This window comes from Malania oleifera, chromosome 8 (genome assembly GCF_029873635.1).
Source record: "Malania oleifera isolate guangnan ecotype guangnan chromosome 8, ASM2987363v1, whole genome shotgun sequence".
Taxonomy (NCBI): Eukaryota; Viridiplantae; Streptophyta; class Magnoliopsida; order Santalales; family Ximeniaceae; genus Malania; species Malania oleifera.
In genome coordinates, this window is record NC_080424.1 from 100,764,591 (window position 1) to 100,836,679 (window position 72,089).

General features: G+C 35.2%; 1 protein-coding gene and 1 non-coding gene across 3 annotated transcripts; one reads left to right on the plus strand and one right to left on the minus strand.

The window, feature by feature from the left end:
- Positions 1–16,760: 16,760 nt before the first annotated feature.
- On the minus strand, positions 16,761–54,876 carry LOC131162261 (6,7,8-trihydroxycoumarin synthase-like). 2 transcript variants are annotated; one of them, XM_058118566.1, is made up of 3 exons: positions 53,974–54,876; positions 18,684–18,957; positions 16,761–17,515 (listed from the first exon to the last, which is right to left on the minus strand). In XM_058118566.1, the coding sequence occupies exons 1-3, from the start codon at positions 54,549–54,551 to the stop codon at positions 16,904–16,906; spliced, it is 1,464 nt and encodes a 487-aa protein (XP_057974549.1). In that variant the 5' UTR covers positions 54,552–54,876; the 3' UTR covers positions 16,761–16,903. The 2 variants fall into 2 exon arrangements, with proteins under 2 accessions (XP_057974549.1, XP_057974548.1); XM_058118565.1 differs by lacking the exon at positions 53,974–54,876 and having other exon boundaries at positions 18,684–19,558.
- Positions 40,355–40,461, plus strand: LOC131163147 (small nucleolar RNA R71). The gene has a single exon (XR_009138927.1). It is a non-coding gene; the product is annotated as a small nucleolar RNA R71 (small nucleolar RNA).
- Positions 54,877–72,089: the final 17,213 nt, after the last annotated feature.

Sequence of the window (72,089 nt, forward strand, 5' to 3'; positions counted from 1 at the left end):
CCACAACAGATCCCTCAGAGCTATACGCCGTCAGGACTTTTCGAGGATAGCATAACATAGATTGCGAACATGCTCCAACAGTTCATTCAAACTCAAGTCAATCATAACAATGAATTATGGGACACCATTAATGCAATGAGCACGCAGTTGGACATCTTAGAAAAAGAATAATTGCTCGCGGAACATCACACCAGCCCTTAAGAGTACCAGCAACCGAAACAACAAATGTACGATGTCCTCTTTGAGACAGTAGAGGCCACCATCACTTTGAAAAGCGAGAAAGAAGTTCCCCAATTTGAAATGCTCATCGCAAGTCAACTAGTATTCCTAGCACCAGAAGTTACGGCTGAAATAGATGAATTCAAAGAAAAATCAGAGGAAATGGGCAAAGAAGTGAAGCAATTAGTTAATGAGGAGACTGATACCAATACAGAGTACCAACCTGCAGTACCTCACTTTCAGAGCCTAGAAACCGTGAAACAGTCACTCCCACCTGAATCAGATGTCAAGAAGCTCAATGTGGAAGCAGACCCCTACAATGGTGAGATGATATGTACACTCGATAAAGAGGGTGACTAGACTGGTGAGAGCCTTATTTTCAAGGAACAAGGTAAAACCTTTAATGTTAATGCTTTTGAAGAACTACAGGTAATTGCTCCAATAACTTCCCATTACATGTTAGTTCGTAAAGAAGCAAATTTTCTAGACACGATGTTGAATAAAGACCATTTCTTGTCAACACACGAGGGTCGACCTGCATACATATTGTTTGGTATATTGACGCGTATTCATTCATTTGAGACTGATTTTCGTGCAGGTATGAAGACTGATCGATTATGGCAGCTCAAATTTGGAGAATCACCAGTGTAATTTATAGACCTGTGGCCACCAGACGAAATTCCTGCCAAGCCTTCGCTAGACAATTGTGATTTTTTTTTTTCCCTTCTTTTCCTTTTATTTTACCTTGTTTTATTTTTAGTAAGTTTTCAGGTCTATTTTCTAGTAGTTCAGTATTTCTTTTCTATTACCCCGTCACTCAGGTACGTTTTACTTTTCCCGTGCACAGTCCTTTCTATTTCCCTTATGCTTTCACATTGAAGACAATGTTCCACTTTAATTTTTTTTTGGGGGGGGGGGTGAGCATTCACATGTAACATTGTGCACGTACACGTACCGGATTTTATATTATCAAAAAAAAAACAACAAAAAAATAAAAAAGAAAGAGAGAAAGAAAGGAGCACTGAAGAATTGCATTGCATTATGTCATGCTTAACACTGACTCATACCCTTCACGTACTTGCATATAACTTAAGAATGACACACTTGAGTCAATCATGCGTAGTTCTCTTCATATGATTTTATAACTCTATGAAGAATTGATTGGTAGTACACTCATGTTAATTTGGCTATATAATTTCCTGTATTTACATGGTATCTCACGAGACTGAATAAACACATTCACGTGATTCATTGCACTTAGGGTTTCCTGTGAGCACTGAGGGAACACCCGTGGCGACTATGACACCTTGTGAGATAGATTTGAGCTATTTATTGTCCTTTTGAGCGCTAACATCAAATCAGAGTTCATGGAACTCAAGTCTCTTTTTCTTGGATGATTCCTTATACACTAGTCTTTGTTTTTGATTTGTTAGCTTAGAGATGACACCTAGTAGGGAGATAGAAACTTAGGTCTTGTAGCCTACTCAAAATGTGAAGGCTAAGCCACCCCTAGAGATAGACTTAGTTTATAGACCACTATTCGAGCTCAATTCCCATTGATTGTTTGAAGATTACAAAAGAAGTGTAAAGATTGTCCTAATTGATCAAGAAAAGACAAAAAATGAAGAATGAGTAGAAGAAAGAATAAGCAATAAACATGCGCATGAAATGAAATGTCAATGCCGGTGTAGTAACCCGACCCTGAGAAAAAAATAAAATTAATAATAATAATAATAATAATAAATAATAAATTAACATAAAATAAATAAATAAATAAAGACATATTTTGGAGAAGATATTTTGAAATATTTATATATAAATATCTTGGAGGAGATATTTATTTAGATTACTTAAGGGCTAAGTTAGGTTTTATTCTATAAATTCTCTTATTCTCCTCTCTCTCTCTCTCTCTCTCTCTCTCTCTCTCTCTCTCTCTCTCTCTCTCTCTCTCTCTCTCTCTCTCTCTTATTTTCTCTCTTTCTCTCTCTAAGATCCTTCGTCGTTCGTTGTCTGTTTCCAAAAACGGAGGGTACTGCGTGGATCAGAAGAGGAAACTCTACACTTTTAGTGGATCGGATTGTCGTTTCAGAGAGTTTCGAGTTTTCCCAAGAATCAAGGTAGGAATCTGATCCTAATTTTGATTGGATATTTGGATAGAAGTAGAAAACATAATAAGGTTATGTTCTATGGTTTTAGGTTTTCGGGATCTCGGGTTGTTGATTTGGACCATTTTCATACGAACTTTCATTTCAAGTATAAGGTAAAGGGAACTTGATTACAACAGCTATTTTGGAAAACTAAACCGCTAAAAAGCTAATTTATGTTATTATGTATGATTTAATTGCTTATTTGTGAAATTCTACCTAGTAGAAATGCTAGTTTCACGATTTTACGATTTTTGGTAAAAAACGAGGTTTTAGACGTGTAATCTCCAAATTTTACAAACATCGTTTATTTGTGTTTATACTATAGTAGGAGAGGCTCGATTCCTTTATTTATTTAGTTAAATTATGTATATTGAATTTCTATCATTTAGTAGGTTTTTGTATCAAACTTGTGTGATATATGTTGATATGAGAATGAATGGATTTTCTATACGATTGATATAGAATATGGGAACGAAGTTCCAAATTTGTTATACTGAATATGTGATTAAACAAAGGTTGGTGATACACCGAGCCGCATCAGTAAACAAAGAGGGGTAAACTGAGTGGAAAGACGCCGGTTTGAACCCAATGCTATTATGTGAATTTGTGAAAAATACTGGAATTGCGCAGGTTATCATATTTGTATAAATTGAATTTATGATACATGGAACCACAACTTGAGAGTCTCGGGAGGGTTGAAAAATACCTTCTTTGTAGGGTGAAATGAGACCACTGTTATATGATACAACACGATATCGTAGCTAGATGTACATGTGCAACCACACGTATTAAACGATGTGGGTACCAAGATGGTCAGCAAGTAGGGTGAAACCATTGGCTGATATTGGGCCAATGGAGGTAGCTGGATCGTATGTAGGTACTCGGCAATGTCTGCACAAACAGGGCATTGGACGAGTACCAGTGCACAACCCGAGTCACAGAGTAAAACTGGTTATAGGGATATTTTGCCATTGGTCATCTAATAAATCATTAAATGGTCGAAAGACAGATGTGGGAATTTCGTATGAATAATGATATACCTGATGCATTACTGTATTGAAAATATTTGATTTATATTCCAAATGTTGAATGAAAATATGCATGTATGCAGTCACATACTGTTGTAACTCCTTCTTCCTTACTGAAAGGTGTCTCACCCTATCTTACAACCTTTGTTTTCAGGTCCGTCCGTGCATCGGTCCTTGTAGATAAAGGGACTGAGGAGGTTATTTTGGTTAACTTACGTTAGCATATAAATCTTGTATTAAACTTGCTGAAAGTCATTTTTGGAGGGTTGTAATATGACGATTATTCTAAGTCCGAATATATGTAAATTATGGATGTATTAGTAAACTCTAGTATAAGGTTAGCAAAAATCCCAATGGATGTTTATGTTTTTCCGCGACATTTACATCATGATTATGTATGTTTTACACTCGTATGTCGCTGTTAAGGGCCGGTAGTTTCCATATCTTGAACAGGTATAGGTATTATGTATGAATGAGTGACACCTGGGTCCGTATAAAGGGCCAGGTCATTACAGTTGGTATCAGAGCCCGTAGCCAGTCGGAAGTATGATTTGATTCATGCTGCCTGGTTAGGGATACGTGCTAAACTAAGAAGTTGCTAGTTGTTACAGTCTAGAATATACCAGAGTATAGGACATGGATATGACCTTGAGTTTTGTTTTATATACCTGGAGAAAAAAATGATTAGAAGACTTTTGTGTTTTTCTGGATCATTCGAAGGGTTCAGAAAATCATGACAATCTATTGATGGTGTTGTTTTCGAGTGGAAGGGCAGAACTTGAGTTAGAATGATGATGTTAAATTAATGGAGTACATCGATATTCAAGATGTGGATTTAAGGGAACTGAGTATATAGTATGATAGTATTAGTTGATGCTTAGGCTATTACCTTCTAATGGATTCTCGTAAATGTTTTCAGGATAGAGTCGAGGGATATCACTGCCAATATAGGTGGCAGTAGTAGTGAGGGTGCCAGCCCCGAGGCTGGTAACGACTCTACTAGTGTGTTACGTGAATTCGCATAGTAGCTTATGGCTAAGGTAGTGCGTACGAATAGAGGGCAGGATTGTCCTATGACTGAGTTGGGTTGCTCCATTGAGAAGTTCACCAAATTGAAGCCCTCTGCTTTTGTTGGCGGTACAAATCCAGTTCGTGCTGAGAATTGGATCCAGGAGATCGAGAAGATCTTAGGTGTGTTAAACTGCACTAAAAAGAAGAAAGTCACCTTCGCCACGTTCAAGTTAGCAAGGGAGGCTGAGAGATGGTGGGGGTCGGTAAAGCAGATGGAGGAGCACCGACCGATACCAATAGCGTTGACATGGGCCCGATTCAAAGAGCTCTTCTTTGAACGTTATTTTTTTGCCACAATTAGAAATGCGAAAATGGAGGAATTTATGAATTTGACACAGGGTTCACTAACAGTGCAGCAGTACGCTGCCAAGTTCCAGGAGCTGTCTCAATTTGCCTCATTCGTGATTCCTGATGAAGCAAAGAAGGGTTGGAAGTTTCAGAGGGGTCTGAGGAGCAAGATCCGTAAGCAGACGACGATTATGTAGTTGCAGGATTTTGTTATGTTGGTTGATAAAGCCACGGTAGCAAATGAGTGTTTACTGGAGGATGCAGAAATTCAGGTTACGAAGAAGAGGCCAGCACCTCCTAATTATTCGTCTGGGGCAGGACAGAGTAAGTGGAAGAAAAATAGTGGTGGCTCGTCCCAGAATGCCGCAAGTGTTCCACGTTACTCTTTATGTGGTAAGAAACACCGGGGGCAGTGTTGGTTGTCTACGAGAGCCTGTATGCAGTGTGGTAGACAAGGACATCAGATGAGAGATTGTCCGAGGCAGAGGAATGATGGAGTCACACAGTAGCAGTATAAAAGGAATGCTCTGACACAGCGTGGCGGTCAGGAGGGGGCACTGCCCAGGCTAGGGTATATTCTCGAACTCTTGGTGACGCTGAGAATGCTGGTGACGTGGTCACAGGTACTATTTATGTGTTTTTTCATGAAGCTGTAGTACGTTTTGATTCTAGAGCTATGCATTCTTTTATTTCTCGTGATTTTGTTAAACTATGTGGTTTGGAGGTGTAACATTTCGATTATGAACTGGTAGTGACTACGCCGTTAGGGTCTGCAGTCGGGTGTAGTAGGTTAGTCCGTAACTTCCCTGTGGAAATTCAGGAAAGAATACTACCAGTTAACCTAGTGGTATATGACATGCATGGTTTTGATATCATCCTTGGGATGGACTGGTTGTCGGCCAGTTATGCTAGTATTGACTACCACAAGCGGGAGGTGTTTTTTAAACCACCAGGGGAGCAGGAATTCAGATTCCAAGGGTCGTGTGTGCGTTCTGCACCACGAATCCTTTTAGCTTTGCAAGCTAGGAGGCTACTCCTAGATGGCTGCCAAGGGTATCTAAAATTTGTGAAAGATATGCCGATTGAAGAAAATAAGTTGGAAACAATTGTTGTAGTGTGCGAGTTCCCTGACGTGTTTCCAAAGGACTTGCTAGGGTTACCTCTGGACAGGGAAGTGGAATTCGCGATAGAGCTAGTTCCAGGCACAGCGCCAATATCGAAAGCTCCGTATCATATGGCTCTAGCTGAATTGAAAAAACTCAAAGAACAACTTCAAGAGCTCCTAGACAAGGGGTACTTTCGTCCTAGTGTTTCTCCTTGGGGAGCACCCATTTTGTTTGTTAAAAAGAAGGATGGGTCGATGATGATGTGCATCGACTACATAGAACTGAACAAGGTGACGGTAAAGAATAAATGTCCTCTACCTTGGATCGATGATCTGTTTGACCAGCTTCAGGGCACGCAGATCTACTCTAAGATTGATCTACGATATGGGTATTACCAGCTAAAGGTGAAAGTGGAAGACATTCCTAAGATGGCGTTTCGAACTCAGTATGGCCATTATGAATTTATGGTTATGCCTTTTTGTTTAACTAATGCACCTGCAGTGTTTATGGATTTGATGAACAGGGTCTTTCACGAATATTTAGACTGGTTCATCATGGTATTTATCGACGACATCCAAGTGTATTCAAGGAGCGCTGCAGAGCATGAGGGGCATTTGAGGCTTGTCTTGCAAATGCTTAGGAATAAGAAATTGCATGCTAAATTGAAGAAGTGTGAGTTCTGGTTAGAGCAGATTGCGTTTCTTGGTCATGTCATGTCCAAGGAAGGTGTATCCATGGACCCAAGTAAGATTGAAACAGTAGCGGACTGGGTGAAACCGAAGAATGTTCAGGAAGTCATAAGCTTTTTGGGTCTTGCAGGTTACTACTGTCGTTTTGTGGAAGGGTTCTCCAGTTTAGCAAGTGCTTTGATGTGACTCACGAGAAAGAACGTGAGGTACGTTTGGATTGAAGAGTGTAAGTTGAATTTCTAGGAGCTGAAACAGCGACTGGTTACTGCTCCAGTCCTGACCATTCCTTCAGGGGATGGTGGATTTGTTATTTATAGTGACGCCTCTAAGAAGGGTCTTGGCTGTGTTCTAATGTAGCAGAGTAGAGTAATTGCTTACACTTCTAGGCAACTTAAAGAGTACGAGAAGAACTACCCAACACATGATATGGAATTAGTAGCGGTAGTGTTTGCATTAAAAATTTGGAGGCATTACTTGTATGGTGAAAAGAGCGAGATTTTTACTAACCATAAAATTCTTAAGTACTTTTTCACCCAGAAGGAGCTGAACATGAGACAACGCAGGTGGCTAGAGTTGATTAAAGACTACGACTGTGTTATTAGCTATCACCCAGGAAAGGCTAATATTGTAGCTGATGCTCTGAGTCGGAAGTATGTTAATGCATCTGTTTCAGCGATTAGAGTTCAGCACCAAATTTGTATGGACCTGGAAAGGTTGGGCTTGGAAGTGGTAGAAGGAAATTATCAGGTTGTCCTTGCCAGTTTGGTGGTGCAACCAACCTTATAAGAGAGGATCTGTGTAGCGAAAAAAGAGGATCTTAGTTGAGGTTATGGAAGGAGTTCGGAATGATTTAAAGCCGGACTTCAATATTTCTGGTGATGGGATACTGAGATTCCGCAGCAGGGTTCGCATTCCGAATGATGCTATGATTAAACAGGTTATTTTGGAGAAGGCACACCGTTCGCTCTACACTGTACATCCTGGTAGTACGAAAATGTACCAGAATTTGAGGGAATCTTTCTGGTGGTATAATATGAAAAGAGAGATCGCCTGATTTGTAAAACAGTGCCTGACATGTCAGCAGATCAAAGTAGAACATCAGAAGCCTGCAGGACCACTTCAACCACTCAACGTCCCTAAGTGGAAGTGGGAACATGTCTTGATGGATTTTGTGACGGGTTTACCTGCGGCGATGCATGGGCAGAATGCCATATGGGTTATAGTAGATCGGTTGACGAAGACTGCACACTTCATTCCAATCAGAGTCAGCTACTCTCTAAATAGGCTGGCAGAACTTTAGGTGCACGAGGTGGTACGACTCCATGGTGTTCCTATATCTATTGTTTCAAATCGAGATCCGTGTTTTACATCTCATTTCTAGAAAAGTTTACAGGATGCCTTGGGATCCCGATTGATGTTCAGTACGTCTTTTCACCCGCAGACAGATGGATAGTCGAAGAGAACTATTCAGATGTTAGAAAATATGTTGCAGGCTTGTATACTAGATTTTGGTAATAGTTGGATACGATATCTACCACTTGTTGAATTTGCATATAACAATAGTTACTAAGCGAGCATAGAGATGGCACCTTATGAGGGTTTGTACGGTCGTCGGTGTCGAACTCCGTTGTACTGGGATCAGGTAGGTGAGCGGTAGATATTAGGTCTAAAACTGATTCAGCAGACCTCTGCAAAGGTCGCATTGATCAGGGAAAGAATTAAAGCAGCTCAGAGTCGACAGAAGAGTTATGCTGATACTCATTGGCGAGAGTTGGAATTTGAAGTAGGAGATATGGTATTCTTGAGAATCGCTCCGACGAAAGGGGTGATGAGATTTGGGAAGAAGGGGAAACTAAGTCCTCGGTATGTCGGGCCTTTTGAAATCCTTGAAAGGATAGGTTCGGTTGCTTATCGAGTGGCTTTACCTCCAGCATTATCCCGAGTTCATGATGTATTTCACGTGTCTATACTGCGGAAGTACATACTAGATCCATCGCATGTACTGAGTTACGAACCTCTAGAGATCAGTGAGGCTTTATCATATGAGGAGATACCAGTACTGATATTAGATCGGAAAGTTCATCAGTTACGGACTAGGGAAATACCGCTAGTGAATGTATTATGGTGTAACCATGCAATGGAGGAAGCTTCATGAGAGTTAGAGTTAGAAATATGTCAGAAGTACCCACAGTTATGTTCAGATGGTACGTAGTTATGTGTAGTAGTATAGGTGGTATAGTCTTCAGGAGAGTTTTGTGTGTGTGTGTGTGTGTGTGTGTGTAATCTTCCGAAGCATCACATTGTAACCACGGTATTCCTCCACCATAAGTAAGGGTAGATAATAACTTCAGTCGGAGCTGCTTTGAGGGTGGCTGCCGACTCTTCTGTAGGTCTCCGACGTAAGATAGAGTATATTTGGTATCAGTTGGTGAATTTCAGGGACGAAATTCTTATAAGGAGGGGAGATTCTAGTAACCCGACCCTAAGAAAAAAATAAAATAAATAATAATAATAATAATAAATAAACATAAAATAAATAAATAAATAAAGAGATATTTTGGAGAAGATATTTTGAAAAGTGATATTTTGAGATATTTATATATAAATATATTGGAGGAGATATTTATTTAGATTACTTAAGGGCTAAGTTAGGTTTTATTCTATAAATTCTCTTATTCTCCTCTCTCTCTCTCTCTCTCTCTCTCTCTCTCTCTAAGATCCTTCGCCGTTCGTCGTCCGTTTTCAAAAATGGAGGGTACTGCGTGAATCAGAAGAGGAAACTCTACACTTTTAGTGGATCGGATTGTCATTTCAGAGAGTTTCGGGTTTTCCCAAGAATCGAGGTAGGAATTTGATCCTAATTTTGATTAGATATTTTGATAGCAGTAGAAAATATAGTAAGGTTATGTTCTGTGGTTTTAGGTTTTCGGGATTCGGGTTGTTGATTTGGACCGTTTTCATACAAAGTTTCATTTCGAGTATAAGGTAAGGGGAACTTGATTACAACAGCTATTTTGGAAAACTAAACCGCTAAAGCTAGTTTATGTTATTATGTATGATTTAACTGCTTATTTTTGAAATTCTACCGAGTAGAAATGCCAGTTTGACGATTTTTCGATTTTTGGTAAAAAACGAGATTTTCGACGTGTAATCTCCAAATTTTACAAACATCATTTATTTGTGTTTATACTATAGTAGGAGAGGCTCAATTCCTTTATTTATTTAGTTAAACTATGTATATTGAATATCTATCATTTAGTGGGTTTTTGTATCAAACTTGTGTGATATATGTTGATATGTGAATGAATGGATTTTCTATACTATTGATATAGAATATGGGAACGAAGTTCCAAATTTGTTATACTGAAAATGTGATTAAACAGAGGCTGGTGATACACCGAGCCGGATTAGTAAACAAAGAGGGGTAAACTGAGTGGAAAGACGCCTGTTTGAACCCAATGCTATTATGTGAATTTGTGAAAAATACTGAAATTGCGCAGGTTATCATATTTGTATAAATTGAGTTTATGATACACGGAACCACAACTTGAGAGTCCCGAGAGGGTTGAAAAATACTTTCATTGCAAGGTGAAATGAAATCACTATTATATGATACGACACGATATCGTAGCTAGATGTACACGTGCAACCACACGTATTAAACGATGTGGGTACCAAGATGGTCGGCTAGCAGGGTGAAACTATTGGCTGATATTGGGCCAATGGAGGCAGTCGGATCGTATGTAGGTACACGGTAGTGTCTGCACGAATAGGGGATTGGACGAGTACCAGTGCACAACCCGAGCCATGGAGTAAAACTGGTTATAGGGATATTTTGCTATTGGTCATCTAATAAATCATTAAATGGTCGAAAGACAGATGTGGGAATTTTGTAATATGAATAATGATATACCTGATGCATTACTGTATTGAAAATATTTGATTTATATTCTAGATGTTAAATGAAAATATGCATGTATGCAGTCACACACTGTTATAACTCCTTCTTCCTTACTGAGAGGTGTCTCACCCTATCTTACAACTTTTATTTTCAGGTCTGTCCGTGAGTCGGTCCTAGTAGATAAAGGGACTGGGGAGGTTATTTTGGTTAGCTTACGTAAGCATATAAATCTTGTATTAAACTTGATGAAAGTCCTTTTTGGAGGGTTGTAATATGATGTTTATTCTAAGTCTGAATATATGTAAATTATGGATGTAATAATAAACTCTGGTATAAGGCTAGTAGAAATCTCAATGGATGTTTATGTTTTTCCGCGACATTTACATCATGATTATGTATGTTTTACACCCGTATGTCCCTGTTAAAGGGGGGGGGGTTGTTTCCATATCTTGAACAGGTATAGGTATTATGTATGAATGAGTGACACCTGGGTCCGTATAAAGGGTCGAGTCGTTATAGTGCCGGTCCACACACATATCACCAAAAGTCAAGGACATGAAACATGTTTTCCACATATGAAGATGCTTCAACCGGTCAATGCCTCAGATGTACTCACAACGAGTTTGTGAATTAGTTGATCTAGGGTGGTCTTGGTTGGATGTGGCGAGTAGGTGAGAAGATACTAGGGTGAAGGACCCAACACCTCATAGATAAGCTAGATCCTTTCCAGACTAGTCCACTCCGTACATTTACCGTTGTTCCTTTCAGTATGTGGTATGTTTGATCGTGACACTCCTCCTCACATATGATGAGTGAACCCATTTTTCTTTGAGTGTTTTATAGGGTATACCAGTTAGGCCGAGTCAAAGCGACCGTTTTGTAGGTATCCACTGGTATCCTAGTTGTACTGAGTCACACACATCACACACACCTCGAGAGTTTACTTGTATGTACTCGGACTTATATGACTGCATTAACTCTGAATTGTTCCGCTTGTTAACTTCATGTGAGTATACTATTTCTGAATGACATATAAACGATGAAATTTGCATGAGTGACGTGCTTTGGAGAATGTGAATTGAATATGAACGAGCCTGTGTTAAATTTAGTTATATTCTTGTGTGTGAAATGGTATGGTTGTGTCGCATGTGCATTGATTTCAAGTTCACCAGAGTTTGTAGTTGTAGGCACTATCTGTAATTCATTCACGTCATTTGCAAGAGACTAGCAAAACGTTAGTTGGAGGGGTGTGATTACGCGCCAAAACAGCGTACTTGGGCATCTAACCCGGGCTTTATGGCTTCTGTTTTTAATTAAATGTTCAATTACATCCAATATTTTAATAAAGTGTCAAATTTTTCATTTTTGATGTTTATTGCATAATCTATGAATTTTTGGTAATTTTTTATCGCAGGAAAATTCTCGGGAATCAAAACCAGTACCTGTTCGTACTTTGCGCATAACTTTTCCGTCCAAACTTTGATCGAGACGATTCAAATTTATGGAGAAAGAGGAAAGGATTATCTACAACTTCTGTGTTTTGAGTTTTGCGAGAAACAAGATCTAGAAGGGTCAAAATTGGCTGCAAATAGAGAACAAAAAAAAAAAAAAAAAGAAAAAGAAAAAAAAAATATACAAGCCTTGATGTGACCCGGCCATGCAAGGCCTGGTCAGATACTTCCATTCAGGTCATGGATCATCCCATCCGGGTAGTGCGTAGGGTTTCCCCCTTCCCCCTTTATTTATACCTCTCTTCTCCTTCTTTTCTGGTGTGCCCCGCACACCCTCTCCCACTCTCTTCTCCTTCTTTCTTTTTTTTCTTTTCTTCTTCTTGTCTTTGCATTCTCTGTTATCTCTCTTTTATTTCTCCTACTTATTCTTCCTCTCACTCTCTATTTTTTTTCCAACTAATCTCTTCTCTCCGTCTCTAATTTTTTCTCTTTTCTCTCCCTGTCCTCTCCCGGATCCCCTCTGCACAACTCCTTTCACTCCTCCATTTGCAACTCCATCAGACAGCCACCCGAGAGAACTGGAAACAACAGTAGCGCCGTGGAGGATCAGAGCACCAGCTTGCTACAACTCCTCACCAGACCAGCTACACTTCTGCTGCCAAGACTCCCTGTCGAAGCTCCCAGAGCACCAGCCATCAGAACACCAGCCTCCTCTGTTCAACTTCGGCAGCACCGGAACATATCAGCCACTGCAGCACCACTAGTCCACACAGCCACCCGAAGCTACAGCTGCTGTCTGTAGCAAACAGCAGAGCAGCCTCTGCCCCTCGGCTCTCCATGGCTCTCTCTCTCTCTCTCTCTCTCTCTCTTTTTCTCTCTCTCTCTTTCTTGTCTTTTCTTTTCTTTCTTTGATTTGGATAATATATGTTTTTTTTAGGATTAATTACTTTGGAATTTAAATTCTTTCTTAGTGTTGTTATATGTTTTAGGATTAATTACTTTGGAATGGTGTCGTTATTATCATCAGTAGCTTTGTAGGACAATCGAAACTTGTATACGATGAAGTCGTCAACATGATTTTGACGAAGGAAATTAGAATGTAGTCAAACCATGGCTCCTCTTCGAGTTCAGCCTTGAACATGGAGAGTCGAGGCAAAGGAAACATATGACAATTAAACAACCGCGGTAGATCTAGGCCCAGGCAGTCTAAATTCAGAAATCCCAGAGGTACTTAGGACACAGGTTCCCAGAGTACAAAAGTTATTGAGTGCTGGAACTGTGGAAAAATTGGTCATTACAAGAACCAGTGCAGGAGTCAGAAGAAAGAATATGAGACGAGGGCAAAGACAGAAGCGAATATTGCTTCCGAAAATGATGAGATGTTGATCTGCTCTTTGGAGAGCAAGCAGGAGTCTTGGGTCTTAGACTCTGGAGCCTTATTTCATGTCACATTCTGCAGAGATTGCCTAGAGGAGTACACACTAGGTAATTTTGGTAAGGTGTACCTTGGAAACGATCAACCTTGCGACGTAACTGACAAGGGAGTTATGAAGATCAATATAAATTGGTCAGTATAGAAGTTGAAGGATGTCAGATATATTCCAGACCTGAGAAAGAATTTGATCTCAGTTTGTCAGTTGACAGATGAGGGATACACAACGAAATTCATTAGCGATGAATGGAAAGTTTCAAAGGGTGTACTAATGATTGCGTGAGGGAAGAAAAACGGAACACTTTTTCTAACCTCCAATACCTTCATGTCTATTTCAATTGCTGCAAGAAATGATGACAGCAACATCTGGCACCAAAGACTTGGTCACATAAGCGAGAAGGGACTCAGGGTGATACACTCAAAAGAAAATTTGAGTGGTCTACAATCAGTGCATATTGACATGTGTGAGGATTGTATAGTCGGGAAACAGAAGAGGGTTAGTTTTCAGATAAACACCCATCCCCAAAGAAGAAGAGACTAGAACCAGTCCACTTAGAATGTGTCAGGACACAACAGCGGAATGTCGAGAATCCTTAGGTGGAGGAACCGGTGGAGCAGATCGTCGCACCACCGTCTCCTACTCTAGCTCCGGTGCTTTGGAGATCTACTCGGTCTTATGTACCAAACAAAACGTATATTGATTACTTACTTCTTACAGATGGAGGAGAGCCTGAATGCTATGATGAAGCATGTTAGGTGGCAGATATGAATAAGTGGGAGCTTGTGATGAAGGATGAGAAGAAGTCCCTCACCTCCAATAGATAATAGGAACTAGCTGAGTTGCCCAAAGGCCTTCACAACAAGTGGGTGTACAGAATCGAAGAGGAGCATGACGGCTCCAGAAGGTACAAGCCTCGGTTGGTAGTTAAAGGCTTTGAACAGAAGGAAGGGACTGACTACACCGGAATCTTTGCACCAATTGTGTAGCTGACAGCCATCAAATTAGTCCGCAGGAATCAAGCAGACAGGAAGATGGTGACTACAAAGAAACTAAAGTTGTGTTCAACTTCAGTTGGTCTTCATGCCTGAAGACATATTTTGAGCACATAATTTATTTATGATACTAGTTGAGGAGGCGTCTCTGTTTTCAAGGGAGAGATTATTGTAACTGCAGCCAGAAGACTGCTAGGAGCTGGAACTAAGTTGGAGACGCGGTCCATTCATGGAGCTGAGTTGGAAAACGTGGTGCATTTATCTCCATTGCAACTTCCCATGTTTTGATTGATTATGTATTAATTGTGTTTTAAATTCTAGCTCTATAAATAGAGAGCTGAGAAATGTAATAGTACAGTGAGAAGCTTAGAGAGTCAGAGAGGAGAAAGAGGAAGAAGAGAGGGAGAGAGAGAGTGAGAATTGTAATTTTCTAGAAAAATAGTGAATATTTGGTGTGTGCTCCATGGACGTAGGTCGATATTGACTGAACCACATTAAATTTCTGGTGTCACATCTTTCTGGATGCTCACAAGTTCCTAACAAGTGGTATCAAAGCCGATGGTTCATAACTCTGGGTGGGTGACATTGTAAAAGTCGAGACGGGAAGCTAATTCTCTTAACGTGCTAACAGTTGTAGGACCAAGTGTGTGGTTGAGGCCAATAAGGATCATCTAGCCTACAAATGGATCCAAATAAGGTCAAGACATGAGAGGTAGGTTTAGTTCGGAGGCACGTGGAATGCAATCTGATGCACGTAAGGCACCAGTGATAAGACCCACTTGAACAACTGTTGGAGACTTATCCCAAAAGGGAGACGATTTCGTTCAAGGGGGAACAGCTGGAACTCACAAGTGAGGGGGAGATTGTTGAGAATTCCACTTGTGAGCTTATCCCACATTGGAAAATTAAAGTGGATGATAGATGCTTATATACATGGATGGACCCAAGACCCAAATAGCTTGAGCTTTTGGGTCAAGTTGGTGTTCACCCATGTGTATCAAGCCCACCCATGGGCTCCTCCATTCCTAACACAACTTGTAGGCGTGATGACTTCGCATAGCATTGGACCCATCTGCACTGCACTTGTGATGTATCCATAATTTTATATATATATATATATAGCTAGTGTCCCATTCTATCCACCCAGCTCCATCAGTCTCCCCTAGAAGTTGTAGGCTCTTTTCGTCCATTTTCAATTCATGCTTTGATTTTGATTTCAATCACGAATAAGCCGTTCTGATTATTATTTAAAAAAAGAAATTCAAGTTCAAACAATTGAATCTCGGGCCTTCCGTCTCTCAATACTGTTAATTAGCTGCGTAAAGTTTGAGTCTCAAATTTGGATTTGTATAAATTTAGAAAACTAGTTATCGAAAAAAATAAAAAATAAAAAATAAAAAATTACGGCTTATATCATATGCTTGTGCTCAACAACTGCAAGAACAAGTTAGAAGATGGACTGTAGGTGAAATGTTTCTACCGGGACAAGTATGTCATTCAAGCCACCATTGATCCATTCTTGAAGCTGGTTCTTGGCACGACGTCTATAACCAAGACAGGTCTGCATTGAGTGACCTAATTCCCATCAACATATATTTTTGAATTGAACTTGCAGGCCATGATGGGAAAAACGTTGAGAAGAGTAGACACTGGCCTTAAGGACATCAAATACAACAGGAACAAGGCCTCGAATTGGATAGTCTTTAGCCATACTTTCAATTCTTTTGAGAATCATTGGCCCAAGCTTTCTTAAGTCCACTTTTGAGTTGTAGTAACGGGAACATTTGCAGCCAAAATTGAAGTCCTCCAAAATATTAAACCGAAAAATGAAACTAAAATAAAAAATAAAAAAAAACTAGTGAACAAATGCTCATTTTTTTCCTTGACTCAAATAATAATTTAAAAAATTATTAAAATAATAATGTGCAAAGAATACATATTAAAAGTACTTGATGAAAAAATAAAAATTATTTTAATTATCTATTTAATTATTATGTTTCAAAATTTACTTTACAAGAACAATCTTATTATACATACAATTGAAAAATAAATATTTTTATTTTAATTAAATTTTAAATTCATGTAATCATTTGAAAAATATGTTTGTTCAATGTATGTACCTAAATGAAAACAAAAAATAAAAATAAAAATGATATCAAAAATGAGCATTTCTTCAATCAAATGTTGATAAACCTACGAAATATGGCGAAAATTTAAATAATATGTTTGTTCAGTATGACAAAGAAATAAAAACAAAAATTAGAAACAATATTAAATAGACCCTCTTAATTTATAAACTTAAATTATGGTCTACCTCTACCACTATTAGTGTTAATATATTACGAATTATAACATATGCTTGTGCTGTGGGCTGATTAAAAAGAAAATAAAATCTTCTTGCCAATAATTTGTTCATACGTACTATGAACATAAAATTACAAAATATGGGAGGAACCCTTTATTAAATTTATGACAAAGTAGCAACCACTACAAGCAAATTGTACATAAGATTGACTTGGAAGTAGAATTTTGCATATTGATAATGCTTACTACTACCCACATGGTTGTATATATTAATTCATACACAATACTTTTTAGATAAGAGATGAAGAGGAATTTTCTTGTGCATTGTAATGCCAGGAATCATGTCCATGTCAATGTCTTCCTTCTTCATCCCTTGCGGCAACTCCCAATCGAAGAAATAGAGAAGATTGGCGAGTGCAAGCTCGACAGTTAGCACTCCAAGGTGCATCCCAGGGCAAAGTCGCCGACCGGTGCCAAATGGTATTAATCCAAAATCTTGTCCTTTGAAGTCTATAGAACTTTCTAAAAATCTTTCAGGCAAGAACTCTTCTGGGTTTTCCCAAGCATCGCAGTCCCTTCCTATGGCCCACGCGTTCACTAAAATTATGGTATTGGGTTCGATTTCATACGTGTCTAGTGTAAATTTTTGAATTGCTTCTCGAGGAACAAGCATGGGAGCCACGGGGTGCAACCTGAATGCCTCTTTCACCACAGCCTTGAGGTAAGGAAGTTTCTGAAGATCGTCCTCGTTTATGAGATTTTTCTTTTTTATTGAATTTCTGAGTTCGTTTTGTGTGGTATTCATCACTCTAGGGTTTTTTACTAATTGTGTCATTATCCAAATTATAGAAGCTGCACTTGTATCTGTTCCTGCGACAAGAACATTCTGCAGAACAAGAATAAGATGATTAATTAATGAGGATGCATACTGTATCTTTTTAATTAATTATAAGACTTGAGATGTAGCAGTGAATCTTTTTGGAATTATAAAACTTGTTTCTAAACCCACTCTAATGTCTGAATATATAAGTTTTTATTATGCTCGTACGATTTGAGTAATTAACTCAAAGATTGAGAGTTTGAGCATGCACCAAATATATATATGCCTCTCCTCATAATCAAATTAAGAAAAGAATGATGAAAGTACTTTTATCATGGGCTATGTTCCAAATAGACACAAAGGTATATAGACCCCATATTTATGCAAGTCTCAAACATATGACCTATATCTATGTTCATTTTGAAACACTACAATCTGAAATACCGCACGGAAAATATGCAAGGTGACTCTTAAATTAGATGTAATCTTGAATTTTATCTTTTCAATTTACATATTTTGATAGTTTTTAGGTATATATTTTAAAAAATTTATTATATGCCCTAATTGTTTAATTTTTTGAGTCAAATATACGACTTACTAATCGATAAAGTTTTAGACGAATCAAGACAAAAGAATAAAAAAGAAAAGAAAAGAAACACAATAACCACCTTAGCGGGATATATTGTATCCTAGAAGTCTCATCGAAAGATATAAGAAGAAGACCAAGTTATTAGCTACACCTAGTATATATATTACCTAGCATGCTATTTGAAAAGTTGGGACCAACATAAATTTACCATGTATATGATTTGTTAGATGCAAAAAATTAAAATTATCTATTAATGCAGTTAAAATACCAACACATGTTGAATTTACATTGGTCTAATATGCGAATTAACATGTTAGGTGGAATACTGATGTATTTAATATTTTTTCAATAGATTAAATTATTAGGTATGCCACTTATATCTTTAAAAGGAGAAATTATTGGGAATATCATATAATTTATAAACTAACATAATGAAACAGTGACAACTCATGAGTTTTTTTATTTATTTTGAAAAAAAAAAATTAGAAATGATTAAGTCAGTCTTATATAAGAGTTGTCACTACTTGATTTTATGTTAGTCTTCCTAGGATGTGGTAGATATGGTTTAACTAATAATTTCTTCTTTGACTTCCCAAGTCACAATACTTTACCATAGCTAAAAATTAAAATTTAAAAAAAAAATACCATGAGCAGTGCTTTAATATGATCAAGAGTGAAATCATCCTTTCTCAGGCGGAGCAAGACATCAGTGATGTCCTCCTCCTGGGGTTTGGGCCTTTCAGGGTCAAGGTGCTCCTCAATGACCTTCTGGTAAAACAAATCCAATTCCCTCCAATTCTTTTCCAGCCTCCCAAACAGCCCACTCGCTCTGTCAACCCACCACCCCACCACCGGAAAATAATCCGACACGAAGAAACTCGCCAACATGGCCTGCGTCTCGTTTAGCAGCTCCTCAAACCTGCTCTCCTCGTACCTCTTCCCAAACCCAATCCTACAGATAATCGAATTCGTCAGACACATCATCATCTCGCTCAAATTTACGGGTTTGGAGGAAAAGGAAAGTTCGGAGATTTTCTCGAGCGTGCGGGAAATCTCCTCCTCCCGGACGGAGCGAAAGGAGAGGACCTTCTTGGTGCTGAAGAGGTGGAGCATGCAGATCTTTCTGACTTCTCTCCAGTAGTCGCCGTACGGGGAGAAGGCGAGGTCGCGGCCGGAGTAGGAGAGTTTCTGCTGGCCGAGCATGGAGGGGCGGCCGGAGACGGCGGGGTCGTGGGTCTTGAGCACTTCTTTGGCGACTCTGGCGGAGGAGATGACCACGGCAGGGACGGAGCCGAGGGTGAGGGACATGAGGGGGCCGTACTTGGCGGAGAGGCGGTGGAGGCGGATGTGAGGGGCAGAGGTGTTGAGCTGGTTGAGGTTTCCGATAAGGGGGAGGCCGGGAGGACCCGGCGGACGACGGTTGGGGTGGTGCCGGTGGAGGAGAAAGAAGAGGGAGATGGGGAGGGCGAGTAGGAAGAAGAGGAAGTAGTTTTCCATCGTGGAGTTAATTTGCATGGGGTGAGTTTAGATTTGGATTGAGTGCTGTGTTTAAATAGGCATGGCCGGTGAGTTACGTGAGCTTATTTTCATGGGTGGGGGAGTGTAGCACTTTTTTACGAATTTTTAAAAGAAAAAAAAAATGTCAACAATAATAAACTTCTAATTCTAAGTCACGAGGACAAAATATTTCGTAGTAAAAATAGCAAACTGTAATGAGAACAATTAAGGGTTACACAATAAATATGAAGTAAAGTAATTCATTATTTGCACTTCTATAGATAATAATTTTGTTTAAGAAGGAAGCCAAATAGGCTAAATGCATTTACAGTAATTAATTAGTGAGTTTTATGATGATAGTGAACACTCATCCTCCTCTAATTAAAGAGTTTTCTACACTATTTAAGTTTTATTATTAGAAAATATCTAATTGAACATAGATTGAGGCATTATATGTCATATTTAAAAAATTAAACCTACAAAACGATTCTCATGGTTACTTATCCTATATACACAATACTAGCAACTAAAGGCAAGTATAAATATATTCTAAACAAGCTTGACTTGTGACAACCTCTGTTTAATTGAAAACTTGAATTTTGGGTCTTAAACTTGATGTAGATTGCATATGTTAAAATATATATATATATATATATATAAAAAATTTTAATAATTTTTTTCCAAATTTGTATAAATTTAAATGCGAAACTTAAAATTTGTGCATCCAAATGCAGAATATGATTTTTTCAATTCAAAAATTTATGTAAAAAATTAATCAGCAAATCGTAAATTGAACTTGAGCATGAGTTTCATTCTACTTTTTAGTTACATCTATTTCGTATATATATACATTATGACTATATGCGGCACCAAATCAATTATCATGGTGTATTAATTTAAACCCATTTTTGTCTATTTTTTTTTATCAAATCATAGTCAATTTAATCAATTTTGAACCTTCACCATGCAATTAATTAATTTTAGAGATGAGTTGGTTTTTTCGAGAAAGCCAAAAGCGCCGCATGACTACATGCACCTAAAAAAAGGAACAAGAGTAGAGTCGGATACGGAAGCACAGCTGCTAGATGGGCCGTCATCAGCTAAATTGATCTAGGATGGCAAGCACCATGTTTCGTTTTGTCTGGGCTGATGTCACTGAATGGTCCACTTGTCAGGCCCATTTGATAACTATACTTGTACCAATCCATTACGTACCTGCATACACAGTAAGTATTAATTTATTAGAATTTGTGTTTTAGAACTCAATGTATTTCAATAAATATATTAAATTGGACTTTTTAATTATTTAAGTATTTGACATATATATATTTTTTAATTTTGGTTTGTTTCAAATCAATTTTAATTTTAAAAATTTAAGATTTTACATTTATTTATTTTATTAATTTGTTTTTTTATTTTTTTTATTACTTACTAATTTTGATAAAAGCTGAGAAAAAATTTATGAATTCTTTGTATTTTAACAACTTATTACTATAATACTTCAATACATAGAACTAATTCTTTTTAATTAAATTAAATTGTTTATTTGACATAAAAAATTTCTTCAAATTAAAATAAAAGGCCATATAAATTTATAATATAATTAAAATTATATCTATAAAGTTTTTAAACTTTTTAAAAATATATGTCTTTTTAAAAGGCTAATTTAACCAACTTTCAATTATTATGTACAATAAAACTGTTCTTGTAATGCTTAAATGAGAGTTGAAAATGGAGTAATTATAATTAATTTTTAATTTTATTAAAATATTTTTCATTTTATACTTTTTTTAATTTTTAATTATTTATTAATATTTTTAATTATTGTTTAGTTTAAAGATAAAATTGAACATGAGTTCAAAAGGTTTTGTTTTTTTTTTTTTTATTTGCTGAAATATTAACAAACACATTAGTAGTTCTTAGGTTTTAGTATGTTTTTTATTTTTAATTTTTTATTTTCAAATATTTTGACAATGATATTGCATGGTATTAAAATACTAAGATTTTGAACTAATTGATAATTAAATAAAATTAAAAAATTAAAAAGTTCAAAAAATTATTAAATAAAATATTTTAATATTAAAATAGAGCGGGACAAGAAAGAGTGAGAAAACGGATAAATAATAAGACAAGAGCAACCCCAAGTCCATCAAATCAATCAATTTTCAAATAATTTGTTGACTGTTTTTATTTCTTTATGAAGAATTTGCACTCGAGCAAGTGTTTGGTGAGAATTAAAGAGCAAAGGAAAATAAATAAAAGAAAATTCGGTGTGAATTTTCTTAAGTGTTATTAACTTGTCATTAAGAATATCTCTTATCCAATAGTACCTTACATTAATGTGTTTTGATCTCGAAAGAAATGAAGAATTCTTAGCAAAGTTGATAGTACTCTGATTATCACAAAATAACACATATTTTTGTTGCGTGAAACCAAGCTCCCGTAAATTTTTTTAAATCCATAGCAACTCTTTACAAACTTCCGTTGCTGCAATAAACTATGCTTCAGTTGTAAAAAGTGTAATACATTTTTGTAACCTCGACTGCCAAGAAAAGCCCCCCCCTAAGAAAGTGATCAAATAACTCGAAATAGACTTACGGGTATCCACATCTCCAGCCATAATCAGAATCTGTATAGCCAACCAACATTGGTTTGCCACTCCCAAAGCTAAGACTCAACTTGGAAGTGCCTTGCAGATATCTCATAATTCACTTTACCGCATTCCAATGTTCTCTTCTGGGATTTGAGAAAAATCGGCTAACAACACCAACTACATGGGCTTTGTATGGACTCATACAAACCATTGCATACGTCAAGCTTCCTATTGCTGAGGCATATAGAATTCTTTCCATATCTTCCTTCTCTTTATTTCTTAAAGGTCTTTGCTTTGTCCTCAACTTAAAGTGTGTAGCAAGTGGAAAGCCAACCACTTTAGCCTTGTTAATGTTGAACCTCTCAAGCACCTTATCAATGTATTGTGTTGGTCTCACAAGGTTTAAAACCTTATTTTAATGATAACAAACTAAAAGAACTTAACATGTTTTGCTAAGATACATTTCAGGACTTAAAAGTTCTTATAAAAGATCAAGTTCAAGTATTTAAAGAAGCTAACATAAAGATTATGCTTAAAGACTTGGCCCATGATGAAGCAAAAGACAATTGAAAAAAGAAAAGCTTGGATTCATAGACAGAAAATTTTGATGAATCTTAAAGTATATTGAAACATGAAGACAAGATGGAGTCAAAGAAAGACAAGTATGAAGACTTGAGTGCTTAGAATGTCAAAGTCATAAGAAGTTTTTATGTAAGTACTTCAAACAATTTCAATATAAATGCATGAAACTCTTAGGTTAATTTATTGGACCTAGATACCTTTTAAAATACTTGTAAAATATTTTTATAAGGTTAAAAGTTATTTCAAAAATGTTAAAATTATTTTTGGAATGAAAAGCACCAAAACAGGATTTTCCAAATTGTGTTATTATTTCCATATCCTCATTGATGTACATATTTCTCTATGAAAAACTTCTTATCTTAAAACGTGTTCAACATGAAAGTTGTCGAATTTTCTCTTCGTGATCTGTTGTTACTAAGAACATCTAATTTGGAGTTGTACATCAAAAGTTATGATCAAAATACTGAAGGGTGGTCAAAGCTGTCAAGCGGATAACTTTATCTGTTCAGGCGACTGAACGCAGACAGAACCACTTCAGGCGACTAACCCTTGTCTAGTCAGGCGACTGACCCTATACTGACTTCAAAAATATACTGAATTTCAAGTTCAGGTGATTGACCCGATGAGTTCAGGCGACTGAACCTTATAACGGTTATTTTAAAACAGTGTTTAAAACTTTCCAAAAGTGATTTCTTGACCACCAAACTTTGTGAAAACTTTGGGAATATGCCAAGAAACTTGGGCAACATGAAAAATACTCTTTAAACTCTCTAAATACATGATTAAACCCAAGAATCAAATACACCAACAACCTACAAGCAGTAAATCAATCAAATTATTTCTACTCAAAGCTACCTTGCCTATACTCTTGTTGAATTACTTGCTGCGATTTTGCTGAGAAAAGCTCACAGGTCTTTACATTTTTACTGAGTTATTCAACCTAAGAAAGAAGCCCAATGATATATATACTTGAGCTTCATATTTCTATATTGTTATTTGATTGAAGTATATTGTTTTAAATTGTACTAACCATCTCTTTTGAGAGTGTCTTTGTACACCAATTTGTTTCTTGATTTTCTTGACAGTTAAGGATTGTTGGATCTTTATACCAAGTGTGGGGTATCGCTTGGAGAGAGGGCTCCACCCTAATTGAAGGGGGGATTGTAAAAGGTTGCTCCTACCCATAAAGAAGTGTTATAGTGGAATGCTTAGGTGGTCTTACCTAAGGCGAGGACGAAATTTCTAGTATAGATCCTTTATATTTCATTTATTGATATGCTATTGCTAGTATGTAGCAAATGAGTTACATATTTGTAAAATCTGATTTAAAAATACCATAGATAACTGAATACGAGAAAATATGTATAAATAACGTACAGTATGACTCATACCTATGTTACTTAACATAACCGTCTTTATAAATTTTCTATTCATAGATACATCTACTATTTCTATAAATATGAATATACATATAATAGCTGAGAAAATTTCCCTGGATGGATAATTGTATGTCATAATTTAACCTCTCATGACAGGGTTGTGAGGCCTATTGGCCGGACCTATCACTGGCTAGCCTATTAGGATAAGTCATTATATTCTGCAAGTCAAATCAGCCTCCTCAACCCTAAGTGACGAGGAGCCTGTCCACTACATAAGCACGATCAACTATTGTAAATCCACATACTATCTGAGTTATGTGGTTGGACTTTGAACTGTAAATAGCTACGATACAGTGCTCTGTAAATTGATTTGTAATGGTCCATCGAGGTCTGATACTATATAATACATTTCTATATAAAATCTATCTGTTTTACCATGATTCTGTATCAACTGTAATAAACTGTATTTTTGTATCAATTGTATTTCTGTATGTCATGGTCCTATGATCTGTATATCAAGGTTCTGTAAAACTGCATAATCATGGTACTATGAAAACTGTAAAAATATCTTCCTGTCTGTATATACTTTAAATCATGATCTTGAAAATACTATAAAAACATCTTTCTGTATATATACTATAAATTATGATTCTGTAAGTACTATGTAGCCATAGATTTATAATAAAACTGTATAATCTGTATATCATGATTCTGTGGAAACTATATAATCGTAATTCTATAAAAAGTTGTGTAAAATTTTGTACTATATCAATATTCTTATGCCACACAATAATTAAAACTCATTAAATATAATTTATAAAATTGTATAATTTCCTATTCTGAAAACCCATTAACATATACTATATTTTATTGGTAAAAATCTCTATTTTAACTCGCATAGCATATTTCCCTTACCTGACTACTATAAAGCTGCTAATATGACTTGTCCTACACTCACATGGTTTCTCGTTCAACACCCTGAAAATAGCATCTCCTTAAACAAAACTTCAATATTTCTTCGTGTACTACTGACTCATTTTGAGTTGTGCTTCCAAGTGCAGAAATGTCAAGTTGTATCAAGGATGAGTCCAGGATCGTACTCCACAGGGACCACTGAGTATCAAAGTATTTATGCAAGTTTAGTGAAATCCTGTTGCTGAAAAATAGGGTTTGACAATCTTTTTGGTCTTTTACGATTTTGAAAACAGTAAACAAAGTGAGAGAAGCTTGAGTAAACTATCAAAATGAAACTAAAATTTTATCAATTCTCCAAAAATGTAAATCTAATAGCGCAACCAAAATTAAACAGATTAACTGAAACAATTTTACCAAACACTCGGGTTACGGGTTCAACATCTGTTTGCTTCCACCGTTTACTAATTTCCTAGGTCTTACTCCTCTTCTTGTTAATCCAATCAAGGCATTAATAAGATGAAATTTTATCACTAAAGATTGAGTAAATTTGCCACATCTGAACGGAAGAAAATATAAACTCTCATTGAGCATTAACCGAATGTCGTGTAAATTAGTTGATGAAAATCTTAGATTAAATCAAGGTTTTGATATGCCTAACGTCAACAACAAAACAAGAAGCAAGAGCTAGCGATTTATCAACGATTCCTTCAATTTTCGGTTTTAACCAAATAAAAGTTTAACAATGATATCATAGGATAACTAATAAACCATGGAACACAAACGACATGATCCACAACCCGAGTTACCAAACTTAGCCACTCATGCTTGCAATAGAAAAAAAAAAAAAAAAAGTATGGAAATCCTAGTCTACTTAAGGAAATACCTAAACACGCATCATTAAAGATGGTAACTACAAATAAGGAATTAAAACATGCAATGGAAACTCAATCAAACTCACACACACACACTAAAAATCAAACCTTTAATATGGATCAATAATTCAAACCAAGAACTCGAACAAAAATGCAAACACATCAAAAATCTAAACTTTGAATGATACCAAGAAAAAAAAAACAACTTTAACAGAAACTTAATACTCATAAAAATTAAATTCTCTAAATAATAATAATTCAACTTGAACTTTACTTGAAATAGAAACAAAAAAAAAAAAAAAACAAAACATTGAAAGAGAATGGAAGAAAGGGAACAACAAGACAAATAATGAAATAAAATAAAATAAAATAAAGAGAGAGAAAATAAGAGAGATGGGTTGCTGGGATCTAGCCGAGAGGGTTGGTGCTGGCAGAAGGTATGGCTGTGGGTTAATCTGCTCAGGCTGCTGGAGCTGCTGTGCTCTGCTCGGGTCTGCTGGAATGGCTGGCCGGAGATTGCTGTGCTCTGCTCGGGCTGCTGGAGCTGCTGTGCTCTGCTCGGGCTGCTGGTGTGGGAGAAGATGCTGGCTGCTGTTGTGAAGGAGACGGTGAAGAGGGTAGAGCAGAGGGGCAAGAATAAAAGAAAACTGAAGTAGGAGAAGAAGAATAGAATGAAGAAGAAGAAGAAGAAGAAGAAGAAGAAGAAGAAGAAGAAGAAGAAGAAGAAGAAGAAGAAGAAGAAGAAGAGGGAGAAGAAGAGGAAGACGGAGAGCAGCCCGCAGGGCTGTATGCGAAAAAAGGGAGAAAATAAGAATAATTTAAAAGATATTGGGGGAAGCCCTAGACCTAGTTTAGCCAACCCGACCCGACAACTTGACCCGACCCAACTTGCTTGGCCGGGTCACATTTTTGCTCTCTGTTCACCGCAATATTTGACCCTTTTGAAGTTAGTTTCTCACAAAACTTAAAACATGAAAGTTGTAGATAATCCTTTCTTCTTTCTCCAAAAATTTGAATCACCTCAATTAGAGTTTGGACGGAAAAGTTATGCATGAAATACGAACAGGTGTCAGTTTTGGTTCCCGGGACTTTTCCTGCGACAAAAAATTACCAAAAATTCATAAATTGTGCAATGAAACTCAAGAATACTAAATTCGACACTTTGTTAAAATATTAGACATAATTGGACATTTAATTAAAAATATAAGCCGTAAAGACCGGATTAAAGTGTCCAATTACGCAGTTTTGACGCGTAATCACACTCCCCAACTAATGTTTTGTTAGTCTCTAGCAAATGACGTGAATGAATCTGAGGGCGGTACCTACAACTTCAAACTCAGTGATCATGAAATCAATGCACATTCTCCAAGGCACATCACTCATGCAAGTTTCATCATTTATATGTCATTTAAGTGCAGTATACTCACATGAAGTTAATTAGTGGCACATTCAGAGTTAATGTAGTCATATAAGTCTGAGTATAAATAGGTAGACTCTCGAGGTGTGTGTATGTATGACTCAATACACCTAGGATACCAGTGGATACCTACAGAACGGTTGCTTTGACTCGGCCTAACCGGTATACCCGCAAAAACACTCAAAAAGAAAGAAATGGGTTCGCTCATTATATATGAGGAGGAGTGTTGCGATCAAACATCCCACATAATAAAAAGAACAACGATAAATGTAAGGAGTGGACTAGTCTAGAAAGGATCTAGCCTATCTATGAGGTGTCGGGTCCTTCACCCTAGCATCTTCTCACCTACTCGCCACATCCAACCGAGACCACCCTAAATCAACTTATTCACAAACTTGTCGTGAACACATCTGAGGCATTAACTGGTTGAAGAATCTTCGTACGTAGAGAACATGTGTTGTGTCCTTGACTTTTTGTGATATTTCTGTGGAGCAGACATTAGCATTTCATTTCACACGCATTTTTATTTCTTATCATTTCTTCTGCTCATTCTTTATTTTTCTGCCTTTTCTTGAACAATTAAGACAATCATTACACTTTGTTTGTTATCTTCATACCTACAACGGGAATTGAGTTCGAACAATGGTCCATGAACTAAGTCTGTCTCTAGGGGTGGCCCAACCTTCACATCTTGAGTAAGCTACAAGACCTAGGTTTCTATCTCCCCACTAGAAGTCACCTCTAGGCTGTGATTACGCACCGAAACTGCGTAATTGGACGTTTAACCTGAGCTTTACGATTTATATTTTTAATTAAATATCTAAAATCATCCAATATTTTAATAAAATGCCAAAATCATCATTCTTGAACTTTATTGCACTATTTATGAAGTTTTGGTAATTTTTTGTCGCAGGAAAATTCCCGAGAATCAAAACCAACACCTGTTCGTATTTTGTACATAACTTTTCCGTCCAAGCTCCGATTGAGAAGATTTAAATTTTTGAAAAAAGAGGAAAGGATTAGCTACAACTTTTGTGTTTTGAGTTTTGTGAGATACGGGCTCCAAAAGAGTCAAATTTGCGATGAACAGAGAATGAAAAAAATGAAAAAATATAGCAATTAGGGTTTCCTATTCGGGTCTAGGGCTTTCCCCCTCTATCCTATTTAACCCTTCTCTTTCTCTTCCTACGTAGGCAGCCCCCATGGCTCCCCATTCTCCTCTTCTCCTTCTTCTTCTTCTTCTTCTTCTTTAGTTTGTTTTTTTTTGTTCTTTTCAATTCTGCTTCTCTCCCCTTGTCTCTCTTCCTTCCCTTTGTCTTTCCTCCCTCACTCTCCCCCTTTCCTCTGTTTCTCTTGGCCTCCTCTGCCCTCTTGCAGTACGGCCAGCCTCCTCCACCATCTTCAGTAGTGCCCAAGCACAGCAGAATACTAGCCGATTCCATAGCAGGACCACCAAAGCGCAGCAGCAACTTCTCCAGCACAGCAGCAACTTCACGGCTCCGTGGATTTGTTTCTCTCTCTCTCTCTCTTTTCCTTTCTTTCTTTCTTTTATTTACTTTTCTTTGAATCTTGGAATATTGAATAAAGTTTAGTTTTTTTTAATGTTATTGGAGTTTTCTTTCTTTTTGTTTAAGTTGAGTAATGTTGAGTATTTCATTATTGTTAAATTAATCTCTTTGTTTATCTAATTGATAGTTATTTTAATTTAGCATTCTTAATTAAATTCATTTTTTTTTTGTCGAAATTCGATTTAGTTAGGGTCTATGATTAGTAAAGGTTGTGTTTTTATTGTGTTCCGTTATTGTTTACGTTTTTTAAATTTCCGTTGAATTCACGTTTGCATTTAAATTGTGAGTCTTGATTTGATCTCTTAATTGTGCTAAAGGTTCGATTTTTAGTAGGTTCGGTTTTATTTTAGTATGTGTCTAGTTTAGTTTCCATTGTGTGTTTTTAATTCCATGTTCTAGGTTGCCATTTTTAATTAACGCGTGTCCCAGTGTTTCCTTAAGTAGACTAGGGTTTTCATTATTATTATTTTAATTCCATGTTTAAAGTTTCCATTTTTAGTTAGTATGATCTAGTGTTTCCTTAAGTAGACTAGGGTTTTCATTATTGTTATTTAATTCTGTGCGTGATAGTTTTAGGACTTTAATTTGTGTTTTCATTTAAGTCTCCACAATCTTGAAAACCCGAATCTGAATTGAGTTCAGTACCTTTTTAATTTCGATTGGAAGAAAGTAAAATCTGAGATTAAAACGCATTCCCTGAGGAGACGATCTAGCCCTTGGGCTTAATATTATACGATAGAACTCCTATACTTGGGATAGCTTCCGAGATGCTCATTTTTCGAGTGAGTCAGGCTGGCAAATCAAAAACAAAGACTAGTGTACAAGGAATCATCCAGAAAAAAGAGAATTGAGTTCCATGAACTCTGATTTGATATTAACGCTCAAAAGGACAATACATAGCTCAAGGATATCTCGCAAGGTGTCATAGTTGTCACGGGTGTTCTCTCAATACTCACAGGAAACCCTAAGTGCAATGAATCACGTGAGTGTGTATTCAATCTCGTGAGATGTCACGTAAATACAGAAAATTATATAACCAAATTAACACGAATGTATTATCAATCAATTATTCATGGAGTCATAAAATCATATAAAGAGAAACTACGCATAAATGACTCAAGTGTGTAGTTCTTAGGTTATATGCAGGTATGTGAAGGGTACGAGTCAATGTTAAGCATAGCATAATTCAATGTAATTCCTCACTACTCTTCCTTTCTTTCTTTCCTTCCTTTTGATTTTTGATGATTTTTTTTTAAATATAAAACCCAGTACATATACGTGCATAGTGTCACATGCAAATGCTCACCCCCCAACTAAAATGGAACATTGTCCTCAATGTGAAAGCATAGGGGAAATAGAAAAACTGTGCACGGGAAAAGTGGGGCGTACCTGGATGAAGAAATAATGGAAAAGGAAAACTGAACTAAAGGAAATTGTACCTATCAATAAACTAAAAATAAGACAGAATGAAACAAAATGAAAACAAAGGAAAGAAAAATGTCACAGTGTGTCTGGAGGAGGCTCGGGAGGAATTTCGTTTGGTGGGTGCAGATTTATAAATTGAACTAGCGAATCTCCAAATTTGAGTCGCCATAATGCATCAGCTTTGTTATCTGCACAGAAGTTATCTATGACTAAATCAATACTTTCCACAATATCAGACAACACATTTTCAAATTGTCTTTCTTGTTTTAACAAGAAAGGATCCTTATCCAGTATAGTTTCCAGGAAATATACTTCTTTAAGAACCAGCCTTTGAGGAAAAGTTTCAGAACAATTACCTTTGGTTCTTCAGAAGCATCAACATTAAAATTTGTACCTGGTTCCTTGAAGGTTAAAGTCTCACCATTCTGCTCAACTTCTTCATCTAGTGCACCAGTCACCTTACCATAGCTGAGATTTGCTTCGGCATTGCAATCATTGACATTTGCTTCAATATAGGATGACGGTTCCATGATTGCAATTTGTACTTGAGTATCTAGCTGGGCTTGAAATTTAGATTCATCTATCTCCAAAGCATTCAATAATGTGTTCAGCCTAGTCAAATCGGTGCTTATCTCGTTGATGGCTTGAGAAGTTTGAGAGTTGATCACATTTTGGCTTGCCATGAACTGTTGCAAGCTAACGGTTAGCTGCAGTATGGAATCTTCCATTTCCCTTCTTTGCATTGGAGGAGGCTGATTTGCAAAGTAAGAGGGTCCCGAGTCTTGGTCAGATGCTGCATAAGGAATGTATTGACTTTGTTCCTGGGGAGATGGCTCCACTTGGTCATTCGTCCAACTGAAATTTGAATGACTTCTATAACCTGCATTGTAAGTATCAGAATAAGGTTCATAAAAAATTTCAGAAACCATATACACCGAGTTAGACTGATCAAGCAAAACTTCCTTAAGAGTAAGAATAGTTGGACATGCATCAGTAGCATGCCCTGGATCCTCACATATGCTGGATTTTTTAGAAGATGATGGTAAAACGTGCATTTCATTTACCTCTTTAAGCTCAATGGAATCTAACATTTTAGACATCAACGCAAGCCTAGCATTCAAATCATCAACTTCTTTCAATTGATACTTACCGCCCCCACTAATACATTTTTATTTTTCAGATCTATCATACACATCAGAGACATCCCAAGATTGGGCGTTTTCAGCCAAATAATCAAAATAGTCAAAAGCTTCTTCGGGCCCTTTATTGAAAAACTCACCATTGCACATTGTTTCTATAAATTGCCTCATCTTTGGTTGCAACCCCTCATAGAAAAAACTGATGACCCTCCAATTCTTATACCCATGGTGAGAACATACATTTAAAAGGTCTTTGAAATGTTCCCAACACTGATAAAATGTTTCCACATCATTTTGGCAAAAATTCATGATTTCTCTTTTCAAAGCATTAGTTCTTTGCATGGGAAAAAATTTCTTTAAAAACTCAGTTTGCATTTCTTGCCAAATCCTAATAGATCTTGGCCTTAAGGAATAAAACCAGGTTTTTGCCTTGTCTTTTAAAGAAAAGGGAAACAATTTCAGTTTTATTACCTCCTTAGTGCATGTTCTATCCATGAATGTGGCACAAACTTCTTCAAACTCTTTAATATGCAAATATGGGTTTTTAGATTCAATGCCATGAAAATGAGGTAACAATGAAATCATCTCAGGTTTAAAATTAAAAGCATTTGCATTCAAAGGTAGAATAATGTAGGATGGGGTGCTGGTCCTAACAGGTTGCAAATATTCTCTCAGTGTCCTATTAGGGTTCTCCATATCATGAGGTTCATTCTTAGCCATGATGCTACGTGTATCAGATGGTGATTCAAGTGATTCAAGTGAAACACTCGATGATGAGATGGATGAGTTTGTCCTGACTAGTCTAAATGTGTTATCTCTAGCCCAACTAGTCATACAAACTCAGTATAAATGCAATAAAAGCAAACAGGTCAAAGGAGAGGAAGTAGATATCACCCAGGCTGTGAAGACGTTCACAGCTCTATAACTCCTCTCTGAAATCAGAGAAACACTTCGATGACACCAATTGGTCCCCGGCAACGGCGCCAAAAACTTGACTCATTCTGAGTTGTGCATCCAAGTGCAGAAGTGTCAAGTTGTATCAAGGATGAGTCCAGGATCGTATTCCACAGGGATTACTGAGTATCAAAGTATTTATGCAAGTTTAGTGAAATCCTGTTGCTGAAAAATAGGGTTTGAAAATCTTTTTGGTCTTTTACGATTTTGAAAATAGTAAACAAAGTGAGAGAAGCTTGAGTAAACTATCAAAATGAAACTAAAATTTTATCAATTCTCTAAAAATGTAAATCTAATAACGAAACCAAAATTAAACAGATTAACTGAAACAATTTTACCAAACACTCGGGTTACGGGTTCAACATCTGTTTGCTTCCACCGTTTACTAATTTCCTAGGTCTTACTCCTCTTCTTGTTAATCCAATCAAGGCATTAATAAGATGAAATTTTATCACTAAAGATCGAGTAAATTTGTCACATCCGAACGGAAGAAAATATAAACTCTCATTGAGCATTAACCGAATGTCGTGTAAATTAGTTGATGAAAATCTTAGATTAAATCAAGGTTTTGATGTGCCTAACGTCAACAACAAAACAAGAAGCAAGAGCTAGCGATTTATCAACGATTCCTTCAATTTTCGGTTTTAACCAAATAAAAGTTTAACAATGATATCATAGGATAACTAATAAACCATGGAACACAAACGACATCGACCCACAACCCGAGTTACCAAACTTAGCCACTCATGCTTGCAATAGAAAAAAAAAAAAACAAGTATGGAAATCCTAGTCTACTTAAGGAAATACCTAAACACGCATTATTAAATATGACAACTACAAATAAGGAATTAAAACATGCAGTGGAAACTCAATCAAACTCACACACACACACTAAAAATCAAACCTTTAATATGGATCAATAATTCAAACCAAGAGCTCGAACAAAAATGCAAACACATCAAAAATCTAAACTTTGAATGATATCGAGAAAAAAAACAACTTTAACAGAAACTTAATACTCATAAAAATTAAATTCTCTAAATAATAACAATTCAACTTGAACTTTACTTGAAATAAAAACAAAAAAAAAAACAAAACATTAAAAGAGAATGGAAGAAAGGGAACAACAAGACAAATAATGAAATAAAATAAAATAATATATATATATATATATATATATATATATAGATAGAGAGAGAGAGAGAGAGAGAGAGAGAGAGAGAAAATAAGAGAGATGGGTTGCTAGGATCTAGCCGAGAGGGTTGGTGCTGGCAGCAGGTATGGCTGTGGGTGCTCTGCTTGGGCTACTGGAGCTGCTGTGCTCTGCTCGGGTTGCTGGTGCGGGAGAAGATGCTGGCTACTGTTGTGAAGGAGATGGTGAAGAGGGTAGAGCAGAGGGGCAAGAATAAAAGAAAACTGAAGTAGGAGAAGAAGAAGAAGAAGAAGAAGAAGAAGAAGAGGGAGAAGAAGAGGAATATGGAGAGTAGCACGTAGGGCTGTCTGCGAAAAAAGGGAGAAAAGAAGAATAATTTAAAAGATATTGGGGGAAGCCCTAGACCCGGTTTAGCCAACCCGACCCAACAACTTGACCCGACCCGGCTTGCTTGGCCGGGTCACATTTTTGCTCTCTGTTCACTGCAATATTTGACCCTCCTAAATCTAGTTTCTCAAAAAAATAAAAACACAAAAGTTGCATATAATCCTTTCCTCTTTCTCTAAAAATTTGAATCGCCTCAATCGGAGTTCGGACGGAAAAGTTATGCATGAAATACGAACAGGTGTTAGTTTTGGTTCTCGAGACTTTTCCAGCGACAAAAAATTACCAAAAATTCATAAATTGTGCAATAAAACTCAAGAATACTAAATTTGACACTTTGTTAAAATATTAGACATAATTGTACATTTAATTAAAAATATAAGCCGTAAAGACCGGATTAAAGTGCCCAATTATGCAGTTTTGACGCGTAATCAACTACATTTTCTATAACTGTAGAAAATCCAAATACCAAACAAAAAACCTTACCCTGAATTTGGGATGTAATTCAAGTTTACCCCGCCAACGATCCACTCCAGCAGACTTGAAGAGAACTTTCCCAGGAGTGTCGTGGCAGCTTCGGATCGTCGATCCGGTGAAGAATGGACCCAGAATATTAGAAAGAAGAAAGGAAAACTGAAGAGGGAAGAGAAAATATAATTTTCTTGAACAATTTGCACTGAAATCCGAGTTTAGGGCTATTTATACACTGGCTTTTGTCGATGAGACATGTCACTTCGTCGACGAGGTCACGAAGGAAGTTCGTCGATGAATGCTCATTCCTTGTCGACGAAATTCAGAGCTGAAAATAGCATCTCAGTAATTTCTCGTTGATGAGACACGTGTCTTCGTCGACGATCCCAATAAGCCACTTTGTCGATGAACGCGAAAGTTCGTCGATGAATGCTCATTCCTTGTCGACAAAATTCATAGCTGAAAATAACATCTCAGTAATTCCTCATTGATGAGACACGTGTCTTCGTCGACGATCCCAATAAGCCACTTCGTCGATGAACGGACCTGCTATGATCCCTTTTTCAATTTCCTTCCTCTCCTCTCATTATTATTTAATTCATATAATTCATGACACAAGTGATATGAGAAAATGTATAATTCATTTTATTGATGAAAGGGAAAATGTTCGAGACAATAGTGTCGATAGACTACCAGAAGAAATAGATATAAAATGACATTATTACATGAAATAAACTAGATAGGCACAAACTTGCCCCTTGTGTACTTTTGCTCATGCGGTCAAAGAGTAAATCTATCCTTTTAGACTTCTTACGAGAACTCCAGGATCCATAACTGACATATTCTTTTGCTTGATCTCGGGTCCCAGATCTTCGTACTACATATTAACCATTTCTTTCCCCATGATTGAGTATAGGATCACTTTGAATCCTTGGCTGCTTATCATCAAAGACCAACCAACCGACATCCCTCAACGATTGTACTTTGTGCTTAAATGTCCAACAACAGTCCACAGTGTGACCTGGAGAATTGGAGTGATACGTGCACCTAGCATTTGGGTCATACCATTTGGGTCATACCATTGTGATGCAATGCATCATCAACCTCTCATCGTCTGTGTATGTGGCCATTTTCTAGAAATAGAGGTGCAAGTGGGTCTGAGGACAATGGGTTCCATCGAATTTTTTGAAGTCTAGGACTTTAAATTTCGATGGCAGCATCACCTTTGGCATGAGGCACAGGTCATTAGGATCAACGAAGTTGAATGTATTGGATCCCTCAATGGTTTTCAAGCACTCCTCTAGTACGTTATAACAACGCTCAGCCTCAGATCTGTTCATCCCCATATCAGAAGCTACTAGCGGGGGAGTTCTTGCCACTGGGAACCCCTATGCTGGCATAGTAGGGATGAATGGAGACATATTAGGCATTGAACCCCGCATGATGCCAGACGGTGGAGCTGATGTTTGTCCATGAACTGGGGTGAACCCTAGAGGATGAGTGGGGTCAGTATCCATCTCAAGATCATTTTGTACTTCTTTTTCTTTGTTCATCAACAATTCTAGGATTTTGCTTATTTTCTCATTCAATTCTTCCTATCCTTGTTCTATGTCCAGGACCCTATTTTCTAGTTGTTCACTCATTTCTTTTGCCTTTCACTTGGTGTTGTATACGGGTGCGTAGTAGTCTCAATATTGTTTTTGATTACTCATGCAGCTTCTTTCCTTAAGAGAGCTGCAAATCAAAACTTCCTTTTTTAGAACCACAAATGCATGATTATGTGATGCATGAATGCGTGAGTATTGAATGCATGACCATGAGATGCAGTGGGTGTTTATGTAGGGATGTGACTAGTGCAAACATACATATAAACAGAGACATAAACATGCATGCAGCCTATCGCGCATGACTATGCGTGAAATTATGCATGAAGTGCATGAATGCGATGTAACCTAAATAACTACTTTGCTAGAATTCTGGAAAAATCCCTATCGACCATTGATGGACCACTAATTCAATTCAATTCCTCCCTCGACCATTCCTTTCCTTGATGATGGTCCATGTACAGATTGCAAAGTACTGTCGGTTTTTTTTAGCTTCCAACAGTTGCTCTGCAATAAAAAACACCAAAATTTCATACATTACTCAATAAAACCCAAATTTTATAAATAGAACACAATGTTAGAATATTGAGAGTAATTAGGCATTTAAATACAAAATATCATTTGCAATGCATGAATTAAAGCACCTAATTACGCAATTTAAGTGCGTAATCACACCCCCCAACTAAAGTTTTGCTAGTCCCTAGCAAATAACGTGAATGCAATTTAGGGTGGTGTCATACCAATTTCAATGAATGAATACACAGGCAACACAACCATACCCTTTCACATACAGGAATATCACCAAATTACACACAAACTCATTCATACCCAATTCACGCAACTCTGAAGTAAGTCATTCATGCAAATCTCATCATTATATAGCCATTAAGAACAGTAAACTCACGTAAAATTAACCAGTGAGCACAATTGAGAGTTAATGTAGCCATATAAATTCAAGTATAAATAGGTGAAATCTTGAAGCACGTGTAATGTGTGTGACTCGTTACACCCAGGATATCCGTGGACACCTAAAGAACCGTCGCTTTGACTCGGCCTAACTGGTATACTCTCAAAAACACTCAAAAAGGATGGGTTCACTCATCGTATGTGAGGAGGAGTGTCATAATCAAACATCCCACATACTGTAAGGAACAAACGCTAAATGTATGGAGTGGACTAGTCTGAAAAGGATCAAGCCTGTTTAGGAGGTGTCGGGTCCTTCACCCTAGCATCTTCTCACCTACTCGCCATGTCCAACCGAGACCACCCTAGATCAACTTATTCACAAACTAGGCGTGAATACATCTGAGGCATTAGGCGAGTGAAGAGTCTTCATATGTGGATAACATGCGTCTTGTCCTTGACTTTTGTTGTAGTTGTGTGGAGCAGGTATTAATCTTTCACCTCTTGTAGGGTATTTCTATTTCTCTTTTTCTTTCTTCTGCTCATTTTTCAATTTCTTTCTTTTCATGGTCAATTAGGACAATCATAACACTTCTTTTATTGTTTTCATACCACCCATGTGCATTAAGCTTGAACAAGAGTCCATGAAATAAGTCTATTTCTAGGGGTGGTTCGGCCTTCACATCTTGAGTAGGCTACAAGACCTAAGTTTTTATCTCCCCACTAGATGTCACCTCTAGGCTAGCAATTCAAAACCCAAGACTAGTGTACAAAGAGTATCCAGAAAAAAATAGGGAAAGTTGAGTTTCATGAACTCTGAGTTGACGTCAAAACTCAAAAAAGCGATAAATGGCTCAACAGTACCTCACAAGGTGTCAAAGTCTCCACGGGCGCTCTCTCAGTGTTCACAAGGAACCCTAAGTGTTACAAGTCACGTGAACGTGTATTTTTTTTTTTTTTTAGCCTCAAGAGATACCATGTAGATACAAGAGTTTATATAGCCAGATTAACACAATTGCACTACCAATCAACTTTCAATGAGTTATGATTCCTAGTAACCATATAAATAGAAACTACACATAAATGACCCAATGTGTACTCCTAGGTTATATGCAAGTATATGAAGGGCATAAGTAGTGTCATGCATGGCCTAATCATCCATATTCACACATTTTTTTTTTTCAATTTTATTCAAAAATGAGAAAGATTGAAGAAAAGAAAGAAACTTCCCTGACTTATTGGTGAATCCGTCAAGGAGTTTAATTTTCAGCTCTGTACTCATGCCAAATAAACCTGCATCGAAAATCTAAATTATTCAAAAGTGCATAGATAAATAAATAAATGATAAAGATAAAGGAAATAAACAAAAGAAAAACTCTTTGGGTTGCCTCCCATAAGCGCTTGTTTTAACGTCTCCAGCCAGACGTTTCAATCTTCATCAACCAGGATCACCAAGAGGAATAAATGCACAGTTCCTCTCCATTTGTTCTCCATAATAATGCTTCAATCTCTGACCATTAACTCTGAATATATTCCCTGGGAAGAGTTTTAATCGTGAGTTGAAGAGTAGAACCTGTTGTCCTGGAGCAAACTCACACCTAAGAATCTGTTTTTCATTCCACTTCTTCGTCTGCTCTTTGTAGATTTGTGCATTTTCATACGCATCACCCGAGAATGCATAGCGAAGATGCTCAGGGAATTGTTTCAAATCTAGAGATATAGGTTGTTGCATCTTTCCTTTTTACAGAGTCCTTCCTTGCTACCATAGGTTCTAGCCTCCCCACACGCTGCTGTGTTGTAATCTGCTGCAAGGATCGTTCTTGGTGATCAACTTGTACATCTTTTTGAAAGACTTTTTCTACACCTTGCTGAATGACATCTACCCGAAAGCAAGTGCTTGGATCTTCTAGGAATCTCATGTCTTGGTAGATGTTGAACATAACCTCTTCCTTATCCACTCTCAATGTTAACTCACCATTTTGAACATCAATTAAAGCCCTTCCAGTGGCCAAGAATTAACGGGACTTCTTGGTCTTCCTCCATATCTAACACCACAAAATCAGCAGGAAAAATAAATTTATCCACTTTTACCAATACATCTTCTATGATTCCACGTGGATACTTGATGGATCGGTCTGCTAGTTGCAACGAAATGGTTGTTTGTTTCATCTCTCCAAGTCCTAATTTCCTGCAAACAAAAAGTGGCATAAGATTAATACTAGCACCAAGATCACATAAAACTTTATCAAAAAATAAGTTTCTAATAGTGCAAGGCAAAGTAAAACTCCCTGGATCTTTTAATTTTTGAGGCAATTTCTTTTGAAGAATAGCACTACACTCCTCGGTAAGCTTCACTGTTTCGAACTCCTCTAACCTTCTTTTCTTTGAAATGATGTCCTTCAAGAATTTGACATAGTTTGGCATTTGTTCCAAGGCATCTGTAAGAGGAATATTTATGTGAATTTTCTTAAAAATATCCAAAAACTTAGAAAATTGCTTATCTAGTTTTTGTTTTTGAAAACGTTGAGGATAAGGAAGTGGAGTAGAGAGAATAGGAGGATTGTCAGGAAATGAAATTGTTGGTGACGTGTCAGTCTCTCTTGGTGTGTCATCCACCATCTCGTCTTCTTCCACTTTATTCTTGCCTTGACCATTATTTTTAGCTGTAGGCATTGTCATGGTTTCCTTTTCTGGTGATTTCTCAATTTCTCTTCCACTCCTAAGTGTGATGACATTGCATTGTTCCTTAGGATTCACTTCTGTGTTGCTAGGAAAAGTTCCTCTCTGTTGGGTATTTATAGTCGTGGCCAGTTGCCCAATTTGTATTTCAAGGTTCTTCATAGTGGCTCCCATATTGTTGCAATGAGTCTCAATGTTGTCTAGCCGTGCATCTGTCTTTTCAAACCTTGCTTTTGTCTCCTCAACAAAAGATATCATGGCATCCTCAAGTGACATCTTCTTCTCACCTTAATGACTCTCAAATCCTTCAGGAGGTTGCAGCACATTCCTTTTATTTCCATAAGACAAATTCTCATGATTTCGAAGCCCTGAATGATAATATTGGGGCAAAGGATCACCACGATAATTGTAGTTCCGATTATTGATGTATTGAACCTGTTCTTGACTCACTCCAATGCTCGGATCTGTCCTACTTGTAGCTGCCACATATTCTGCACCTTGTGGTATCCTCTGGGTTGTCAAAGATGAAATCTGATGAGACAAAGAAGCAACTTGAGCTGAAAGTGCAGCAAACGGCTCCAATTCATGAATTCCAGCAACTTTCTTAGCCATAGTTCTTTCAGTTGGCCATTGATAGTTATTTGAAGCCATTTCTTCCAAAAGAGCAGTAGCACCCTCAGGTGTCTTTGACATCAAAGTTCCCCCAGATGCAGCATCAACTAAAGTCCGCGTTTGCCCATTTAACCCATTATAGAACATCTGAATTTGCAACCAATCCGGCAATCCATGCTATGGGCAGCGTCGAATCAAATCTTTATACCTTTCCCATGCTTCATAAAGTGATTCAAAATCATGTTGCTTGAATTGACCAATCTCACTCCTGAGTTGAGCTGCTTTTGCAGGTGGAAAGAATTTAGCCAGAAATTTTTCAGCCATGTCCTGCCAACTAGTAATACTCCCAGGTTATAGCGACTGTAGCCAACCTCTTGCTTTGTCCCTCAAAGAGAAAGGGAATAATCTCAGTCTAATGGTGTCTTTAGTAACACCATTGATCTTCACAGTATCACAAATCTCCAAAAACATCGCCAGATGGATATTGGGATCATCAAGTGGCGATCCACTGAATTGGGCCTGTTACACCATGCTGATTAATGCGGGTTTGAGTTCAAAATTGTTGACATTAATGGGCTGGCGTCAGATACCCGAATAATTGTCATTCACAACTGGTCGCACATAATCCTTCAAGGCGCGTGGCTGCGCATTATCTTGTCCGTTCTCCATGGCAAATACCCTCTTTTTCCTTAGTACTCTGAGCGTTCTTTCAATTTCCGGATCAAAAGGAATAATGTCACGTATTCTAGCCCTGCGCATCCAACATAAAAAAAAACACACCAGAAATACAAAATAATAATAATAATAATAATAATAAAATAAAGAAAATAAATAAATAAAAATATAAAATAAAATTCTAAATTAAAATCAAGATTACTTTGTATCGATATTAGTAAAAATAAGAAAAACTCAATCCCCGGCAACGGCGCCAAAAACTTGACTGGTGCAAACTGCAAGTGCACAGTATCGTAGTTTTATAATATAATGATGTGTAGAGTATCGTCCTCAGGGATTGATGTCTTAATTTTACCAAGTACCGAAATTTTACTAACCTTGAATTTATTTAGAAAAATTAACAATTTTAGACTGCAAAATTTAAACAAAGCTACTTTAAATAAACTATTCAGGAGAATTTAAAACTGAATACCGCGTGTCAAATTGATGATGGTGAAAACTTCTAGGAAACTGATTTCACCTAGTTTCTCACTATGCTTTACTCATTTAGCTAATTTAACTTCGTTTTCTCTGTTTGTTAGCAAATCGCCAATTTTTCCAAAAGCCTCTTTCGATAGTCAATCGGAACCTATTTTTGTTTATTATTTAACATAAGAGTATGCAAATTAATAATGCAAGAACGCAGTAAGACCCTCGATTTTTTATGCTACGTAGGTTCATACAAGTCTTTCGATCTCTATATTTACCTACACTGAATTATCCAAGATCTATCCTATAATCCCCCCTTTCGGTAGCAAATCACAAGACTAAAATCATTTAATTAATGGCCAGTTAATTAAAAGCATTAGGCACAGAATAACTCAAATAAACATTAATGAAAACTATTTCAGATTAGCATTAAAGAGCAAGCATAGTTCGAAACTGGCTACATCGTTTTCCTAGAATTCAAAAATTTAGTTCATTCCGAAAATAAAATCCAACATAATTTCACCATATTTTCTTCAATTTGGAGCGTACGGGAAAGATCAACACTCGCCGCACCGCCGCGCGCGTCACGAACACCCCGAACACCACCGTTGTTCGCTGCCTTCTGATTCTGAAAAGATAGTATTTTTGCTTGCTTCCAACTCTCCTTTGCTGGTTGTGTGTGTATCTTTGCAGCACCCCTAAAAGAAAACCACAAGAAAGCTCTCCAAAAAATAATTTTTCCAAGAAACTCTATGTGCTTTTGGCCTCCCTTCTCTCTCTCCCCAAGAAAAATCTTTTTTTTTCTTCCTATGGTGCGGCCTCTCTCCCTGCAGCCCGCAGCGCACGCTGCTCTCTCCAAAACTCCTCTTGCACACGGCACTCCCCCCACAAGGAAACCCTCCCTTGTTGACTTTTCCATCCTTTCCTTTTGTCCTTTCTTTCTTTGCTTTTCTTTCCTTTCTTTTTTTCTTTCCATTCTTTTATCTTTCCTTTGGATGTACCCAGTGCACACTGCCCTTATGAGATGACCCGGTTGCATGGCTGGGTCACATCTCATTTTTTGATTTTTTGTTTTCTTTTTTTTTTTCAAAGGTACATAAACTGCCCTCCTCTTTCAAGCCCACTTTCGACCCTCTTACAGCTCGTAACTCTCAAAGCTTAAAACATAAAAAGATGTAGAGATCTTTCTTAGATTTTCCCAGAATTTTGAATCATCTCAATCGGAGCTCGTATGAGAAAGTTACGCCAAGATTACGAAGAATTGTCGAAAAAATCCATAAAACGGCGTATGCTAACTTCACGTCTGATTTCTGCCTTGATGCTGCCAGTATTTTGCAAAACACAAAACATGAAAATTGTAGATTGTTTTCTTATCTTTCTATGGCATCTTGAATCATCTGAATCAGAGGTTGGATGAGAGAGTTACGCACAGATTGAAAAGTACTGTCGGTTTTTTTTAGCTTCCAACAGTTGCTCTGCAATAAAAAACACCAAAATTTCATACATTACTCAATAAAACCCAAATTTTATAAATAGAACACAATGTTAGAATATTGAGAGTAATTAACCATTTAAATACAAAATATCATTTGCAATACATGAATTAAAGCACCTAATTACGCAATTTAAGTGCGTAATCAATGGACCACTAATTCAATTCAATTCCTCCCTCGACCATTCCTTTCCTTGATGATGGTCCATGTGTCCTAGGTCCTACGGAGGATCAGGTTATGATCTGGGTTTGGAGTTAACTCAAGCCAGTCAACCGCTTGGGCTAGTTCATTGTGGGCTTGTAGACTCTAATGTGCATTTGGACCTTAGGTGTTTCAAAATATGGGCTTCAAGCTATTTTCTAATGGGTAAAGGCCCAACTTTTAAAAGAGTTGGGCTTGGATTCTTTAAAAATGGTGGCTTGGATTTTTAAGTAATAGGGCCGCAGCCCCCTTTTGAGAAGGTTTGGCCCTTTTTGAAAATCAGGCCTAGGCCGAGTTTTTTTTTTTTTTTTTAGAAAAAGGTCGGGCCTAGATTTGTTTTTAAAAAAGAGTTGGGTCCAAGTTATTTGAAAAGGATTGGATCGACCGATCTTTTAAAATGCTTAGGTCAAGTGTTTTATTTTTTGAAAGGATGGGTCATGGTCTCATTGTAGGGTTTTTTTTTTTTTTTCCAAAATATTGGTTAAGTGGTATGCGGGTCTAAAATGGATGCAAAGTGCATAACACAACACAAACCTTATATACAAAAGACACGCAATAAGTCACATGGAGAATGATGAGGATCTTATCCCAACCCAAGGTAGATACACATATTTTATAGGGTTTTTTCATGGCTCTATCCTAGTTAGGGAAAACTATAGACATGGGTAGGCTCTAACCCGATTGACAATAGGTTCCCAACCTAAGCCCTATCTTCACCCAAAAGGTTTGGACAAAGCTCAAATTGAATGGAGTGATTCGCGGGTCCCATCAAGCTCTACCATGAAAGGACTAACGCTATTACACTCCTATCTAATCCTAGCAGAGAAGGCCTGGGTATAGAGCGTGAAAGTGTGTGAATCCAAGTTTAACCTAATCCCGCTACCCAACATGCATGTCATATACTTATTCACAATTAATCACATGTTTGTTCAAACAACAAAGGAAAAAAAGTGTTTACAGTCAATCACATGCTTATTCAAAATATGGAAACAAGATGAAAATCTAAAGTGTAGTCCCAAGAGAGGGGGTGAATTGGGTCTTTTAAAAATTCCTTAAATATTTTTTGTTCCTTTTTACAATCTTTTAAGGCTTTCTTGTATTCTTGTTAACTGGGCAATCCACACAAACTCCTATTTTCTCTAATTAATCCACAATCAGTCAATCAACTATTTAAGCAAAACAAACATACACCAAGAAATCAATTTTGGAATATTTAGCGACCTTGTATATGAATGTGAAGTTCTTGTAGTTGGCTTTTTAATTTGAATATTAAAATGACATCCAAGAACCTTTTTGATATCAGAATTTAAATAAACCTTCAGCTAATAGGTTTTAGGATGTTAACCATGTCGCGGCATCCCGGGAGCGCGTGTGCCCCGAGCGGTGAAATTAAAATCAATTTTAATATTCAATTAAAAATAAGATTATCGGAGTCGCCACTAACCTTTAGTGCGGTTAGAACACATGATTACTACCCCGTTAGGAGTAGAATCGGTCTACATTACCAGAGTTGGGGTCGGGAGTTCGGTTACGCAAGGGGAAGGTACGAGCACCCCCTACGCTCCCGTTCTTACGAACGGTACCTAATTAATTTGAAATTATCCCTTAGTTAATCTAATAATTCTTTAAATTATTCCTTTTTATGAATTTATAAATACATGTAAAAAATAAATAAATAAAATAAATAAAATAAATAAATAAAGATAATATATACATATATATTCCCTCAGAGCTTGGGGTACGTGATGCCCGAAGGCTCATACCCCCGCAATAAAATCATAGGGATTAAAAATCAAAAATACTTTATAAAATACACTCCCAAATTTTAGAAATTTTATGGGTTTTCCTAAGTATGAAAATACTAGTTTGGGAGGTTTTGGATAATAGATATAATAATTTAAACATAATAAATAAATAAATAAATAAATGAAATAATAATAAACTAGAGTATTAGGATACCATAATATGTACTAATCAACATATATAATAGAAGCTAAAATATCTAACATACCAATAATAGTAGAATATAAACATATAATATAGACTAAGATAATGAGCATATCATAATATTAAAATACTACATGTGTGTTGTAAACAAAAATACTTAAACATACCATAATAAACATAAACACGATGATAACAATAATAAATATCCACAAATAATATAATACATAATAAATTACTATAATACTATATATACTAAACATACCATATAATAGCATGATACCAAAACACCAAAAATATTATATTACCTAAAATATTAAACTTACCATAATAATTAACATACTAAAAGTATCATAATAATAATAAATATATAGTATTACTCAAGATGCTATATTAAAAATTACCTAAAATACTAAATTATATGCACGATGTTACTTATAAATCCTAAGTTATTAAATACCTAATATTACTAACATTCTAGAATATTAAACACACATACAACTATAGTTCTAAAATACCACATATACTGCAACTAATTTACTAAAAATTCTAACATGACCAAAATTCTAAAATACTAATAATATAATATAAAGTTAACACACAATATAAGTATGAATAAAATATCTTACACGTAAGAACCACAACAAGATGACAATCCAAACCCTAAGAATACATATTAAGACAATACAAATTTTACAATATAAATGCCATCATGATAAAATCTTATAATATAAACCTTACCTCAATAAATACAACGAATAACGAACACACCCTAAAAATACATATTAAACATTAAATTATATGCCCCATCAATATAACCCTTACCATGCAAATATTCTATGTATTATCACACTAAATATAATAGTAACTTACCTAATATATACAAAAATGTCAAACTCGACCTAATAATCAATACCCTTGTATGTGAATATGACAAAGCCCTAAAATACTGATACTAAATGTGTTAAAATACTAATGTGAGTATGCATATATTAAATATAACGACAATAACAAAAGCAAAAGAAAACCCATATATGTTAAATATTAAAATGTATACGACATGTTATACAACAACAATAATAATAAATAAAAATATGCATGTTAAATGATAATACCATATGATCATAATAGCCTCATAAACAATGATAAAATATACACACAAAATTAACAAAACAAAAACTAACGGTGATAGCATAATATAATAACCCCACAATATGTATATGTATATGATACTATAAACAAGTATAGAAATATACTATAATAATGAATCCCTATCCCAAAATATTAAATATTAATCTATACATATGTGAATAGCCAAATTTTTTTTTTTAAAACCCAGAAAATATTATTCCACACATATACAATGTTAATCCCAAAATAAGACTTAAAACTTTAAAATCAAAAAGCAAAACGTGTGTGCATATAAACATACGAGTGTGTGAATAGTGTGTGTGTGGGTTGAGAACTCACAGTGGGGTGCTCGCCGGAGAACTGGGGTTGGTGGCTGTGTGGGCTTCGGCTGGAGCAGATGAGGGCCGTGCCTTCTGAATGATGTTGCAGAGGTCCGACGGTTGTGGTGCTTGGAGGTTGGTGTCAGGTGATTGCAGGGTGGTCTCGGATCTGTGGCTTGGCAGCAATTGTGGAGAACCTGAAGGTGGCCGAGAGTTGCAGAGGGTGATGGGGTCGCTGGTGCACGGACTGGAGGGAACCTGGCGGGGCTGTGCAGCGGAGGTGGCTCCTGGCTGCTGTGGAGGGGTGCTCGGGTTGGTGGAGAGTTGCTGGAGGAGGGGTTGCCGGAGAATATCGTTGCTGTTGTGCGCTGCTGGTACGCGGGCTGCTATGGCAGGAGATAGCTAAGGTGCCGCTGGTTCGTCGGCTGGGACTGGAGAAGGTGGAGTTGGAGGAGCTGCTGGTGTGCTCTGCTGGGGGGCTGCTCGGGTGATGGCCGGATTTACAGAGTAGCTGGAGTGGTGGTTCGGGATAGAGGAAGGGGGCTGGGGTGTCTGCAAGGAGTGTTCGGCTGTGGGTGACTATGCAGCGGTGAGAGTGAAGGAGAGGGGGCTCGGCTGGTGGTGTGGGAGAGACAGACAGCAGAGGAAGAAACGGATTTTTCTTTTTTTCACTGTGCGCCCCTTTTAGAAGAGAAGAAAAGGCCTTTGTCGCGACGTCCCGGGGGCGCGTGTGCCCCGGGCGGCGAAGTAAAAATCAATTTTAATATTTTCAAGGAAAAATCATGGAATGTCGGAGTCGCCACTAACCTTTAGTGCGGTTAGAACACATGATTACTACCCCGTTAGGGGTAGAATCGGTCTACATTACCAGAGTTGGGGTCGGGAGTTCGGTTACGCGAGGGGAAGGTACGAGCACCCCCTACACGCCCGTTCTTACGAACGGTACCTAATTAATTGAAAATTATCCCTAAGTTAATCTAATAAGTCTTTAAATTACTCTTTTTTATGAAATTATAAATACATGTGAAAGATAAATAAATAGATAAAATAATAAATAAATGAAGATAATATATACATATATATTCCCTCAGAACTTAGGGTACGTGATGCCCGAAGGCTTATACCCCCGCAATAAAATCATAGGGATTAAAATCAAAATTATTTAAGAAAATACGCTCCCACATTTTAAAATTGTAAGTAAAAGTTTTATAGGAAAATATTAGTATGGGAGGTTTTAATAATAGATATAATAATTTAAACATAATAAATAAGTAAATAAAATAGTAATAAACTAGAATATTAGGATACCAAAATACATACTAATCAACATATATAATAGAAGCTAAAATATCTAACATACCAATAATAGTAGAATATAAACAATAATATAGACTAAGATAATGAGCAAATATTAAAATACTACATGTGCGTTATAAACAAAAATACTTAAACATACCATAATACACATAATTACGATAATAATAATAATAAATATCCACAAATAATATAATACGTAATAGATTACTATAATACTATATATACTAAACATACCATATAATAGCATGATACCAAAACACAAAGAATATTACCTAAAATATTAAACTTACCATAATAATTAATACCTTGTATATTAACATACTAAAAATATAATAATAATATATAATATTACCTAAAATGTTATATTACTAAATGTACACGGTCACCTAAAATACTAAATTAAATGTATAATGCTACTTACAATTCTAAGTTGCTAAATATAAATATCATTTATTCAAATAAATATTATAGCATTAAAAATTCCACAACAATGTTATGAACACGACAAAATGATAATACAATCGTATACAAGAAATAAATAAATAATAAACAATAATGAACATCAATATATACGCAATAGCAATATATATACAAAATAACATTAAGAAGAAAAAAATATATATATAAACAAATTACAAAAACATCACACGTGCATGTGTGTGTTTGTGTGTGTGTGGACAAGTTGTCCAAGAGATGAAACTCAAAGAAATTAATCAAATCAGTAAATATTAACAAGGGAGAGTTAGAAACAACCGAGTAAGGTTTCAGATTGATCAGATAAGAAATCGCCGCTCGATTGGCTTCATCTAGTTGAATGCGCATACACCGACGATTCCACTGCTGCGGCGGTGAGACAGCTGTGTCATAAATTAAAATGAAATTGTAAAATTCAAAATAATAATCTGAATGGTGAGAATTAAGATAAAAGGGTCAGAAACAACCTGGTAAAATTTCGTAGTGATCGGATAAGAAATCGCCGCTCGATTGCCTTCATCTAGTTGAATGCGCAGACGCCGATGACTCCACTGCTGCGGCGGTGATACGACTTTGCAAGAAATTAACACAAAGGGAGAAAACTCAAAAGACGAATCTGAACGGTGAAAATTAAGAAGAAAGGGTTAGAAACGACCTCGTAAAATTTCGCATTGATCGGATAAGAAATCGCTGCTTGATTGGCTTCGTCCAGTTCGATGCGCAGACACTAATGACTCCACTGCTGCGGCGGTAATACGGCTGTGCAAGACATTAACACAAAGGGAGAAAACTCAAAAGACGAATCTGAACGGTGAAAATTAAGAAGAAAGGGTTAGAAACGACCTCGTAAAATTTCGCATTGATCGGATAAGAAATCGCTGCTTGATTGGCTTCGTCCATTTCGATGCGCAGACACTAATGACTCCACTGCTGCGGCGGTAATACGGCTGTGCAAGACATTAACACAAAGGGAGAAAACTCAAAAGAAGAATCTGAACGGTGAAAATTAAGATGAAAGGGTTAGGAAACACCTCATAAAGTTTCGTATTAATCGGATAAGAAATCGTTGCTCGATTGGTTTCATCTAATTGACTGCGCAAACGCCAACGACTCCATTGCCGCCGCACAAGACTGCAAGGTAAGATTTTTCTTTCTTTGGTTTGTGCCTCCTCATCTTTGGCTTGGCTATGGCCCCCTTATATAAAAAAAATTCTGTAAACCCTAAAAAAAACTTCCTTTTTGATTTTATTTTTCTTTTTCTTTTCTTTTTTTTGCTTTTACTATTATGGTAATAATGAAAATAGTAATAGTAATAATAATCATTATAATAATAATAATAAAATCAATAAGGTAATAATAATAATAATAATAAATAATTGTAGTAAAAGTAAAAATAATAAAGATACTATCAATAAAATAATAATAATAAGACTAGTAATAATAATAATACTAATAGTAATAGTAAAAATGACAATAATAAAATAATAATAATAATAATTATAGCAAAAAATAAAAATAAAAATAAAAATGAAGTAATAATAACAATGTAAATAATAATAATAATAATAATAATAATAATAATAATAATAATAATAATAATCATATCGGGCCTGGGTAAAAATGGGGTGTCTACAGCTGCCCCTCTTTGTAGGCTTCGTCGCTTCAAAGTAAAAGTAGGAATTCTCCTACGTTATTTGTAGCAACAAGCCTGCAAAGATAAAAGACACTGATTTTGGACTAGGCCCAATGTAACAAAAGAGACCAAAATGATTTGTGAAAACCGATTTGCATGTATGCTTGAGAGTCCATGAGAATGACTTGCGTCGAGTGTAGGAACCCGAGCTATAGTTCAAGGATGGGGACTTGCACCGGGGGTAGGAACCCGAGCTATAGTTCATGAAGGGTCAATAAGGTGGGACTGTGGATGGTCAATAAGGTGGGACTGCGAATGGTCAATAAGAGTGGGACTGCAAAGGGTCAATAAAGTGGGACTGTGAAGGGTCAATAAGATGGAACCGCGATGGGTCAATAAGAATGGGACTGCAAAGGGTCAATAAAGTGGGACTGTGAAGGGTCAATAAGATGGAACCGCGATGGGTCGATAAGAATGGGACCACGATAGGTCAATAAGGTGGGACCGCGAAGGGTCAATAAGGTGGGACCGCGATAGGTCAATAAGAATGGGACCGTGATAGGTCAATAAGGTGAGACCGCGAAGGGTCAATAAGGTGGGACTGCGAAGGGTCAATAAGAGTGGAACCGCAAAGGGTTAATAAGGTGGGACCGCGATGGGTCAATAAGGTGGGACTGCGATGGGTCAATAAGAATGAAACCGTGATAGGTCAATAAGGTGGGACCGCGAAGGGTCAATAAGGTGGGACCGCGATGGGTCAATAAGAATGGGACCGTGATAGGTCAATAAGGTGGGACCGCGAAGGGTCAATAAGGTGGGACCGCGATGGGTCAATAAGAATGGGACCGTGATAGGTCAATAGGGTGGGACCGCGAAGGGTCAATAAGATGGGACCGCAATGGGTCAATAAGAATAGGATCGTGATAGGTTAATAAGGTGGGACCGCGATGGGTCAATAAGAATGGGACCGTGATAGGTCAATAAGAATGGGACCGTGATAGGTCAATAAGGTGGGACCGCGAAAGGTCAATAAGGTGGGACCACGATGGGTCAATAAGGTGGGACCGCGATGGGTCAATAAGAATGGGACCGTGATAGGTCAATAAGAATGGGACCGTGATAGGTCAATAAGGTGGGACCGCGAAGGGTCAATAAGGTGGGACCACAAAGGGTCAATAAGGTGGGACCGCGATGGGTCAATAAAAATGGGACCGTGATAGGTCAATAAGAATGGGACCGTGATAGGTCAATAAGGTGGGACCGCAAAGGGTCAATAAGGTGGGACCGCGATGGGTCAATAAGGTGGGAACATGATGATCCAGCCATAGGACACAATGATGGCTTGCTTCGAATGTAAGAATCCGAGCCGTAGGGACACGATGATCCAACCATGGGACACAATGATGGCTTGCTTCGAATGTAAGAATCCGAGCCGTAGGGACACGATGATCCAGCCATGGGGCACAATGATGGCTTGCTTCGAATGTAGGAATCCGAGCCGTAGGGACACGATGATCCAGCCATGGGACACAATGATGGCTTGCTTCGAATGTAAGAATCCGAGCCGTAGGGACACGATGATCCAGCCATGGGACACAATGATGGCTTGCTTCGAATGTAAGAATCCGAACCTTAGGGACACGATGATCCAGCCATGGGACACAATGATGGCTTGCTTCGAATGTAAGAATCCGAGCCGTAAGGACACGATGATCCAGCCATGGGACACAATGATGGCTTGCTTCGAATGTAAGAATCCGAGCCGTAGGGACACGATGATCCAGCCATGGGACACAATGATGGCTTGCTTCGAATGTAAGAATCCCAGCCGTAGGGACACGATGATCCAGCCATGAGACACAATGATGGCTTGCTTCGAATGTAAGAATCCGAGTCGTAGGGACACGATGATCCAGCCACCTCAATCCAGTAACAAGATGTGAAAGCAAAATTTGGAAAGTTGTTACTCTATTTGGAAAATGCACTTGGGGTAAAGTCTAAATGTCAATGAATGAATCCCCTATCTTTGGGATTTGTTGCCCCAGTTCAAAATAAATCAACGTGTGTCTGGGGTCAACTTGCCCTAGTTTTCCAAGTAAATCAATGTGTGCTTGGGGTCAGTTACCCCAATACAACTGAAATCTCTCCATCCAAGATGTCAAATAATCATTTGAAAGCTCAAGACAAGTGTGAAGGGTGCTCTATTGCTGCTTGTGATGCTAGAATGCAATGATATGCTGCTATATGTATGCATGTTGCTAACTGGTGATTTTTATTTTTTATTTTTGTGATGCTAAAATATAAAATGCATAAGATGTATGGTAATGCGTGAAATGCATAACAATGCATGAGATGCATAGTAATACATGAAATGCATGGCAATGCATGAGATGTGTGGTAATGTGTGCATGACATGCAAGGCGATGCATAAGATGTATGGTAATGCATAAGATGTATGGCAATGTGTGAAATGCATGGAAATGCATAAGATGTATGGTAATACATGAAATGCATGCAATGCATGACGATGCATAAGATGTATGATAATGCTTGAAATGCATGACAATGCATGAAATGTACGGTAATACATGAAATGTAGGTACTGCATGCAATGGATGATAATGCATAAAATGTAGATAATGCATGAAATGCATGACAATGTATGAGATGAATGGTAGTGCATGGAATGCATGACAATATGTGAAATCTAGGTAATGCATGAAATGTATGACAATGCATGAAATTTGGGGTAATGCATGAATCTTTTCTCCCAATGCACTCATGATCAATGTCCTCATCTTTGGTCTCTACATGAGGTTCGCCACATTTGAATGGATTTGTAACCGATCTTAGCTTAATCTTCTTTATTCATCCGGTCATGGAAGTGATTGACTCAGCTCAAATGAAAATCATAAAATCTGCCCCAGTTGAATGGACCTACAGATGATCTTGACTCTGATTTCCTATTCCAATCCGATAAGAAAGTACTTGAATGGGACCTACTGAGACTCAACTCGGAATTTTCCCCAGTTAAATTCATCTGTCACCGATCTTGAATCTATTGTTGGATTCCTTTTGAACTTGGCATAACATTTGCCCCAGTTTGACTGCTCTTTCTCCACAAGGATCTTCTTTATAGAAATTTCTGGTGATTCTGAAACTCTTTGACTATCCATCCCATTGGAATGATTATGCAATTATGACATCAACTTGGGAAATCAAAAGGTCAACCACCCAAAAAGATGTTTTACCATGTTCCAATGTTATTACAAGAAAAATTTATACCAGTATTCAAAAGCCATATGATATTGATGTTTAATTTACCAAACTGAATGGCTGATCTTTTCTTCGACTGTCCCAACTTTATCGATGGCCACCTCTCTTCTTTTGTTTCATCATGCTGTGAAACCATTAGAAATTTCACCTATTTAAACGTTGTCTTTAGTTTAGTCAAGTTCAACTCATGTTTTGATCTCAAGATGGTCTTTAAGACTCGGGACGAAACGTAGGCTAAGGGATATAGGTTTTCAGAATAAAAGGGAAACTAAGGCTCAAAAATACCACCCCAAATAATGTTTTACGCCCCCAGTTCAAGTTGAGACGTTTTGCAAGATGTTGACCGAACTTGTTATTCAAACAAGCTGCCTACGTACCTTTTCAGGATCAGGTCATTACGTAGTTCAGACTCGTCATTGAGTCTGACAAATCATTAGAGACAACAATGTATACCAATCTGGTCAGGACTTCATTTGGACCGTAATGTAGGCTGGGGGTTATAGGTTAAAGAAAGAAAGAGTTAAATAGGGCTCAAAATCATCATTTTCATCAAGGGTAATTTGGTCAAGGATCACACGCGTAGTATGTCCCTTATTTTCTTTCTCTTTTCTTCTTTCTCTTTCCATTTTCTTTTATTGTTCCCTTTTGTTTTTCTCTTTCATGAAGGGATTTTTTTCATTTTGTTTGAACTCATTTGGGGGACTATCCTTAAAATTGCCCCAGTGTGGGGTGAGATCCTTTGACGGGGTTTAGTTAATTAATAAATGAATTTTCAGGCTCAAAAGGGCGTGGCGCAAGGAGATTTTCGAAGAAACTCGCCATCATGGCCTGCGTCTCGTTTAGAAGCTCCTCAAACCTGCTCTCCTCGTACCTCTTCCCAAACCCAATCCTACAAATAATCGAATTCGTCAGACACATCATCATCTCGCTCAAATTCACGGGTTTGGAGGAAAAGGAAAGTTCGGAGATTTTCTCGAGCGTGCGGGAAATCTCCTCCTCCCGGACGGAGCGAAAGGAGAGGACCTTCTTGGTGCTGAAGAGGTGGAGCATGCAGATCTTTCTGACTTCTCTCCAGTAGTCGCCGTGCGGGGAGAAGGCGAGGTCGCGGCCGGAGTAGGAGAGTTTCTGCTGGCCGATCATGGAGGGGCGGCCGGAGACGGCGAGGTCGTGGGTCTTGAGCACTTCTTTGGCAACTCTGGCAGAGGAGATGACCACGGCGGGGACGGAGCCGAGGGTGAGGGACATGAGGGGGCCGTACTTGGAGGAGAGGCGGTGGAGGCGGATGTGAGGGGCAGAGGTGTTGAGCTGGTGGAGGTTTCCGACGAGGGGGAGGCCGGGAGGCCCCGGCGGACGACGGTTGCGGCGGTGCCGGTGGAGGACAAAGAAGAGGGAGATGGGGAGGGCGAGTAGGAAGATGAGGAAGTAGTTTTCCATCGTGGAGTTAATTTGCCTGGGGTGAGTTTAGATTTGGATTGAGTGCAGTGTTTAGATAGCCATGGCCGGCGAGTTAGGTGAGCTTGTTTTCATGGGTGGGAAATTAGTGAGCACTCATCCTTCACTAATTAAAGAGTTTTCTCCACTATTTAAATTTTATTATTAGAAAATATCAAATTAAACAAGGAGGCATTATATGTCATTTTTAATGAATTACAGGCAACTTAATGAAGAAAAAGACTTAGAAAAAACAATTTCTTCATGTATGACTTGGATTCTACCATGAGATGTTATTATAATGATTAGACCCCAGAAAATGATGTGGAACCCAATAATGCATTCTCATTGTCTCAAAATATCTAACTTCATTCTTCTATTTGTTGGTGCAATTTTTGTGCACTTTCTTATAAGAATTCAATTAGCCAATAAAAATACCCAAAAGTTGGGTGAGGAAACTAAAACTTAACCTCATTTGTCTAAGCTCCATTCACCTAGGCAAGCATCACCCCAAATAGCAAGCAAAAGCACAAAGATAATAAGAAGATTGCAAGACTAAAAGTCTTCTTTCATCCTTGCCTTATTCAAATTCAACCTTACTTACGAAGAGTTCTCCCCATTCATGACCCAAGTAAAGAGACATACAAAAAGGAACAAACTGAGGCGAGCCATGAATCTCTTGTGTTAAACATTTCACCTAGGATGCTTTGGGAGTTCACCCAAGGACTACCAAATAGGCTTCATAGGAGAAAGAGGGGGAAAAAAAAAAATCTAAAGTCAATCAAATAAAGAGCCAAAATAAGGAGAATCTATTTTAGTTAGGATCAACAATTATATTGAGGGTGCGTTTTAATTGATTATAAGAGAAATGAATGAAAAGGTGGGTTGATATTGTTATACTTCATCACATGGACATTTAGGGATATTTTCTTCTTTGAGGTATAAAAAGATCAAGCAATATAAAAAATAAAGAAGAGAAAAACTCGAAGGAAATACAATAGAACTAGCATAACAAAGCAATTACAGATTAAAGAAAGAAAAATTTTAAAAGGATTCCTCTCAATGGATGGAGAAAAATGAAGAACATAATATGCTTCAAAGTGATAAGCTGCTCAGGACCTTCTTGAGGACAACACAACCCTAGAAATTTTTTCATGAAAGATCATTGAGTTTCTTTCTCTCCATATCTCCTAGACGGCAACAATCAGGATAGAGAAACTAATTTTCTTAACATCATTTCTTATTCTTAAATGAGTCTAAATCGACAGAAGGTGTTTAAACTTTCTTGACACAACCCCATGTTTCTTGTTACACAAAACATGTAATATGAGGGTTGATTGAAGGCCAAGATTGTTGACACTAGTGGTGGATGAGAAAATATATCAAAAAATCAAAATAAATTGTGACCGTGAATCAAATTGAATAAAAAAAATTAATTAACTAATTTTTTAGTTTGATTTCATTAGCTTTTTTGTTTTGGCTATTGGTTCAGTTTCAATCAAACTCATTTAATAACTTTGTTCATTGAATATAACTAACATATTATACAAACATCAAGAGAAGAAAGAGGGTAAAATTATTAGGTTAGACAATTTTTATATACACATATAAATTCTGCAATGACGGCTTCATCTTTAGCCAACTTTCTAGCATTAAGGTCTTCTTATATACCTTTCTATTGACTTTTTCTTGTTTCTTGGTGATTTCATTTTCTATCCAACTTCCTTTAATTTTATATGTATATAGCTTAGAAAACTTAATTACGAGGGGAAAAATTATACAGAAAATCTTTCCTTCCATGTATCTATCTGTCTAATTCTTTAATGTTAAATATGTGTCAAATTAATCGTACTCAAGAAGAATCCATTTTCAATAAGTATATAATTAAGAAAATACATAGATGAATACAAAGAGGGAAAGGTTCCTATATAATTTCTTAGGAGGGTGAATAATAAATGACTTGTATACAAGGAATACCTAGCTTGGTCTCCTCACCTAGATGGGCTTCTCTTGTAACAATCTGACTATTGTTTTCATGTATTAAATTAAAACTTACCCAACAAGAAAAACAGGAAACCAAAAAAGAATACATTTGTATATGGACGCCATGTGGGTTGCTCTAAAAGAGAGAACTATGGATTTTGAAAACCAGCAAGTGAAGAGGTGAGGGTGAGTCCACACCAACAGTTATATCCCCCCCCCCCCCTTCTCTCTCTTACCTTCCTCTTTCTTTTATCTATCTTCTTCATTCTTTTTCCACTTCTTCTAATCTAAATATTTTCATTTCCCTCTCTTTTCCCTCCTTTTACAATTTTCTATGATTGCTACAATTCATTTATTTTAATTCCCTATTTCATTAGGTATCCTTTTTTAGTAAGGGTATTTATCCAATACCTCTTACAAGATTGGCATAATGATCCATTTCATCCACATATCATATTTATAGACCAACCACCAACCTCCACATCATCTTACACAGTGCTTAACTCATTTTTGGTCCAAAACTACCCTTAACATAATTAATTTTGAGCTTCATGCAATCTTTTATGTAATTTTATATGTGCCTATTAAATCTACTATACTATTAGAAAAGATTTCGTAATAATTGTATGATCATACAATTATAATGTTCTTAATTTTTTAAGTTAAATATTTCTTGACAACCCCACATTTTCCTAGTTATTGTTAAGCAAGTTGAAGATGCTAAACAAAACAATGTTGTGTGTCCAGAATGCCTCTAAGTGCAAGGTGTATCTGCACACAATTTTTTTACATTCGAAATTGACTTTTTCTAATAGTTGTCAATAAGATGCTTTTCTATTTTCCCTAGGAATTGTTAGATTGTTCATTCTTTCATAATAGAAATTTTAGCTTTACTAGCTTTGAGAGAGTACTAAATAGACAATTTGTCATTTGAATTGCTTTCTTTCTACATATGTAAATTTAAAAACCATTTACATGATGCATATGTGGTAACTCATCCTATATACACAATACTAGCAATTACAGGCAAGTATAAATATATTCTAAACAAACTTGACTTGTGACAGCCTCTATTTAATTGGAAACTTGAATATTGGGTCTTAAACTTGATGTAGATTGCATACATTTAAAAAAATAAAAAAATTGTATTAAATGTTGTCAAAATTTGTATAAATCTAAATGTGAAACTTAAAATTTGTGCTTCCAAACACAGAATATGATTTTTTCAATTCAAAAATACTTGTAAAAAACTAATCAGTAAGTCGTAAGTTGAACTTGAGTATGAGTTTCATTCTACTTTTTAGTTACATTTGTTTCGTATACTAAAATATACATTATGACTATCTGCGGCACCAAATCAAGAGAAGTCGGCAACTCTTGGGAACAATACTTTATGATTATCTATTATCATGGTGTATTGTCACACTTTTCTGAATCTAACTTGACCCATAATTTAAAAAGTGGACATTTGACCCAAGTTATTTTATTTTCTTAGTATTTTTTTTTTAAATATAATACTTATCTCACTAGTTAATATTTTCAAAACTCAAGATTATAATTTATAGCATAATATATCAATATCCTAATCTTAGTAATTTCAATAACACTAATTATCATACTATTGTAAACTTGTAATAATAATAATATTACACACTTTTTCATGTAATATATATATATATATTACTATTATAATAATAACAATCATAAGTATGAAAACAAATAATAATAATAGTAATAATAATAATAATATTCCCAAACTTCACCATATTAATTTAAACCTTTTTTTATCTATTTTTATCAAATCATGGTCAATTTAATCAAAAGGTTTATAACTTTAACTTTACTATCTTTCTTTTTGAACCGCACCTTACAATTAATTAATTTTAGAGATGAGTTGATTTTTTCGAGAAAGCCAAACGCGCGCATGATTACATGCACCTAAATTGATCTAGGATGGCAGCTTGGTGATTCCTTTTGTCTGGGCTGATGTCACTGAATGGCCCACTTGTCAGGCCCATTTGATAACTACACCAACTCCATACACACTAGCTCTTCCTTTAGGCGGCTGAGTTGCTCGCTTAGTGTCCTAAAATTTTTTTTAATATAATAATATCTTTTTAGGATTTTAATTTTTATTTTAATTAAATGATGTTATTGACTTCTAACTAACAACTTTATTATATTTCTAACTATCTATTACTCCCATTTCTCTCTCTTAACCTCTCTAAAAAAAATCTTTCCATCTCTCTCACTCTCACTCTCTTCTCTCGGTCTCTCTATGATTTTTACTCCAGTTCTTGTGTTCATCATCTTTGGGCCTCCGATTCTCTATAATTTTCATCAACCCTAATTTTGATTTCAATATTTGTGCATTATTTTTCTATTATTTTCACTCTAAATTTTTTTTTTAGATTTTGGAAGCTTTGAGGCTAGAGTGTTGTATCCGACAAGAATTTGATATCTCTAAAGCCTCACTTGCCGATCGATTTACAATAATAATAATAATAATCAGGTTATATTGTTTCAATCTATTATTTCTATAGATTTATTAAATTTATTTTTACTTATTTACATAATTTGTCAATTTATTGTTAGTGTTAATTTTAAAATTTAATTATGTCAACGAGAAAATATGAATCCAAATATGAAAAACGAAGAAAAAAAAAATATTAAACAAAATATTAAGGGTTCCTCATTAAATCTCGCCTAGGGCCCCATATTGTGAAGAGTCAGTCCTGCACACTAAGTATTAATTTCAGAGTTTTTTTTCCCGTTTTAACTTTTTTTTTTTAAAAAAAATATTAAATAATACACTATTCTGAAAAGTATTTCCTAAAATGACCCTGACGTAATCTCGCTACTTGGAGTAGCGAGATTTAATTTGGATGAATGATGGTGTAGTGGATGCGTGACAAATCTCGTTGATTCATCCAGCGAAATTTTCTTGGGAACATTAATTACTCAACCACCCGGTGTTTGATGCATGACAAATCTCGTTGGTTCATCCAGTGAGATTTGCTTCAAATTTGGATTTGTTGATCCATCTGTCTTTGGACGCGTGGCAAAACTCGTTGGACCATCCAGCGAGTTTTGCTTGCCTATTGAATTTCTTCCTTATCTGTGCTCACGGACGAACCAGCAGAGAGAGGAGCAGCACTTTGTAGAGGAGACTTCAACTTTGCAGAGCTGCCGGACGATTGGACGAGAGAGCAGAGTAGGTGACCATTGGACTCCGACTGCTGCTCGTCGAACGTTGGGGAGAAGGCATAAAAGGGGGAGATGAGGTATGTGATTTTTTAAAACCTTTCGTGCTCACATTTTTTATTTTGGTAGAATCTGTTATTTTGACTTAAGTTTTAATTCTTTTGTTATTGATTGGAAGCATTTGCCGGAAACTCCCAATACTGAGGTTAGGATTATTCTGATTTTCTTTTTTATTTCCTTGAATTTAATATTGTATTTTCTGCCATGTATTTCATATGTGTTTCATTTTAGTTATGTATTTCATGTGTATTTCCTGCCGTTTATTTTATGTATATTTCCTGTAATTTATTTTGTGCATATTGTTTGTGCAATAATATTAACATGGAAGAAACAAGAGGGTGTTTCAAATTATTATTATTAAGTATGAACATTTTTATTTATAATTATGTTTATAATGTTATGCATTTTTCATTTTTGAATAATGACAATAGATATGGATTGTTCTGAAATTGTTTAGAATTTCATTAATTGTTATCAATGTGAGCAACATTTTTCATTAATTTTTATGGAATAATTATGAATTTTAATTATTGTTGCTGAAATTGCAACCTTTTTTTTTTCAAAAATTATACTCTTATAGGAATTTTTTGAAATCTGTATATATATATATATATATATATATATATATATATATATAATAATTAAAAAAAAAAGGTAGCGTATGCAAAGGTTGCGACATAGTTTTAAAAAAAAAACAATTTCGAAAATGGATGTAGCCATTTCTATATATGAAACTGCTTCGAATTTTGCATGTAATATATAGAACTTTAAAAATCGAAGATAATGATATACTATTTTATTATATATTATAATATATTAATTATTAATGAAACTTAATTCAATTATGTAATGATAGTAAGAATTATTTATTAATTTAAATTAATATTAAAAATTAAAAATACTATTTTAATTAATAAGATTATTGTTAATTAATAAACAATATTATATTATTTTAAATAATAGAAAATAATTAAATTTTCATTAAAAATTAAAATAACTTGCTTTTAAGTTTCTAATTGTAAAAGTATTATTAATTTTATTCAAAATATATTTAAGAATTGCTATATATTATTTTATTATATATTATAATATATTAATTATTACATGAAACTTAATTCAAGTATGTAATGATGAATAAGAATTATTTATTAATTTAAATTAATATTTTCAAATTATAAATACTAATTTAATTAATAAGATTATTGTTAATTACTAAATAATATTATATTATTTTAAATAATAGAAAATAATTAAATTTGCATTAAAAATTACAATAATTAGCTTTTAAGTTTCTAATTATAAAAGTATAATTATTTTTATTCAAAATATAATTAAGAATGACTATATATTATTTTACTAAGTATTATGATATTTTAGTTATTATTAGGTTTTTAAATATATAATTTTTCATTGAAGATGTTAATAATTTATTATAATTTTTTATAAAGGTAATATTTAAATCGTATATATATTTGACATTATATTTTTAAATACATTTAAAATTATAAAAAAAAAATAGACTACTATGTAAAAGAAAAAAGTAATGATAATGCTCCGAAACATGTATGCATCCAACTGTACGTACACATATATGTACCAATATATTATGACATATGAGTTATTTTAATTCAATTCTGGATTGAACAAGAACTATTTATTAATCTAAATTAACATTAAATAAATTAATATGTTGAATTAAATTAGTAATATTCATTTTAATCTTAATTTATATCATAGTAATATGCTATAAATATACATTAATAACAAGATTATTGTTAATTAAATATAATAATCTTATATCATTTATTAATCTATTAATTATTAATAAAATATAATTAAATAACACACTATCTATATTTCTTCTTTAAACGTTGAGTATTCAGATTGTTAACCTAAGAAATCACCACAACTTATGAAATAAAAAAAAAAAAGATCCTAAGTATATTTTAAAAGTTCAAGAATTTTCCTAACTTATGAAGTGATTTGTACTTAATTAAATAATATTTTGACATGCATATATAAATTATATATTTTTATGATAAAAAATATTATTACCTTATCTTTGGAGAGACCTCAAATTTGAATGTGAATTTGCATTGGATTTAAATAAAATGTAATGTATATATTAAAAATTACTCAAATACATCGAAATCCAAATCTAAGGTCTGAAATTTTTTTAACGAAATAAAGACACTCCAAAATCTATATACTCAAAAGTTTAAAAGCTATAAGAGAGTTTAATGATCATAATAAAGTTATAAGATGACTAAACTTAGTGAAATTAATTCTTGATTACTCTAAGTAAGACGTATCACTTATACATACAATTTTGTTTTGCATAGGTCTTTTTTATTTCCTAAGCGCCGATCTAAATGGCAGGAAATTCAAGCAGTGTTCCGGTGACAGTATTGTTGTACATAGGGGGGACATCATAACTGGAGCAGATGATGTTAGTTATAGTAGTCCGCCAGTTTGACCAATTCGAATTGGCCATAGGTGTAAATTAAACAAATATTATACGAAGATATATAAATAGCGAGATTTAAATGGCAACCAAATCTAGTATAGACGTGTGACAACCAAATTTCACTACTTCAAATAGCGAGATTTGCAAAAGGCCATACACGTAGCAAATCTCGCTACTTGGAGTAGCAAGATTATGTCAGAATCATTCTAGAAAATACTTCTGAGAATGTAGAATTATTTAATATATCTTTTGAAAAAAAAGTTAAATCGAGAAAAAACTCATTAATTTAATAGAATTTGTGTTTTAGAACTCAATTTATTTCAATAAATTTATTAAATTTTAATTTTTAATTATTTAAGTATTTGACATATTTTTTTTTAATTTTGGTTTGTTTCATATCAATTTTAATTTTTTTTAGTATATAATAAAAAAAATTTAAGATTTTACATTTATTTATTTTATTAATTTGGTTTTTTAATTTTTGTATTACTTACTAATTTTGATAAAAACTGAGAAAAAAATTATGAATTTCTTTTATTTTAACAACTTATTACTCTTGTACTTCAATGAATAGAACTGATTATTTTCAATTAATTAAAATTTTTTATTTGACATAAAAATTTTTTTCAAATTAAAATAATAGGTCATATAAATTTATAATATAATTAAAATTATATCTATAAAGTTTTTTAACTTTTGAAAAATATACATCTTTTTAAAATGTTAATTTAACCAACTTTCAATTATTTTCTTGCAATACTCAAATGTGAGTTGAAAATGGAATAATTATAATTAATTTGTATTTTTATTAAAATATTTTTCATTTTATACTCTTTTTAATTTTTAATTATTTATTAATATTTTTAATTATTGTTTAGTTTAAAGATAAAATTGAACATGAGTTCAAATAGGTTTTGTTTTTTGTTTGTTTTTTTTAGTTGCTGAAATATTAACAAACGCATTAGTAGTTCTTAGGTTTTATTTATTTTTAATTTTTAATTTTCAAATATTTTGACAATGATATTGCATTATATTAAAATACTAAGATTTTGAACTAATTTATAATTAAATAAAATTAAAAAATTAAAAAGTTAAAAAAATTATTAAATAAAATATCTTAATATTAAAATAGAGCAGGACAAGAAAAAGTGAGAAAATGGATAAATAATAAGACAAGAGCAGCCCCAAGTCCATCAAATCAATCAATTTTCAAATAATTTGCTGACTGTTTTTATTTTTTTATGAAGAATTTGCACTCGAGCAAGTGTTTGATGAGAATTAAAGAGCAAAGGAAAATAAATAAAAGAAAAAGTAAATAAAAAATTATTTTGCAAGATAATTTAATTAAATTAAAAGGAAAAAAGACAAAAAAATATAAATAGAAAAAAAAAATGCTATTAAATTAAATGATAGTTTGTTTTCTTGTGTTTTAGGACCTTATAATACCAACAAATCATGTGTTAAATTATTAACGGGAATAAAAACTACGACAATTAAGAAATTGCAACCTTCAAAAAAGGAATTGGCCAATCCATGAGTATACCATGAAGTTACAGAGATTTTTTTTCGTCTTGTTCTAAGGCCAGTGGTTCTAGTGGTCGACTCAGCTCTATTTTTCTTAATTTATCTAAATAAAAAAAAGAATCTTTCCCTTTTTTCTTTCTTTTACTAGCCATTTTATTGTATATATACATTTTTTTTTTCATATTTTCTATTCAAATATTAACATGGAACATGAAAGCCAAAAATACTATACCCTTATACTAACTAACAGCTCAACATCATTATTCTATAATTTTTGTCTCTTCTTATAGCAGTAATTATGATTTATTGAATCGATATGGGATCTAAATAATGCCTTCTCATTTTTCGCCCAACCACTGCATTTTTCCTTTTCTTTTTTTAATTTATTTTCTAACACCAGGCACCGAAGCCTAATATTATATATTCTAATGTTCCAACTGGTAGCATGTGCATCATTAATTACCATAAACTATTTTTGTTCCATTCTCATCCCAATAATTATGAATTGTTGAAATGATGTGTGATGTTTTAATTAATGATTTTTTCCATAGTTGTTGTCTTGTATTTTTTTTTTCTTTTTCTCTTAACTTTTTTTTTGTTTTTTTTGTTTTTTTTTTTATTTTCATAACAATATTGAAGTCTGAAATATAGTAAACTCCACGTTGTAACATATGTGTCAACTTCCGTAAATTTTTGTTTTATTTTTGCATGACATCAAATTCTAATATTTTATTTTAATTAGTTATCAAATAAAATATTTTGATACTAAAGTAGATCGAGACAAGAGAAATATGAGAACAATCCCATAATCTATCAAATCAATCAATTTTTAGATATTTTATAAATAATTTGCACTTGTGCAAGTGTTTGATGAGAAAGAAAGAGGAAAGAAAAAATAAATAGAAGAAAAAGTAAATAATTTTTTTTCTTCAGATAATTCAATTAAATTAAAAGGAAAAGAAGATAGAAAAATATAAATAGAAAAAATGCCATTAAATTAAATGATCCTCATTTTATTTTCTTATATTTTCTTACTTTAACCAAACTGACAAAAAGGAGTCTTTCTCTTATTTTTTTTTCTAGCCATTTTATTGTATGTGTACGTATATATAAATATATATAGTTATATTTTTCTTTTCATCTCTTCTTTTCAAATTTTAACAAGAACACAAAACCTCTTGTACTTTATAGCATGTACTAACTAACAACTCAACATCACCACCCAATATTTTTGTCTCTTTTTATAACTATAATTATGATTTATTGATGATGATAAATTATTGAATTGATATGTGATCTAAATAATACTTTCTCATTTTTTCCTAATCATTGCATTTTAATTTTTTTTATTTTTTTTATTTTTTTATTTTTACAAAACTTAATATTGTATCTTTCACCCAGCACATGGTTTTTTGGAGAGATAAAATTGAGGGGATTCATTAAAGAGCCAACACAAAAGCGCATGAAGGCCAAGAACATGAAGCCACCATGGCAATACAACATAAAGAGCCAACGTAAGATCAAAGAGTTGAAGAACACAACAGTTGCCAAAACAAGTAAAACAACCTTTGAGAATTTGAATTTGATCAAAACCATCTTATGCCTGACTTTCTCTACCATCTGCAACTAATAGATTCAGCCCGCAACAACTTCGTTCTCCAGCAACTGAGCCATGTGTTGGGAGAAACAACAATACTCAAACTCCCTCTTTGTGGGAATCTATAGGTTACTATAAAATAGAGCAATCAATATATATGCGAAAAATATATATCCAAACACCACAAGCACAAGACACACATTTTTTACATGGAAAGTTGTCTCGGTGTGAGAAGGAAAAATCACGAGACTATAGTCCACTCAAACAATTCCACTATCAACAATTACGGGAATGCATGAGTCTTTTCTAATCCCAACTAGAGGCATACAATCAGAAACTATCTTCAAGAAATAGAATTCCTTGGCTTAAATCAACTTCTACAAGAATGAAAGAAAGATCTCACCAAAATAGAGGCTACTATTCATAGGCTGAAAAAATAACTCCGAATGCTCAGTGTAGACATCCTATTTTTGCTCTAGACAAATAGAACACAGGGTCCCCTCTTATTATTATTATTATTATTATTATTATTATTATTATTATTATTATTATTATTTTCCTATATTATTAGTACTTTACTATTATTTTGCTAGTATTTTTATTATCATTATTATTATTATTTTTCATTTTTTATTACTAGTACTTTTATTATCTTTATTTTATTTTTACTTTACTATACTTATTTTTATTTTTCATTTATTTTTTTGTTTTTGATATATTATTATTATTATTATTATTATTATTATTATTATTAGCATTTGTATCTTATTTTGGCCATTATTATTTTTGTTAGTTTTGGTAATGTTATCATTATTATTATTATTATTATTATTATTTATTACTATTAATATTAGTATTATTACTTTATTTTTATTAATATTATTATTATTATTATTTTATCGATAGTATCTTCATTTTTATTTTTTACTATAATTATTTATTATTATTTACTATTTAGTAGTATTACCTTATTATGATAATTATTATTATTATTATTTCCATTTTTATTATTACCAAAAGTATAAAAAAATAAAATAAAATCAAATCAAAAAGGGAAGGTTTGTCTTAGGGTTGTCAATTTTTTTTATATATGAGGGCAAGCGGGGGCGCACAGCACAGCGCGGAGACACACAAAAAAAAAACCCATCTTCTTCTTCTAATAGCCTCACTCACGGTCACACAGCAGCCCTCACCTCCCCCTCCTTCAACTCCATCTCGCCACCGTTCCCACAGACCAGGATAGGCAAGCCACCACCACTCCTCATCTCTCAGCACCTCCGTCCCTCTCTCCCATTCCGTCACAACAGCCGAACCAGCACCAGACAACCTCACCTCGCCCCACTGCCAAGTCTCCAATCGTCTCTGCCCTCTGGTCGCCGCACATCCAACCTCTTTCATCGTCACCGGCCGGCGTCTTCGTACCAGCAATGGAGTGTCCTCTAACGTCTCCACTCGGCCACGCTCAACTCCGGCCACCCCCAGCGGCCCTGCTACTCCAGCTGCTGCAACTCACGGCTACAGCAACCCCCAGACTTCCAACTGCTGCAAGCCGCCCGAGAGCTCTAGCCAAAAACCCGGCGTCGGCTGCTGCCTCAAGCAACACATAGCCGTGAACTGAGCACGGCCACCCTCTGCTCCACCCACACGCCACACAAAAAAACCCTAATCCATCTGCGGCTCTCCTCTTAGCTCTTGTCTCTTACTCTCAGACTTTCTCAATCCTCTCCTCTGGTGCGCTCCTGCCTCAGTGTCTGCTGCAACCGCACCAGTCAGCCCCCCGGAAATTCCCGAGCAGAGCACACCTTCTCCGGCCTTCTGCTTCCACCGCACGGCCACGTTTATCTTGGTGAGCCTCCTTTATTCTCACCTGCACACACACACCTTATGTTTTAAAGTTTTAATTTTTCTTTATTTTATCATTATTATGTATATTAAAATTGTTATTAAAGGATTTGTTTTAATATTCAATAATCATATTGCTGTATATATTAAAATTGTTTTTGAAGGGTCTTTATTTTATTTATTTTTATATTCAATCTTCATATTTTTGGGTTTATTGAAATTGTTATTGTAGGGTTTTATGGTTGAAATATCTATTTTAGATTTTTAATGTTCTTGGTTATATGTTTTGTGTTTATTGTATAATCTTGTTATGGTAGGGTTTTATGTTTGAAATACTTATTTTAGGTTTTTTTTATATACTTATGTTTATATTTTTGTTGTTATTTGTTGTAATATTTATATCTATGCTATTGAGGTGTGTATACTAATACTTTGTTTGTTGTAGTATTTAATTAATATTTGTATCTAGATTATATATGTGTATGTATTAAATGAGTGATTTTTATTATTGTCATATTTATTTAACATCCATGCTTAATAATCAATATTCATGTTTAATATTTCTAAGTGTTTGTTATTAAATGGTTATAATTGTTCTTGTAAAATTCTCTTGTTAAGTTTAAACTTTTATTGTTGTAAGATTTCTAATGTCTTGTATTTTGACTGCACATATTATTTAATGATGATTGTTATGATTGTAAAATTTTTATGGTTAAAACCTATTATTTAATATTCAATTTTAAATTTTTGTTGTATTTATTGTAAATATTAAATGATGTATTATCAAGGTAGGGTTTTTACATATTTAGTAGTTAGGTAATACTACATATTTAGTAAATTAGGATCTTAGGTAACTACATATTTAGTAATGATATATATTTTGTATCTTAAAACATTTATTATTAATTATTTTTAGTATAGTAATATGTATAGCATCATTTATTTATGGTATCTTAACACTTTTAGCATTACATTAACATATTTAGAGTCTTAATATATTCAGCATTAATTATTCCTAATATATTGGTATACCTAGTGTTACTTATTTATAGTATCTTAATATATTTAGTATTAGCTATTTCTAGTATGTTAATAATTTTAGTATCTTAATATATTTCGTAGTATTCATTTTTAGCACACTGAATTATTCAGTATTATTTATTGTTAAATGTTTAGTATTACGTATGTTTATTATATTGATATTGCATTATTTGTTCTAATATTTTCAGTATATATAGAATTATGCATTTTGTTATTGTTAATATTTTTTTTAGTATTTTAGTGCGTATAGTATTATTTACTAGGGTATTAATAGTTATCATTATCATTATTATGATTTTTTTTATATCATATATTGTGTTATTTTTACTACTATATATTTGAATTAATTTAATATTCTTGTATTTTTATTATTTATTTTCTTAAATTTATGATTTTATCCCTATGATTTTATTGTGGGGGTATGAGCCTTCGGGCATCACGTACCTTAAGCTCTGAGGGAATATATATGTATATATTATATTTATTATATTTATTTATTTATTTTTCATGTGTTTATAAATTCATAAAAGGAGTAATTTAAAGATTTTTTAAATTAACTTAAGGATAATTCTAAATTAATTAGGTACCGTTCGTAAGAACGGGCGCGTAGGGGGTGCTCGTACCTTCCCCTCGCGTAACCGAACTCTCGAGCCTAACTCTGATAACATAGACCGATTCTACCCTTAACGGGGTAGTAATCATGTGTGCTAACCATACTAAAAGGTTAGTGGCGACTCCAATATTCCCATTTTTCCTGAAAATATTAAAAATGATTTTTTATTTCGCCGTCTGAGACACACGCGCTCCTGGGACGTCGCGACACTCAGAATCCAATTTCCACAAATTAAAATGAATATTCATGTGTCATGAACATCCCTTTAAAATTTTAGCTCAATCGGACCACAAATGTTCGTTGATCGGAGCAGTTGATCAAGTTTGGACAACTCTCTCTCCGTGTGGCGGCAGAAAGCTGAGGATACTGTGCATGGACTGAAAAATAACACCGAATGTTCAGAATCCAATCTGCACTGTTAACAATGAAGATTCACGTGTCATGAATATCTCTGTAAATTTTCAGCTCAATCAGACCACAAACACTTGTTGATTAGAGTAGTTGATCAAGACTAGACAACATTCTCTCTATGTAGCGGCGGCGGCTCTCTCTTCTTTTCTTTCTTATTTTCTTATTGTTCGCCACACTTTGCAACAACAAAGGATAGTTTAACCATATTATCCCAAATGGGCCTCTCCACACATGGGCCTGTATTGAGCAAGTTTGGGCCATCCTCACATAGGAGGGAAACCTAACCCAACAAATCTCCCCCTTCTTGACTAGATGGGGGGATTCACCATCCTGGCGATTTAGCAACAAATCTAAAGCTTCTCCCCTGCTAGAGCCTTTGTTAACATATCGGAGCCATTATCATCAGTGTGAATTTTCTTAAGTGTTATTAACTTGTCATTAAGAATATCTCTTATCCAATAGTACCTTCCATTAATGTGTTTCGATTTTGAAAAAAAATGAAGAATTCTTAGCAAGGTTGATAGTACTTTGATTATCACAAAACAACACATATTTTTGTTGCGTGAAACCAAGCTCCTGTAAAATTTTTTAAATCCATAGAAACTCTTTACAAGCTTCTGTTGCTGTAGTCAACTATGCTTTAGTTGTTAACAGTGCAATACATTTTTGTAACCTCGAATGCCAAGAAAAGCCCCTCCTAAGAAAGTGATCAAATAACTCGAAGTAGACTTACGAGTACCCACATCTCCAGCCATATCAGAATCTGTATAGCCAACCAACATTGGTTTGCCACTCCCAAAGCTAAGACTCAACTTGGAAGTGCCTCGCAGATATCTCATAATCCACTTTACTGCATTCCAATGTTCTCTTCCGGGATTTGAGAAAAATCGGCTAACAACACCAACTGCCTATGCTATGTTTGGACTCTTACAAACCATTGCATACCTTAAGCTTCCTATTGCTGAGGCATATAGAATTCTTTCCATATCTTCCTTCTCTTCATTTCTTAAAGGTCTTTGCTTTGTCCTCAACTTAAAGTGTGTAGCAAGTGGAAAGCTAACCACTTAAGCCTCGTTAATGTTGAACCTCTCAAGCACCTTATCAATGTATTGTGTTGGTCTCACAAGGCTTAAAACCTTATTTTAATGATAACAAACTAAAGGAACTTAACATGTTTTGCTAAGATACATTTCAGGGCTTAAAAGTTCTTATAAAAGATCAAGTTCAAGTATTTAAAGAAGCTAACATGAAGATTATGCTTAAAGACTTGGCCCATGATGAAGCAAAAGACAATTGAAGAAAGAAAAGCTTGGATTCATAGATATAAAAATCTGATGAAGCTTAAAGTATATTGAAACATGAAGACAAAATGGAGTCAAAGAAAGACAAACATGAAGACTTGAGTGCTTAAAATGTCAAAGTCATAAGAAGTCTTTATGTAAGTACTTCAAACAATTTAAATATGGATGCATGAAACTCTTAGGTTAATTTATTGGACCTAGAAACCTTTTAAAATACTTGTAAAATATTTTTATAAGGTCAAAAGTTATTTCAAAAAGGTTAAAATTATTTTTGGAATGAAAAGCACCAAAACAGGATTTTCCAAATTGTGTTATTATTTCTATATCCACATTGATGTACATATTTCTCTATGAAAAACTCCTTATCTTAAAACGTGTTCAACATGAAAGTTGTGGAATTTTCTCTTTGCATTCTGTTATTACTAAGAACATCTAATTTGGAATTGTACATAAAAAGTTATGATCAAAATACTGAAGGATGGTCGAAGCTGTCAAGTGGCTAACTTTATCTCTTCAGGCGACTAACCCTTGTCTAGTTAGGCGACTAACCCTATACTGACTTCAAAAATACACTGAATTTCAAGTTCAGGTGTTTGACCCAATGAGTTCAGGCGACTGAACCTTATAACTACTATTTTAAAACAGCATTTAAAACTTTCCAAAAGTGATTTCTTGGTCACCAAACTTTGTGAATACTCCAAGAAACTTGGGCAACATGAAAAATACTCTTTAAACTCTATAAATAAATGATTAAACCCAAGGATCAAATGCACCAACAACCTATAAGTAGCAAATTAATCAAATTCTTTCTACTTAATTTTCAAACCTACCTTGCCTATACTCTTGTTGAATTACTTGCTACGATTTTACTGAGAAAAGCTCACAGGTCTTTGCATTTTTATTGAGTTATTCAACCTAATAAAGAAGCCCGATGATATATATACTTGAGCTTCATATTTCTATATTGTTATTTGATTGAAGTATATTGTTTTTAAATTGTACTAACCATATCTTTTGAGAGTGTCTTTGTACGCCAATTTGTTTCTTGATTTTCTTGACAGTTAAGGATTGTTGGATCATTGTACCAAGTTTGGGGTATAGCTTGGAGAGGGGGCTCCACCCTAGTTGAAGGGGGGGTTGTAAAAGGTTGGTCCTACCCATAAATAAGTGTTATAGTGGAATGCTTAGGTGGTCTTACCTAAGACGAGGACGAAATTTCTAGTATAGATCCTTTATATTTCCTTTATTGATATGCTATTACTAGTGTGTGGCAAATGAGTTACATATTTGTAGAATTTGATTTAGAAATACCATAAATAACTGAATCTGAGAAAACATGTATAAATAATGTACAATATAGCTCATACCTATGTTACTTAACATAACTGTATTAATGAATTTTCTATTCATAATACTTCTAATATTCATAGATACATCTACTATTTCTGTAAATCTGAATATACATATAATAATTGAGAAAATTTTCCTAAATGGATAA

What these genes read in the sequence shown, in the direction of transcription:
- LOC131162261 (XM_058118565.1), bottom strand. Translation starts at nt 19,553, where the DNA reads ATGCAAATTAACTCCACGATGGAAAACTACTTCCTCTTCTTCCTACTC. An exon ending in ATATTAAAGCACTGCTCATG is followed by an intron (nt 17,516 to 18,683) that starts GTATTTTTTTTT and finishes CTTGTTCTGCAG; the next exon opens with AATGTTCTTGTCGCAGGAAC.